Genomic DNA, 72,089 nt, shown 5'->3' on the forward strand with positions numbered 1-72,089 from the left:
CTTGCGGGTCCTAACATGCCGCCGCAGGAGGACAGGTCCTGAGTACGTCAACCAAGACGGTAATGAGGTCCCAGAGGAAGACTTCCTGGGGAATGAAAACATTCTCTCATGAGGAGTAGCGTTGGTTGCCGTACACAAGAGTGAGCATATGGAGTGGAGCGCATCAGGGAGCACCTCTTGCCAACGGGAGACTGGAAGACCTTTAGACCTCAACGCCAATAAGACAGCCTTCCAGACTGTAGCATTCTCTCGTTCGACCTGTCCGTTACCCCTTGGGTTGTAGCTCGTGGTTCTACTAGAGGCAATCCCATATGAGAGCAGGTATTGCCTCAAGTCATCGCTCATGAATGACGAGCCCCTATCGCTGTGGATATAACAGGGGTAACCGAACAGGGTGAAAAGATCACGAAATGCCTTGATAACCGTGGCAGCGGTCATATCAGAACAGGGAATGACAAAAGGGAATCGTGAGTACTCATCAACCACATTGAGAAAGTACACGTTCCGATCTGTCGAGGGAAGGGGGCCCTTAAAGTCCACACTCAGTCTTTCGAAGGGACGAGTGGCCTTAACGAGGTGTGCCCTGTCAGGTCGGTAGAAGTGCGGTTTGCATTCCGCGCATACCCGGCAGCTTCTGGTTATGGACCTGACATCCTCCACCGAGTAGGGTAGATTCCAGGCTTTTATGAAGTGGAAGAGCCGAGTGAACCCCGGATGGCAGAGGTCATTGTGGAGAGCCTGTAATCGATTCTCCTGCATACTAGCGCATGTTCCACGCGACAAGGCATCCGAGGGCTCGTTGAGCTTCCCTGGACGGTACGTGATATCATAATTGTAGGTGGAGAGTTCGGTTCTCCACCTCAAGATTTTATCATTCTTGATCTTACCCCGTAACGTGTTGTTGAACATGAACGCCACGGACCGCTGGTCCGTGAGTAGAGTGAACCGTTTACCCGCCAAGTAATGGTGCCAATGCCGAACGGCCTCCACAATAGCCTGGGCCTCCTTTTCCACCGCCGAATGTCGAATTTCAGGGCCTTGGAGGGTGCGAGAGAAAAAGGCGACGGGCCTGCCCGCCTGGTTAAGTGTGGCGGCCAGGGCGAAATCAGATGCATCACTCTCCACCTGGAAGGGGATGGACACATCGATAGCGTGCATCGTGGCTTTCGCGATGTCGGCTTTTATTCTTGCAAAGGCTAAGCGAGCCTCTGTTGCTAGGGGAAAAGAGGTAGACTTGATGAGCGGACGGGCTTTGTCCGCGTAATTGGGAACCCACTGTGCGTAGTATGAGAAGAAGCCTAAGCATCTTCTCAGTGCTTTGACGCTAGTGGGCAGGGGAAGTTCGAGGAGAGGACGCATACGGTCTGGATCAGGGCCAAGGACCCCGTTTTCCACCACGTATCCGAGGATAGCTAGGCGGCGCGTGCAAACTACACACTTCTCCCTGTTGTAGGTCAGATTCAGGCGAAATGCAGTGCGTAAGAATCTAAGAAGGTTGGCATCGTGGTCCTGCTGGTCATGGCCGCAGATGGTGACGTTATCCAGGTACGGGAAGGTAGCCCGCAGCCCGTTCTGGTCCACCATTCGGTCCATAGCACGCTGGAAGACCGAGACCCCATTCGTGACACCAAAAGGAACCCTTAAAAAGTGGTACAGGCGACCATCCGCCTCAAAGGCCGTGTATTGTTGGTCCTCTGGGCGAATGGGGAGCTGGTGATAAGCGGATTTTAAGTCGATGGTGGAGAACACCCGGTACTGCGCAATCTGGTTGACCATGTCAGATATGCGCGGGAGGGGATACGCATCCAGCTGCGTGTATCTATTAATGGTCTGACTATAGTCTATGACCATCCGGGGTTTGTTCCCATTCTTAACCACCACGACCTGCGCTCTCCAAGGACTAGCGCTAGGTTGGATGATCCCTTCCTTGAGGAGCCGCTGAACTTCAGATCGAATGAAGATCCGATCCTCAGCGCTGTAACGCCTGCTCTTTGTTGCGATGGGCTTGCAGCCTGGCACGAGATTCTGGAATAGGGAGGGTGTGGTAATCCTAAGCGTTGAGAGACTACATGTGGAGCGCGTTGGGCAATTTAGAGGCTGCTGGTCTCCCACTGAATGCGGAGGGAGTGGCCCATCGTACTGCAGGGTTACACTCTTCAAGTGGACCATAAAATCTAGTCCTTGGAGTATTGGCGCGCAAAGGTGTGGTAACACAAGGAGCCTGAAGTTCTCGTAAACCGTGCCCTGCACCGTCAGATTGACCACGCAGTTTCCTAGCACGGTGACAGACCGGGACCTTGACGCCATCGAAATTGTCTGCTTGACAGTCCGAATCTGGAGACCACACTGCTTCACGGTGTCCGGGTGAATGAAGCTCTCCGTGCTCCTGCTGTCAAACAAACAATAAATCGGGCGTTTGTTTACCTGTATGTCCATCATGGACTTGTCGAGTCTGTGAGGCTTGGCCTGGTCCAGGATGATCGATGCCACCGTTGGTTCGTGGGTGCAACTGCAGGCAGCTGAGATGGTTGATGACGACCCCTGCTGGTCATTCGTGGTCGGTGCCGACCAAAATGGCTGCCCCCATAGGTCGCACATGGACGATGGCGCCAAAACCTGCGGCCCCTGCAGGTCGCACGTGTCTTGCGACTCCGTCGTTCGGAATGGCGACGTCCTGGAATCGCACGTGGTAGAAGACCTTGAAGACGCAGAAGACAAGGAGGCCGGCTCCGGGGAGTCACACGCCGCACTGCTGTTCTTGGATGGAAGTTTGGACCGGCATACCTTGGAATAATGCCCCTTCTTGCTGCAGGCGGAGCACAACACCGCTTTAGCTGGACATCGCTGCCGAGGGTGTTTCACCCCCCCACAGAAGTAACACCGCGGGCCACCTGGAGCTGCTGCCGTCGTCAGGTCCGAGGCTGGGAACGCAATCGCGCAGTTTTTCGGTCCCGCTGAATGAAGTGGAGTCTGCGACTGCCCCTGCCACACTGTCTCCACGTGGTCGTCGGGGTACATCACCAGACTTTTGGAGGCCGTTTCTAGAGCTTCAGCTAACTCTATGGTTTTAGTGAGATCGAGGTTACCTTGCTCCAACAGCCGGAGGCGGATGTACGACGAGCCGATTCCCGCCACGAACGCATCTCAAGCTAGGTCGTTCATGTACTGGTCTGCCGACACTGACTTGCAGTTGCAGGCTCTGGCTAGCTGCTGAAGCTCGCACGCGTACTGTTCCGTCATTTCGCCGGGCTGCCGCCGTCGAGTGGCTAGAAGGTATCGAGCATGGATCTCATTTGGCGGTTTGTTGTATCGCTTCTTGAGAAGCTCGAGGGCCCCTTTGTAGTCGGTGGCCCCACGGATCGCTAGGTATACAGCGTCGCTTACCCTCGCGTGGAGGACCTGGAGTCTGTCGGCGTCGTCGGTGACCGCTGTGGAGGCGTCGAGGTAACCTTGGAAACACTTCAACCAGTGGTCAAAAGTGTTCGATGCTCCCGCCGCACGTGGGTCCAACGTAAGCCGTTCGGGTTTAAGCTTTTGCTCCAGGTTTTCTTTTGTCGTTTTTTTTTCAAAAAAAAGAATTTACTTGTTGGCAATAAAATTGATGCGCGATATAACACACGAGAGGCTGGATGTACTCGGGAAATAAAGGCTTTTATTGCCAACAATAACAGAGCTACTATATTCAGTATGCGATCCCAGACTAAAGGGTCACCAGGCAGAGCAGTGACCTTTATACCTCTCCCAGGAGGCGGAGCCAACTGGGGTGTACCATAGGACTATATTAACAGGTCGAACAGCCCAAACCTAACCCCAACAGTAACATATCTACAGACTCATAGTACTGGCCAGACCATGGCTCAGCACTACCTGGTGGGAACCAACAATGGTTCACCACAGAGCACACCGTCCATATCTGATATGACTTCACTGAGAGGCCGCCTCCCGGAATCTACTAGGTTCTGGATGCCTCAGAAGGCCCGTATAAGGTAAGTTGGAAAATTCCTATTGGTCCCTGATCATTTGTCACATGAGGGCCAGAATTCTCCAACCTCACCTGCAGCTGGGATTCTCCAGTCCCGCTGCTGTGAATGGAGATTTGGCTGAGCACCAAATTCTCTGTTCTTGCTGGCAGTGGAGGCGGGGTGTGCGAGACTGGAGATTTCCAGCCAAGGTCTTTTAATTATGTTAACGAGCTACCCACTACTTGTGGGTGTGTAACCATCACCCTGCCCAACCTTGCCTCTTTAAAAATGGCTTGCAGGCAGGAAGATGTCAACAAATTGGCACCAGGCAATTCCTACCACTTTTAGTCTTCAAAAATCCACCCCCGATTTTTAAAATCTCAGGTTTATTAATTAAAGAATATTGATTTCTCCAGACACCCTGGTGGGATTTGAACTCATTTCCCCAAAGCATTAGTTGAGTAACACTACCACCATGCTCCCATCCACTAAATACAAAACAAAGCCATTCTTTTGACAGTTGAAAGTTTTGTTACAATAATGCTGGCACATTATGCCAGGAAAATTAGGTTGCTAGGTAATACACTTCTTTGTCCTGCACAGTTATTTCTTGCTGTCATTTATTTACAGATAAAATATGAGATGGATGCTACATTACATTAAATCTGTATAACTTTATTTGAGTGACTTTATCTCTTGATGACATTCTTTCAGTAAAATAATTTGACAGGGCTCTTTTAGAATTGCTGTTGCATTTTCTTCGATATTCTTTAGTGTGCAGTATGTGCTTGATTCAATAGAGTCTACACGAAAATACAATTATTAGAGATAAAGATCCAATAGCTGGAACATATGGGACTATAATTTCCAGGGAGTGGCAATCACAGTCAGATTGCCAGTCTATGCCTATTTATTTACACTAAAATTTAGCCCACCTTTCTTCCAAGGTGGGCAGGGTGGGAAAAGTGCAGTTCAGCTGCCCAGGAATCCTCTTGGTCGAGCATCAGAAAATCGGATGAAAGGAAGACTTATTATAACAGGTTAATAACAGGTTAGTGGGATTTTCAGAAGCCAGGGGCAAGGTACGTGTGTGTGCAAGGAAGGTGAGAAGGTTGGGGGTAGGAGGAGGGTGTTTGGGGGTGGGAGGTTGTGTGGTCAGTGGGATGTGGTTTGGGGTGGGGTATCAGGTGGTCAGTGGGGTGGTCGGAAGGCCAGCGGTTTGGTCAGGATGGTCGGATGGGTCAGCAGGGTGGTTGGTGAAGGTAATCAAGGTTGTGGGAGTAGTCAGAAGGTCGAGAGGTGGTGGTTTATTCGGGTGTGGGGTGGTGGTTGAGGGGGCAGAGGATGAAGGAGTTTGCCCCATAGGGGTTGGGCATAGTTGTGGAGGATTAGTTGGAATGTGGGGGATAGTTGGGGGTGGGGAACAGTCAGGGGAATGGGGGATAATCAGGAGGTTGGAAGTGCAGTAAAAGAGGTGAGGGATTATTTGGGTTGTGGGATCATGATCTGTGGGGTCTGTGGGAGCGGGGCTGGCAATTGAGGAGGTAGGCAGGTATTCAGGAGGCAGGGTCAATAGTATTGAGGGGGATGGGGAATGGGGAGGGCCATTAATATTATAGTTACCCAGAAATTAGAAGTGGTTTTAATTCTTCTAACCTTTCCTGAGTAACTATTCCTGTAAGACAGTCAAAAACATCCAAAGTCTATGATTCAAATTGGAATATTGGATGGTTCCCAGTGTCAGGTAATTGTCGAATGGCAGTTTGAACTTCCCAGGCTATTGCGCAGGAACTTCCAGGCTTGGGGAGGTCCCCCAGCACAGCTTTGGGATACTCCATGGGGGACAACATCCCAGGGAATGGAATTTATGGGCCATGGAATAAGATAATTTGTATGAAGGATAATTTGACAGTGGAATGAAGTCAACAGGCAGCTCTTAACTAGGCACTATTGACAATTCCATACAAAGAGCTCCTCTGTGATACTTGGATATAATTTTTAACTTTAACAACAGTTATTAACTACTCAATTAAGTATTGATATTAATTACATTTTAAGTTGACCATTTAAGATTAGGTAGTATTAAACTTTAGTGCTGGGCAAGGAAATGAGTAGAGTTTCTGAATTGATTTTGCTGGCAGGAATATCACTGATATCATCAATCAATAGCTAATTAAAATGTTTTAAAAAATTAAAGTAGATTTCAAACAGAAACAATCTTACAATTAAAAATGTGGGTGGGTTGAGTGGACTGATTGCTATTCCTGCTTCATCATATTTCCCAGGTTGTGTTTCATATTGTTAAAGTTAAAGTTTATTTATTAGTCACAAATAGGCTTACATTAACACTGCAATAAAGTTACTGTGAAATTCCCCCAGTTGCCACATTTCAGCACCTGTTCAGGTCAATGCACCTAACCAACACGTCCTTCAGACCGTGGGAGGAAAGCAGAGCACCCAGAGGAAATCCATGCAGACATGGGGAGAATGTGCAAACTCCACACAGACAGTGACCCAAGGCTGGAATTGAACCTGGGTCCCTGATGCTGTGAGGTAGCTGTGCTAACCATTGTGCCACCATGCTGCCTCAACCAATTGTGGTTGACAATAGTGAAATTGATCTTCTTCAAAAATGCAAGGTAGTGATAGGTAGCTACACCTATCTACCCACATCAGGGGAGATAAGAAGATCAGAGACCTCCGTAGAGTAGGGGCCATTCAAACCTGTGCTGCCTGTGTCTAACCTCATATCAAATCTGCGAGTTACACTGGCACCCAGGTAAGCAGTGCTTCAATTTTAACTTTCTCATCCTTGTTTTCATATCTCTCTATGGTTTCGCTCTTCTCTATCACTATAATCTCCTCTAAGCTTCAGCACCCTCTGAGGTATCCACACCCATCTGATTCTGGCCTCTTGTGCATCCCCAATTTTAATTGCTCCATTGCTGGCTATGCCTTGAGCTGCCAAGACTTTAAGCACTGGAATTTCCTGTCTAATTCTCTCTACCTCTATACCTCTAAAGTCACTCTGTACAATCTATTTGACCAAGTCTTTTAACAATCTGCTCTAATATCTCCTTACAAGGCTTGGTGTTACACTTACACTACAACGTCTCAGTGAATGGCCTTGGGATGTTTATTATGTTAAAAATGTTACATAAATGCAAGTTGTTCTTGTTGAATCAGTGCTAACTTGCACAGCACACAGCTTTCTTTTCCATTGAGGTCAGTTACAGGAAGCCAATAAGGCCAGTTTTCTGGTCTTGGAACCACCTTTGGAATGTCAAACAGCTTGTGTGACATCCAGCCTTTAATGAGCTTTAGTTTGATTCAGTTTAATATTGTGTAGGCTGAAGACATTATCGTTGATCTACCCTACAATCTCTGAATCTTTGCCTTGATTCCATTCCACAACTGTTGCAGGTTCAAACCAACTTTGCAGGCTTGATGCCCTCTTGGATTCTAAAATGTGTTTCCAAGCCCATATTGTCTCCTTCACACGCACCACCTTTCTATGTTTTTCTATATTAAAACTATATATAAATAAAAATTGTTCTTGTTGTGATATCACTTTGTTAAAGTGGATGAAGGAGAAATAGGATTGTGTATGTAGGTAATTGGTTTGAGGGAGAAATAGGTCACACAGCAAGTTAATATCCCTTTAAGCAGAGTTCTTTGAGAAGTGTTATGTGTACAGCTATTTCAGTTAGGGTATGAGGAGTCCAGTGGGAGTCCAAACAAGAAAAAGGGGGATTGCTCTTGCAGCCCAGAAAGAGACCCTTCAGCCCATTGCGTCTGTGCCAACCATCAAACACTTACATAGAATAATCTCATTTTCCAGCTCTTGGTCCATAGCCTTGTATGCTATGGCATTTCAAGTGCTCATCTAAACGCTTCTTAAATGTTGTGAGGGTTCCCACTTTTACCACCCTCTCAGGGAGTGAGTTCTAGACTCCCATCAGCCTCTGGGTGAAAAAGCTTTTCCTCAAATCCCCTCTAAATGTCCTGCTCCGTACCTTAAATCTATGCCCACTGATCATTGACCCCTCTACTAATACTACTAATTATAGGCCGGTTAGTCTTACTTCGGTGGTCGGTAAGTTAATGGAAAAGGTCCTGAGGGATAGGATTTACGACCATTTAGAAAGATGCAGCTTAATCTGGGATAGTCAACACGGATTCGTGAAGGGTAAGTCTTGCCTCACAAATTTGATTGAATTTTTTGAGGAGGTAACTAAGTATGTTGATGAAGGTAGAGCAGTTGATGTCATGTACATGAATTTTAGTAAGGCGTTTAATAAGGTCCCCCATGGTCGGCTCATGAAGAAAGTAAGGAGGTGTGGGATAGAGGGAAATTTGGCCGATTGGATAAGTAACTGGCTATCTCATAGAAAGAAGTTTAACAACACCAGGTTAAAGTCCAACAGGTTTATTTGGTAGCAAAAGCCACTCAGAATTCAGAATTCCCACTCACCTGAAGAAGGGGCTTGGAGTTCCGAAAGCTTGTGTGGCTTTTGCTACCAAATAAACCTGTTGGACTTTAACCTGGTTTTGTTAAACTTCTTACTGTGTTTACCCCAGTCAAATGCCGGCATCTCCACATCATATCTCATAGAAGACAGAGGGTGGTGGTGGATGGAAAATTTTCAGAGTGGAGACCAGTTACCAGTGGTGTACCACAAAGATCAGTGCTGGGTCCTCTGCTATTTGTGATTTTTATCAATGACTTGGAGGAGGGGACTGAAGGGTGGATCAGTAAATTTGTGGATGACCCACCAAGATTGGTGGAGTAGTGGATGAGGTGGAGGGTTGTTGTAGGCTGCAAAGAGACATTGATAGGATGCAGAGCTGGGCCGAAAAATGGCAGATGGAGTTTAACCCTGATAAGTGCAAGGTGATTCATTTTGGTAGGACAAATTTGAATGCAGATTACAGGGTCAAAGGTAGAGTTCTGAGGAATGTGGAGGAACAGAGAGATCTTGGGGTTCATATCCACAGATCTCTGAAGTTTGCCACTCAAGTGGATTGAGTCGTGAAGAAGGCCTATGGTGTGTTAGCTTTTATTAACAGGGGGTTTGAGTTTAAGAGCCGTGGGGTTATGTTGCAACTGTACAAGACCTTGGTGAGACCACATTTGGAATATTGTGTGCAGTTCTGGTCACCTCACTATAAGAAGGATGTGGAAGCACTGGAAAGAGTGCAAAGGAGATTTACCAGGATGCTGCCTGGTTTGGAGGGTAGGTCTTATGAGGAAAGGTTGAGGGAGCTAGGGTTTTTCTCTTTAGAGCGGAGGAGGTTGAGAGGCGACTTAATAGAGGTTTGTAAGATGGTGAGGGGGATAGCTAGAGTGGACGTTCAGAGACTATTTCCTCGGGTGGATGTAGCTGTTACTAGGGGGCATAACTATAAGGTTCGTGGTCGAAGATATAGGAGGGATGTACGAGGTAGGTTCTTTATTCAGAGAGTGGTTGGGTTGTGGAATGGACTGCCTGCTGTGATAGTGGAGTCGGACACTTTAGGAACTTTCAAGCGGTTATTGGATAGGCACATGGAGCACACTAGAAAGATAGGGAGTGGGATAGCTTGATCTTGGTTTCGGAAAAGGTTCGGCACAACATCGTGGGCCGAAGGACCTGTACTGTGCTGTACTGTTCTATGTTCTATGTACTAAAGGAAAAAGCTTCTTCTTATCAACCCTATCTATAGCCCTCGTAATTTTGTACATCATGTTTTATCTTGACAGTGTTGGACAAATTCTTCAACTTTTCACAGCATTGATCTGCAGTCCTGATGATGCCCAAATTTGCCCAAAATGATGCCCAAATTTGCATTAACTGCCTCCTGCATTGTATAAGTGATATTTTTGGTAGGTTTCCTCTGAAACTGTGACACATCTTCTGCCTCTGTTATTTCCTTCTTCAGCTGTGTCTGCCTCTGCCAAATTCTCTTATGTTAGACATTATTGAATTGTGACACAAGAAGTCGGATATCTAATCAATTGACAGATTAAGACATTGCTCCTGACATATGGCTCTTCGAGCTGCTGCTGCTGCAAGCTTCAAGCAGATATCTCTGTTTACTGGTTGCACTCTTGTATCCTTGCACCCCAGCAGATAACTCCCATTTAATGATCATCAGTTCCTTAATGAATACACTAATAAGCTGACTCAGGACATTCTCATTTAAGTACCACTGCAGACCAGCAGTGGCACAGCTCGTGTTCTATGGGTATAAAGGTGGCACAATGCACGATTGGAAGTTCTGGGCCTCAAGAGTGTTTAAAGCTCATGTTATTCAACCTCTCCGTTGGGAGTAAAGACTTTGTTAGATTGCTTAACTACTGTAAATTATGCAAACCCATTCATACCTGACCTAATGGGACAAAATGCATACTCCTTTTATATCCAAAATGATCATATCTTTTATGGATGTAAATATCAAAGCACTAATTATATTAATTGTCATAATTTGGACTGAACTTGATAATACCTTGATGATTCTGTCCAGCATGTTAATTTTTATATATAAATTAGTAGATTGACTGAAAACTGATCTTCAGTGTCAGGAAAAGGTGATGGTATAGCATCAGTCATGTTTACAATAACGAATAACGCACCACGAGTGAGATTAGATGCTAATGTGTCTATAAATGATGCTTAAAGGTAGGAAGTTCTGCTAAGACAGATTGTTTGTCTTTAAAATGTCTTGCTGGAACACTATTGATCCTTAGTCAATATTATTGATGAATGTTGAGGGGTATCAAATACCTTTTTCACTTATCGCCATATAATGATTGTCTTAAACCAAATAAATTATTCCATGTTTTGTTTTTTCAACTTTAAATTAGCTCGTTACTGATGAAGCCCGATAAAAAAAATCGTAGATGCTTTTTTTCCATAGGGCATTATCAACAGGAGAGTAACTCAATGTGACAAGCAGTATGCACTTCCCACATAATTAAAATCAAACATGGAATGTTGTTCATAGCAACCATTGTTGAGATGTTTTCAGTCCAGTGTTTGGTAGGCTGACCATTTCTATGTCAAAGTAACACACTTGTGCCTCCCTCAAGAGAAAAAGAAATAAAGAAAACAGAACCTAGTAAGCCCAGAACAAATTTGACAATTAATTTCTTATTTGGATCCCAATGTAATTCTGACAACATTTTTCAAAAGGAATATGTAAACAATAGGAAAAGTGCAGGGAAGAGCAACAAGAGTTAATTCAGGTGTAAATCAGATTAGCTATGAGGGAAAGGTTACAAAGCTGATTTCGACATCCTAGAAATGACTGTCAGAGAGAGACCCTTTCCCGAAAACGTTGCTTCGATTAAATAACTTGAAATAAAATAAAATACAAGAAGATAGTAGGCTACTTGTCATAATTATAAACTACTGACCAGCAAATTTATATGTAATATATGAAGGAACGGATCACAAAATTTAATTAAAATCTTGAATAATCTATGAAACAATATAATAGAACAATTTTAGGGGCTTTTACATTTTTCCACTTAGAGACTGCTGTGTGCTCTCTTACATGGAGACATGGCTCACTCCTGCTTCACCGTACTGTGCAGCCAGGGGGCTTCTCAATCTACCAAATTGACCACTATAGTGGCCTCAGGCAAGGCTAAGCGAGGTGCCTTCTAATCAACACTGCTCCGAGCAATTTCCAAGCTGACATTGTAATAACATTTTTAAATTGAGTTTTTAAAAAAATTTGGCAAACCAACTATGGATGTTGCCTCACCCAATGTATCGCCTCAGAAGCTCCATCCGGTCTGTGAAGGCTCCAGATTAGATGTACTGTTTTGAGAAATGCAGTCTAATAATTCATAAATATTAATTACTATGTTAAATGTAACTAAAGAAAAGAGACATATTTCAGCAAATCATACATCATGCTTGAATTTGAATTTGCCAGCATGCCTCCTATCTCAATCAATCTGCTGGGTGAACATCCAGAGAGTCGATAAAATACTGCTTCATATTTAAACTGCTCCATGATTTCTACAATTGAAGCTCTTATGTGTGTAGTGGTGATCTGGCTATGGGCGGACCCCCTGCTCATTCCTTTTTGCCTCCTGGTCTTCAGTTGCTTGTAAAAGCCTCCCCTTTTCAATTTGAATGTACAATATGACAAGGGAAAAGAATACATGAGGTAGTTTCCTGTTGGTTTCCTCATGTGTACTTAAAGGAATCACAAGTCCTCTTCCTAAAGGATCTTCCTCCCCCTGTAAGCAACTGCTGTCTCTCGAGGTTCTGCATCAGCACCAAAACTCATTGGTTCTGCTGTTGGCCTTGGCTCATAACCCTAACCATAGAACCCCTACAAGGGCCTGGCTTGACTTGCAGAAGAGCAAGGTCAACCAACCCCTGAAGTGTCAAATCACTTTGCCACATTAATCCTCCTATATATTTTCCCTCAATTAGAATAGCTAAGATTAAATCTCAAACAAAATAATTTTGCCACAGGGGTATTAAAGTAGGATAAAGTGGGGTGGTAGGACATTGCAAATAGAACACAAGAGGTTGAAACTTGAGTGGACCAAAATGCCCTTATCTGGTCTTTAAATTTTCTAATTTTCTACTTTTGATCAGAATTTTTCTTTGTGTAGCTCCAGATCACCAACAAAAGCATTCCATATGTCTTGTGATTATGCTCATGTTTCACGCTTATGGAAGCGGAATGAATCCAGAGATGAGTGATTTTAGTTATAAGATTGGGTTGGAAAAGCTGATTTGTTCTCCTTGAAGCAAAGGAGATTGAGGGGAAATTTGATGGAAGAGTACAAGATTATGACAGGCTGTGATGAGATGGACAAAGAAAGTTTGTTTCCATTAGCTGCTGGTGCAGCTCGGGGGGCTTTTGGATAAGAGAAGCAGGAGGAATGTTTTTGCATGGCAACCGACAATGACTTGCAACTTGTTGTCTCTGAAGGTGCGAGAAGCAGAGATGATCAATGTTGCAAAAGGGAATTGGATGGGCATTGAGGGAAAAAAATCTTGCAAAGCTGCAAGGATAGAGTGGGGGAATGGGACTGGCTTGATTAGTCTACAGAGAGCCGACATGGGCTGAATGAATCATTGAATCCTGACAGTGCAGAAAGAGGCCATTTGGCACATTAAGCCTGCACCAACAACAATTCCACCCAAGCCCTATCCCCATGAACCTACGTTTTTATCCTATTAATCTCCCTGATACTAAGGGGCAATTTATCACGGCCAACCCACCTAACCTGCAAATCTTTGGAGCATGGAAGGAAACCGGAGCACCTGAGGAAACCCACGCAGATGCGGGGAGAACCTGCAGATGCCATGTGCTCCCTTGTCAGGCCTCAACTAATATGGTGTCAAGCTATCTAACAAAGGTGTGCCATTGATTTCCAGTTATCCCCTTGCTAACACTGGGCTTTTAACCCCAGCTTTGCCATTCTACTTTCATGTAGTTAACTGTAACAACATTGATTCATTATGAGAACTCTGCCTTTTGTTTCCTCCATTTAAAATGAATTCTGACTATTACACATCCTGGTGATAATGGAAAAAATAATATTTAGGTTTCCTTTTTAACTTTTATTTGCTATATTTTAACCACTCTGTATTTCCTGTCTTTTGTGCCTCTCTTTCATCTGTTTCGCTATTTTTCACTCTGGGCTGTGTTGCATTCAACGTGTACATTATAAAACATTTTTGGTCAAAAACGGAAAAGGTTTACAGGCTGGTTCAAATACTGGTAGCACAAATATTATAGGAAGAGTGTTGTAGGAAGCAAGAGAAACATGGATGACTGTTGAAATAAAAAAAAAACAGTTACCAGCAGTCCAGGAAAGGGATCAAAATCATAGAATCATACAGTGCAGAAGAGGCCCTTTGGCCCATCGAGTCTGCACCGACACGTGAGAAACACCTGACCTCCCATCTAATCCAATTTACCAGCACTTGGTCCATAGCCTTGCATGTTATGATGTAGTAAGAAGTTTAACAACACCAGGTTAAAGTCCAACAGGTTTATTTGGTAGCAAAAGCCACACAAGCTTTCGAGGCTCTAAGCCCCTTCTTCAGGTGAGTGGGAATTCTGTTCACAAACAGAACTTATAAAGACACAGACTCAATTTACATGAATAATGGTTGGAATGCGAATACTTACAACTATGATGTGCCAGGTTCTCACCCAGGTACTTTTTAAAGGATGTGAGGCAACCTGATTCTACCGTCCTCCCAGGCAGTGCATTCCAGACTGTCACCACCTTCTGCGTAAAAAGACTTTTCCTCAATCCCTCCTAAACTTCCTGCCCCTCACCTTGAACTTGTGTCCACGCATAACTGACCTTTCAATTAAGGGGAACAGCTGCTCCCTATCCACTGTGTTCATGCCCCTCATAATCTTTTTCACTTCAATCAGGTCGCCCCTCCGCCTTCTCTGCTCCAACAAAAATAATCCAAGCCTACCCAACTTCTCTTCATAGGTTAAGTGTTCCATCCCAGACAACATCCTGGTGAATGTCCTCTGCACCCCTTCCAGTGCAATCAAATCCTTCCTACAACATGTCGACCAGAACTTCACACAATACTCTGGCTGTGGCCTCACTAAAGTTCTATAATTATGGATCTCCGATAGCAAATAGAAAGCTGAGAGATATGGGTTGGAATTTTCCAATCACGGATGCCCCAGCACCGCTGCCAGTGAGAATGGAGAATTTGACACTCAGCCAAAACTCCATTCACTGCAGCGTGACTCCCAAGAGAATCCCAGCCGCAGGTGAGGTTGCAGAATTCCAACCATGATTTATTGAACTTAATGAAGGAAAAGATGAAACAATAAAACGTCTGATTGTGCCAGCGTGAAATGATGACATCCCTGTTGACTGAGTATGAGGATAAGTCTAAATGCTTAGCAGTGTACTAAATAACTGTGACCTGGAGATAGGTATTAACTCTTATCTATATTTCAATGCTGTCAATTTAGGCTCTGTAGTAATTGCTTTTCATTGATTCATCCTGGTGTAGAGGTATGTGAAATAGGAGACCACATGCGGTCTGTCTCATTTTTGGCCATTACTACTGATCTTTGTCCAAATTCTTGATTAAATTGCATGAGGCTCTATGTTGGGTATGCTGAATCAAAAAATAAACTCTATCTTCAAAACAGGATGGGCCAAATGGTCTCCTTCTGCGCCTTAACAATTCTATGATTCTGTCAAAAATCACAGGGGGGTTATGATACAGTGTAAACAATGAGAGGCTTTGTGCCAAGAGATCCCCTCATAGAATTTACCCTGATATACATTATGGGTGGGCTTTTACAGCCTCACTCGTCCTGAAACTGTAAAATTCCACCCAAGGTTAATGGACCTTTCCATGATCTGGTCCTCACCCACTACGATTCCCGTGGCAGGCGGGACGGTAAAATTCTGGCCCATACATTTTTTTGGTCTTAATGGACCACTTAATATTACCACACAGCTCCAAAGATCTGAGAGAAACATGCTAACACAAAACACTAATTTCAAGGAAAATTTAATTGCAGACAAAATTATCTGTGTCGTGGAACCGCAGCCCATGTGGTGAAAATATTCTGTTGAAAATTCCAAGCTTTTGACCTTCAAAGAAAGCTGATATATGTTCAAGTCAGGATGGTGTGTGATTTGGAGGGAAGCTGGGAGGTATCAATGTTCAAAGTGCCTGCTACCTTTGTACTTCTGGGTGATGGAAGTTGGGGAGTTGGGAAGTGTTGTTGAACAAACCATGGCTGGTTGCTGCAGCTAAACTTGTAGGTAGGACACATCGCTGTCACAGTGCACTGGTGCTGGGGTAAGTGGGCATTTAAGGATGAATTACAAAGAACTGAACTTAAAATAATGTGAAGCGTTATTCTGATTCTTAACTTGTACTATCTTGTCTTAGTTATGAGTTGCATTGGAGATAGCAAACTATAAGGAAATTTGCACCATGATTTAAGCAGTGACACTCCTGGCATTTTCACCGGCCCTCCATCAAAGCTAAGAGGAAATTCCAACTGCAAAGTTTACACCAGTATTTGTGGATGTTGTTTAGTTTCATTAGTCAGAATGTCTGCTTAAACGTGGATGCGCATCCAAATGGTGGAAACGTGTTAAACCTGAGAATTCAGGCCAGTGGAATTTTTTGCAGGCAGCAATCTGTTGTGATCCAACAAATTGACTTGCTGCATCTGATCCTGGAGATCTGAGCTATTGTGAAGTTAAATCAATTCTAACGACAAGGAGTTATTCACATTGCCAATATCTGATGGGAAAGGTGTCAAAAACAATATTCATTCTGAATGATTTCTCAATAGAGACTGCAAATCTTGGTTGAAGCTGGTCATTTGCTGGCTTCTTGTCCTTTGAGTTTCTTGGGCACGTTTTGATAGATTTTTATGCCCTCTTCTAAAGTTATGTGAATATTTTGTTTTTAACTTGTTTTTTTTGTAGCCAGTTTCATCTTTGCTTCAAAGCTGTAACAAGCAACCAAATGATCTGCAGGCTTGCTTTGTTCATGAGGCTTGTGACTCAATTTAATGACAATAGCCTGGACTTTGTGGTGGCAGTGATGGTGAAACTGGCACTATTTGCCGTCATTACTTCACTGAAACTGGCAGCAACTGTGACAGTTCACACATAGGCAGAACAGTTAGAAAATCAGAATCACCATCCAGAACAAAGCAGCCCACTTGATTGCTACTCGTTCCACAAATCCCTCGACCACCACAGCCGTGTGCATCATCTACAAGATACAACTGCAGGAATTCACCAAGGTTCCTTAGGCAGCAGCTTCCGACCCACAATCACTACCATCTAGAAGGACATAAACAGGACTGTAGTAATATGGCCCTTGAAGGGGGGACATGTTCCGAGGGACATGTGACTGGCGAGGACCCTATGGATCACTTTAGCGGGAAGCTGAGCCAATCAGCAGGAGTGCGTAGACCACAGGTCAAGGAGGGACTGGCAGTGGGAGCCCTGGAGTCCAGAAGAACAGTCGCATTTATAGTCTAGTCTTACCTTGTTGCACATGTATATAAATACTCTGCAGGCAATAAAGTCTTTAAAGTTAAAACTGTATCGAGTCGCCCTCAATCTATTACATTGGCGATGAGGCAAACATCAAAGTCGTCAGGGCCCACAGTGCCCAGCTATAGGGGGAGGAGACTTGAACGTCGAGAGTAAGAAGAAGTAAGGCACACTCATTTAGCAATGGCTATGATAGGAAAGATCGAACCATTCGACCCAGAGATCTGTAAGTTTTTCGGGCAACTCAGGCCTTTTTATGAGCTGGGAAAAGGACTTGAACCCTAAAGAACTGTGAAAGTGGCCACATTTGGCTGTAGGACTTGACCAAAAATTTCCCAGGGAGCTCAGCCAGCCTCTGTGTGTGTGTGTGTGTGTGTGTGTGTGTGTGTGTGTGTGTGTGAAGGGGCCCAGTCCAAAAATTACAAGCAGCCAGAAACCAGACAGACTGCTGATTAGGTTATCAGCAGCACAAAAAGTATCTGACGACATCACCAGACTAGGCCGGCAGCAAGACAATACACCTGGTCTGGACTCAATACAGGTGATAATGGCCTTGTCCCAGAGCGAGGAGAAGCCCATTTCCATAATGGGAAAACAATTAAACGATCTCCGATGGAACAATAAAGGACAGCAAGAGACCTATCACCTGGGATGGGATCATCTGGTCTCTATGGACTGTAAGATCGCAGCTGCAGATAACACTAGCAAGCCTTTGTCTGTGGAACTGCTGGTTGGAAGGGGGCGGAGTTGGCAGGAAAAAAATTCAAGTTTTACAATATAAAAGGATGGTCAGGCCAGCCATCTCTCTTTTCTCTTCGGACCAGCATAGCAGCACTCCTCTCCTGTTTCCTGCCTCTCGTTCGTCTCCAGCACGCAGCCCGAAGCCCACTGAGCAATTTAAACTAGGATTGTGAGTATCCCCTGGTAATTCGCGAAGTTCCCGAGATCATCATAGTGGATGAGGCTTTGGGGAAAGGGGGGGCTTTTGCATGCATCTTTCATAGTTTAAGACATGGTAAACTTGTGTAAAGTAAGCATTCCGGTGTGTCCGTTTTAGTATTCCTTCCATAGCTTATAGTCTTATAGAGCATAAGGCATGGTGTGTTGTTTTCCTGGTGTTTGGCGACCTTTGACCTTGATGTTTTAATAAATATATATATATATATCTTTGACTTCCATTGGAGTCCGTTTTGATCTTTTCAATTTCTCACCAATGATCTCTGACTAAGTCACAATATAAATATTCCTTACCATAATCCCGGAGTCTAGAACTGAGGGTACCCTGGGCGCTTCGAAACCGCCCACTCAGGAAAGGCTGCCAGGTAGTGGATAGGCAGCAGTTTCCTTTTCTCTCTCTTGGGAGCGCTACTCTAGTGAAGTAGACGCAAGGTGGCCGTTGTTCCATCGGCGAGAGAGGGAATCACTCGGGCATTGGTGGGGTTTGGGTGACGGAGAACCAAACCTAAAATAAGCCCAGTGGAGTTAAAAAGAGGGATTCCGCTACAGATCGATGACTGGAAACAATATTTAGAAAGGCTGCGATATTACTTTGCTTCAAATGAAATAACTGTGGAAGACAAGAGGAAGGTTATTTTGCTAACAGGCTGCGGCTCACAGACTTGCAGCTGAGTGAGAACATTAACATTGCCAGACAATCCAGACACAAATTCATTTGACTAGATTGTGGACCTGGTTAAAAATTATTTAACCCTCCTCCCCCCAATCATTATGTTGAGATACAAATTTCATACAGCAATCCGTGAGCCAGTGGAGACCATTTCAGGTTTCATGGCGAGACTTAGGGGATTGGCAGAACACTGCGAATTTGGCCCAACATTAGCTGAAATGTTAAGGGCCAGAATAGTCTGTGGCATAAACAACTCAACAAAACAAAAAAAGGTTACTAGTGAAGACCAAAACCACATTCCAAAAAGCTGTGGCGCTGGCCCTAGGCGACTAAATGCGTGGAGCAGGGAGTAACAGAATTGCAAGGCTTGTAAGGGGTGCTGAACAAGGGAAATAATTTGTGGCAGGAAATGGTTGTGGCCCAGGAATGGGTGGAACAGTGCCCGGTAGATGAGGTGCAACTTTGAGGGCTGAAATGTGCTTTTGATGCGTGGGAGAGTACTCCCAAGAGATTTGTTGTTTGTGCGTGCTTCAGGTGTAACTAGAAATGTCACTTAAAGTCATGGTGCAGAGCAAAGCAATCAGGGACAGTCAGTGCAAAGAGAAAAAAACAGAGACTGTTAGCTTAACTCCTGTAAACAATCTGGAGGAGGAGCCCAGCAAGGGATCCAAGTCATTCACCCTACACCACGTCCAGCTAAACAAAGTGCTCCCAGTAGAGATAAGTTTGCAGGTAAATAGCAAAGCACTAAAAATGGAAGTGGATACAAGGGCGGCTGCCACAGTCATAGGAGAATAAACATTTTGTTATCTGCAAAATGAGGGTCATGAATAGGATGGATAGGGAACAGCTGTTCCCCTTAGTTGAAGAGTCAGTTACGAGGGGACACAAGTTAAAAGTGAGGGGTGGGAGGTTGAGGGGATTTGAGGAAAAACCTTTTTAACCAGATTACTGGCCAGGTACGAGGCAGTACGGTGGCACAATGGTTAGCACTGCTACCTCACAGTGCCAGGGTTCCGGGTTCAATTCTGGCCTTGGGTGACTGCTTATGTGGAGTTTGCACATTCTCCCCGTGTCAATGTGGGTTTCCTCCTGGTGATCTGATTTCCTCCCACCGTCCAAAGATGTGCAGGTTAGGTCGATTGGCCATGCTAAATACCCCTCAGTGTTCCAAGATGTGTAGTCTAGGGGGATTAGCTATGTAAATAGTGGGATTACAAGAAAGGGCCTGGGTGGGAAACACTGTCAGAGAATTGGTGCAGACTTGATGGGCCGAATGGCCTCCTTCTGCACTGTAGGGAGTCTATGATTCTATTCTATGACAGCCCCCCCTCCTGCAACCATTGTGCAGATTAATATTACTCTCTGTTGAGTCAGGTAGAGAAACTTAAAATATGTCCTCAAAAAAATTTACATTTTCTTTCTGCTTTAGACCTAACAAATGACAAATGTGCTAAATATGCACTAATATGTAGCAATTTGGTTCATTAGCATTAATTAAGAATTTTTGCACACACTCTCTAAAATTGCTCTGGAGATTATCCAGGCTAATTGACTTTAATGAGCACACACCTTTTTTTGTATTTTTAAGCACTTAGCAAAGAATATGTAAATATTCTCGCGGTTGTCATCCAACACATATTGCATTAACAATACCTATTTTAAGGTGACATTAATGTAACAAAGCGAGTTGGCAGAGATCGAACAAATCAGAGAGCAGAAAACATGGCAAGGAACAGCTCAATTATTTCAGTCACCGCAATAGCATGGGTCATGAATCTCTCCTTGGTGACTAACAGACGTGAGAGGAAGAATACATAATACTGACCAGACAGTAGACCCAAATCCATAAAAGTATCTGTCACATTCTCAATGGTGTGCAAATCATTAGAATGGCCAGATTTTGCTAAGGCCAATGGTTCCAATATCTTCTGGAACCATGTTTACAAATAACTGTCATTGCACTGGCAGTAATGCTTAGAAACTGCTCAGTCTATGCTGACTCTCTAAAAGAGCAATTCATTCCCCTGCCTTCTCCCTGTAGTCCTTCACAATTCCCCTGCGCCTGGAACTCTCCCAAAAAGACTCCAACACTGAGTTAGAGTCGGAGACTTACTTAGGAAGGCTCCAATTTACTTAGAGGTCTTAGACTTATTTAGGGCATTTATTTAGAAGTTAGACAGAAAGAAACCAGTTTAAATTCCTGGGTAACTACAAAACCATCCACAGTTAACCCCCCCGAATGCCCCTGCCAATGCTCTAACCTCCACAAAGCTCAGCTACAACCCTGACACCTAGATTATCCCTTCTGACCCTCCAACCACCTGATCCTCCCCAAAATGACTTGACTACTCTTGATCCTCCAAGCTCCAGCTCCTTCAACCCTCCAAGTGTCCCGACCCTCCGGCTCCCTAGCCCTCTGACTTCCCACAACCTGACTTGACCAAGGAGCCACTCGGCTCTTGGCTTCTCCTGACTGTAGCCTTGGTTCTAACACGGGCAAAAGAGCTGAACTTTTCCGGTGAGGTGGAAGTGATTGCCTTTGACATCAATGCAGAATTTGACTGAGTGTTGCATCATGGAACCCAAGCAAAACTTGAATCAATGGAAACAGGAAGAGAGTTCTCCATTGGTTGGGGTCATGCCAAAAGTAAAGAAAGATGGTTATGAATGTTGGATGTCAATCAACTCAGTCCTAGGACATTACTGCAGGAGTTCCTCAAGGAGGAGATGCCAGTTTCAAGCCAATTTGATTCACTCCACATGATACCAAGGGCTGAAGGCACTGGATACCATAAAGTCGATGGACGCTGACAACATTCTGCCAGTCGTACTGAAGACTTGTATTCCAGAACAAATTGCCTCCCTAGCCAAGCTGTTCCTCGCAGCTACAACACTGGCATAACTCGGGAATGTGGAAAATTGCTTAGATATGTCCTATTCACAAAAAGCAGAACAAAACCAGCTCAGCCAATTACCACTCCATCAGTCTACTCTCAATCATAAGCAAAGTGATGGAAGGTGTTGTCAACAGTGATATCAAACCGCACACTCCTGAGGAGTCACAAATGGTCCTGAGCATTGAGTACTTATCAGTAAACATCTCTGCTTCTGACCCTATGATGGAAGGAAGATCCTTGATGAAGCAACTTAAGATGGTTGGGCCTAGGACACTCCCCTGAGGAACATGTGGAGAAATCATAGAATCATAGAATCCCTACAGTACAGAAAGAGGCCATTCGGCCCATCGAGTCTGCACCGACCACAATCCCACCCAGGCCCTACCCCCATATCCCCACACATTTACCCACGAATCCCTCTAACCTACGCATCTCAGGACACTAAGGGCAATTTTAGCATGGCCAATCAAACTAACCTGCACATCTTTGGACTGTGGGAGGAAACCGGAGCACCCGGAGGAAACCCACACAGACATGAGGAGAATGTGCAAACTCCACACAGACAGTGACCCAAGCCGGGAATCGAACCCAGGTCCCTGGAGCTGTGAAGCAGCAGTGTTAACCACTGTGCTACCGTGCCACCCTCAGATGTCCTGTAAGTGACTGACCCCCAAAAACCACACCATCTTCCTTTGTGCCTGGTATGATCTCCAACCAACGGATAGTTTTCCTCCTGATTCCCATTGACTCCAGTTTTGTTAGGCTTCCTTGATGCCACACTCGGTCAAATAAAGTTTAAAGTTTATTTATTAGTCACAAGTAGGCTTACATTAACACTGCAATGAAGTTACTGTGAAAATCCTCTAGTCACCACACTCCGGCGCCTGTTCGGTACACTGAGGGAGAATTTAGCATGGCCAATGCACCTAACAAGCACGTCTTTTAGACTGTGGGAGGAAACCGGAGACCCGGAGGAAATCCATGTCGACATGGGGAGAACGTGCAGACTCTGCACAGACAGTGACTCAAGCTGGGACTCGAACCTGGGTCCCTAGTGCTGTGTTGCAGCAGTGTTAACCACTGTGCACCACTGATGTAAAGGGCAGTAACCCTCACTTCACCTCTAAAATTCAGCTCTTTTGAATGGATGGGTGAACCAATTGGCACTTCAGGTTGAAGACTGTTACAAATGCTTCAGCCTTCTCTTTGCACTGATATGCTGGGCTCCTCCATCATTGAAGATGAGGGTATTTGTGGAGCCTCCTCCTTCATTGAGTTATTTAATTTTTCACTACGATTGATGACTAAGGCAGAACCACAGAACTTAGTTAGATTTGATCTGTTTGTTGGTGGGATCACTTAGCTCTATCACAGGTGGTTTCTGCTGTTTGGCATGCAAGTAGTTGTAGCTTCACAGTTGACACCTGGTTTTCAGGTATGATCCTGGCATGCCCTCCTGCACTCTTCCTTGAACAAGCGTTGATCCCCGGCTTGATGGTAATGGTAGAGTGGGAGATATGCTGGGCCAGATTGTGGTTGAGTACAATTCAGTTGCTGATGGCCCACAGTGCCTCATGAATGCTTAGTTTGAACTGCGAGATCCATTTGAAATCTATCCCATTTAGCACAGTGGTACTACCCCTAACACAATGGAGGGTATCCCTAATGAGAATACAGGGCCTTGTCTCCACAAGGACTTGGATTCTGCCTTGTTGTCAAGGTGGTCACTCATACCCATAATGTCATGAGTAGATGTATCTGAGACAGGTAGGTAGACAAGTTCAAGTAAATTATTTTCTCTTGTTGGTTCCCTCACCACCTGCTGCAGGATCAGTTTCACAATTATGTCCTTTAGGACTTGGTCAACTATTGAGCAGGTGCTACCAAGTCACTCTGAGGATGGGAAGTTCCTCTTCCAGTGAAGAAGACAGCTGGGCAAGGACAGCTGTGTCCTGTGATCCAGTAAGCTGGCTTACCTGATGGTTGTAGAGGCACCCTGTCATTAACTTCCATGTCACGTCAGCTAAGAGCTATGTTGAGTCAAAAATTAATACTGAACAGATGGACCCACATGAATACAAACTCCCTCATACAATTGTGTCCTTCCAAATCAAAGCCATCACATCACATACAGATAATGCATCAATCCAGTTGGAATATCATGCTCATATACCATTCATGTAATAACATAATTAAATAGCATCAATTAAAAATCTTAATATGAAAATCACCAATGCGAACCCACATGCGTCTATTATGATTTCCTGACTTGTTTCCTGGTGCTATAGTATGGTGCCTCCCATCGCTGCCAGCGATGACATTGGTGAGTTGTCCTCTGGTCTCCTTAGGCCGTGAGGACCCAGGCATGTCCTGCACAGTGACAGGAGTCTCGCCTGTCACCATGAAACTTGGAGGAATCTGTGCCAGTGGCAGAAAGGAGGAGAGACTATCTGCTTAAGAAGTGGCCTGAGAGATGGCTCCCAATGGCAATCAGCAGCTACCAATTTGCCAAAGTGATCCTCACTGCTTTCCCGAGAGGAAGCAGGACTTGGCTTTGACTCCAGGCTCCCTGTCCCCCTCTGCCCTTGGCCCTGGAGCTCAGAGGAAAGGCAACAGAGTGTGAATAAATATGCATACCCAGTATCCCAGGAGTGAGCTGCTGAGTTTCCACGACTCTCAATAGAGGAACCCATATGTTCTGTAGAACAGGTGATTACAATACTCATGGTCTGGATGGACTCCTCCAATGTCTGTTTCAGTGTGCACAACCCCTCTGGAGGCTGTGTCACATCTCCACATAACTTGCACAGTACGTCCAGCTTTTGCCATCTGCTGGACGATTCCAGAGGCACATCATCAGCCTGTGGCTCAGTATCTTGTTGCTTCCAACACTCCTCTGAGTGCCAGAGTCCTGCTCCACTTTTTGTTTTCATGCTTAGGATGCGGGCGTCACTGGCCAGGCCGTCATTTATTGTGCATCCCTATTGTCCTGTGGGGGAAACAAAAACGAGAAAATGAAGGGCATCAACTTTTCATTTGAGGTAAGTTCAGAGAGACACACTTCCTCAGAACACACACTGCTACCATTAGAAACTGTAGGCAGTTTTTGAACCTTAGCCTCTTGTACATTCAGACAGACCATCTTCCCCAAATTGTACAAGGCCTCCAGTAAAAATCCACCTTCCTCCCCGCTTTGCAAGACAGGCCCCAGAGTCTAGCTCTAACTTCGTCTCAATCAATGGGTCAGCTTCAGAGATGGACCTCCCGCTGCCGGACCTCCTCTGTTCATGGGGTCAGGATGGTCAGATTGATCACCTCTGGTCCTGGCCCTTTCCCTTCCCCTCCTCTTGGAATGACTATGCTGTGCTACAATCATATCTTCAAATGTGTGGCCACAGATACCTTTTCGGGAGCCAACTTTTCTCAACGCTGCTAGCTAGCTAACTATTTCTAGAGTACCGATCACTCCTCCTCACCCCCCGCCTCCAACCACACCAAGTCCTTGTTGCTATGCAGAGGCCGTACCATTATGCCTTCTACTCCTGAGCAATACAGTAGGCAACCTCACACCGAAGCCATTTCAAACCCTCTTACACTTACACTCAACTCTATCTCCAAAATGGTTCGATATTCACCCTGACAGATCTCAAGAGGTCATTGAGCCTTTACTGGAACTGTAGCCAGGGTCTCTGGATAAATTTGTGATGGCTTACCTCTGCTCTGACCCCCGTTCAGACAGTCCTTGTCTTGTGCGAAGCCCTCCTCTTCCCATCTTCTGACATGAGGACCTCCCACCACTCACAACCTGGGGTAGGGCAGGCAGGGAGTCACCGTCAAACTGTGGGGCAATCCCTGACTTGGGCCCTTCAGCAGCTGGCGGCTCCTTTCCGTGAAGCGACAAAGTGAATTGAAAGATGAAATTGAGTCGTCTCATAAAAACTTAACATTTGTGAATGGATCACGGGTATTCAAATGTTCGTCCCTCCCTGGCAAAGATCCTGAATTATTTACTATCTGCACAAAAATCACCCACCAAGCTCTTACCAGCTGCAATATTTCAAAGGAGTTAAAACTCTTCCTCTACAGAGCCTGAGACTCTGAAGTATGATCTGTCGTGCAGCTGCTACAGTCCTTTACCAGGGTACCTCTAACTGGGTGGCTATGACTGACGTCTGGTTCATGGTCTGGTCCCTGTGCCCCTGGATGTCCAGTCTTTCCTTTCCCGATTGGCCAGACTGCCACCATTGCTCGTTGCTGTTGGCTGGTGTCCCGCTGGGCAGCCATTAATCGAGTGAAAGGCAGATTATCGGAAATCTTTCAAATGTGTGGATGGGAGTGGGTGATCCACCCACTTCCAGGTCAGACTCCCACCCACTGCCGAGCAGCATAAAATTCACCATATGTTAGCCCCTGTGCAAAATGTTATGATGTTTATCAGAAAAAATAGGTATTACTTGATGAACAATCACTGCCAAAGAATTGTTCAAATCAATCTTCAGGACTTCAGGAAGAATCTTGGGTTGGCCTTTTGAAAAAATGAGTGGCTGATTGAAATGTGGTTTCGCTACCTCGAAATAATGTCTGAACCCCTGAGCAACAAACTTCACATCAGCAACATTTGAAGAGTAGATAATCTATTAAAGCAACAATTAGCACGCTAAAACACTGGTTCAGTTTTTGAGGGGATTACAATATCCCACAGAGGTAGTCTTGTGGCGCTGTGGGCAACATCCCAATCCCTGAGCCAGAAGTTCCAGGTTTGAGTGCCACTCCAGGACTTGATGGCCAATGAAGATGCATTCATAATGAGGCCAACAGATTGAGTATCCTTCCAACATGCCAATGGCGGGCGATAAGAGTAGGAGAGACTTCTGGTCAGCCATGCTTGATGTGGAGCGGTGTCCCTCAAGCTATAAGCCTCTAGTGACAGGCTACTGACCTGCTCCAGGAATAAACCTTACTATGGGAACAAATAAAAGTCTTCTTTTTGCACCACTGGTGTGGGAAGGGAAACAACAATGACAGTATCCCACAAAGTATTTGGAGAAAACCAGTGGTCACTGTGGAATGAAGTGATTAAAAATTTAGATCAGCTGTCACTACCATCTTGAGCTCAGAAGCCAAAGTCTCTCCTATAAGCAGTGTGATGTTTGACTAATTCTATGTGGCATAATATAAAGATGTGACTATTGCAATCTCTTATAATCTGGAGTTGATATGAATCTTTGTTTTTTTCTCAGTTGCAAGTTTTAGGTGATTCTTTAAGCCCTGCTGCATTAATACTTTCATTACTTGGTTAATATACACAAAAATACTAAGAGGCGTAGCAAACTAATAATTGGAACTTGACATTAGTGGCAACTTGCATACATGCATACACAAGTGCATGGACATTGTGGGAGGCGAGGGAGGAGATTGCAGGTCCCCAAGCAGAGATATTTGAATCATCAATAGTCACAGGTGAGGTGTCTGAAGATTGAAGTTTGGCAAATGCTGGGCCTTTGGTTAAAAAGGGCTGCAGGGAAAAGCCTGGGAGCTATAGGCCAGTGAGCCTCAGGTCTGTGGTCGGTAAGTTGTTGGAAGATATTTTGAGAGATAGGATCTACAGGCATTAAGAGACGGAAGTACTGATTAGGGACAGTCAGCATGGCTTGGTGAGTAGAAAATCATGTCTCACAAATTTGATTGAGTTTTTTGAAGGGGTAACCAAGATGAAGGCAGTGCAGTTGATGTTGTCTACATGGACTTTAGCAAGGCCTTTGACAAGGTACTGCATGGTAGGTTGTTGCGTAAGGTTAAATCTCACGGGATCCAGGGTGAGGTAGCTAAATCGATACAAAATTGGCTTGATGACAGAAGCCAGAAAGTGATTGTAGAGAGTTGTTTTCCAAACTGGAGGCCTGTGACCAGCGGTGTGCCTCAGGAATCAGTGCTGGGTCCACTGTTAGTTGTCATTTATATTAATGATTTGGATGAGAATATAGGAGGCATGGTTAGTAAGTTTGCAGATGACACCAAGATTGGTGGCATAGTGGACAGTGAAGAAGGTTATCTCGGATTGCAACAGGATCTTGATCAATTGGGCTGGTGGGCTGACAAATGGCAGATGGAATTTAATTTAGATAAAGGTGAGGTGATGCATTTTGGTAGATTGAACCAGGGCAGGACTTACTCTGTTAATGGTAGGGCATTTGGGGAGAGTTACAGAACAAAGAGATCTAGGGGTACAAGTTCATAGCTCCTTGAAAGTGGAGTCACAGGTGGACAGAGTGGTGAAGAAGGCATTCAGCATGCTTGGTTTCATTGGTCAGAACATTGAATACAGGAGTTGAGACGTCATGTTGAAGTTGTACAAGACATTAGTAAGGCCACACTTGGAATACTGTGTACAGTTCTGGTCACCCTATTATAGAAAGGATATTATTAAACTAGAAAGAGTGCAGAAAAGATTTACAAGGATGCTACCGGGACTTGATGGTTTGAGTTATAAGGAGAGGCTGGGTAGACTGGGACTTTTTTCTCTGGAGCGTAGCAGGCTGAGGGGTGATCTTATAGAGGTCTATAAAATAATGGGGGCATAGAGCAGCTAGATATAATTTACCAAAGGTAGGGGAGTCTAAAACTAGAGGGCATAGGTTTAAGGTGAGAGGGAAGAGATACAAAAGGATCCAGAGAGGCAATTTTTTCACACAGAGGGTGGTGAGTGTCTGGAACAAGCTGCCAGAGGTAGTGGTACAATTTTGTTTTTTAAAAATTGTTTAGACAGTTACATGGGTAAGATGGATATAGAGGGATATGGGCCAAATGTGGGCAATTGGGACGAGCTTAGGAGTTTAAAAAAAAGGGCGGCAAGGACAACTGCATGGGCCCAAAGGGCCTGTTTCCATACTGTAAACCTCTATGACTCAATGCCAGACTACATATTTTCATACCCAATTTCTTTCAGCATTTTAACAATTTTCGTCAAGTTGAACACCTTCCCCAGGCCAAGCAACTTTGTGATCCCAAGTTCTAAGCCAAAATCATTGAATCCCATTCTTGCTTAACTTTTTTATTTGTTATGCCTTAACTCTCAGTCCTGTGTGGACAATTTCCTTGACCGTATGTCATCATCTGCAGGTTTTCACAAAGGCCTGAATTTTTGGGCGAATTCTTGGCTCTGAAAATCGACTCCTGAAACAGGGTCTGAGGTGTTCCGGTTATCTTCCTGGGGATGGGGTGGGCTGGGTAGCCCGGATTTTATGGGAGTCATGCTCACTGTACCTGGAATAAAATATGTACGCAGCAAAGGACCTGCTGGGTGCAGAGTGTGAGTGAGTGAAGGGCTGGCTTTGGTGACATTTTGCCCTGGTAATGAAAAAAGGACTGAAACAAAAAACAGCCCTGAAGCACTCAGTCCTCACACTCCTTCTCAACCTCCTGCCCACCCCACCCCCCCTCAAAATTTTAGTGCTAACTCATGCCAACCCATGCCTCCACCATGTCAACTCACCCAGTATCCATCATGGCAGATCTCAGGTTCCATGCTGAGGTTGAAGAAAGTTCTTAAGTATCTATTGATGAATTCACTATTAAAAGGAAAATCTCATTGTTGAAAACCCATTTAATACATTTAACTTCCCTACGTCCCTTAAATGAACAAGCATTTATATTCCCAGTCCCAATTCAAAAATTTCATAAGCACTCAGAGCTGTCAATCAAACTGTTAATTGACTGTGATAATGACAGTTTGTGAAATCAGTCATGCAGCACTAATCCTGTAATGGTAACCCTCAGGCTTATGTCAGCAGACAGAATGAAATTGCAAGTACTGATTCTTTTATAACAGTTTTCACATATTTAAAGAGCTGGAGATTGAAATACCTTGACAGCTTGACAACTCCTTTTGATATCTGTTAGCCAGCTCTGTTGACAGCTTCCTTTGACAACTCCCTTGACAGTTCAAATCAGCTTGACAGTTCCAATGAGATTATCCACTTTTATGCACTTTATGGCTGGAATTCTCTAGGTGTTCCTGCTCCGCTACACTGCAAGCGAGTATGGAGAATTTGGCGCTCAGCCAAATCTCCATTCACAGCAGCGGGACTGGATAATCCCAGCTGCAGGCGAGGTCAGAGAATCCAGCCCTATGACTAATTTTAGCAGCTCCAAAGGACACCTGTCCTCTCACAACAGTGTCCTCGGACCATCTCAAAAACAGTACCTTACCTCCCCAAAAAGGTATCTTACCTCTCCAGAGGTTACTTTATGCTCATTTCATACTGATTTGTTCTTGTTCTGGGCTTTCCATTAAAGCAACACAGCGGGTACTCAAGGTTTGCGTTGAAAATTATTGCTACGTTAAAAGTAGTCCAATATACTGAACCCACTTGGTGCATTTCTCCTCCAAAAACTTCAATGGAGGCCAGTGGCTCTTCTCAGGCACATGCTGCTGAATATAGACTTTCTGAAACAACAGTACAGCCAGGAGTAAAAATAAGAGCTAAGTGAGATAAAAAGAAAAGCCACTACAAATCATTATTGAAACAAATAGCACAAATAGAATCATAAGACAACTACATTAGTTTGGATTTTCTGAGTTTGTGCCAGAGGTGAAAATTTAATCTGATATATCTCTGGAAAATGGATGGGAACATAGGAGTTGCCTGAAGAAAAAAGACCACAGTCCATCTAGCTTGCCTTCTATCATCCTGGTATTCACATGAAGCAATGATAATGGTGTTGTTAACTAATCATAGCAATTAATTTCGATGTACCAGGGAGGGAGCGATGCAATGAAAAGGGAGAATGGTGGCTTTGATGTCAGACAAACAAAAAACTGAGAGTTTGTCTTTTCACTGCTCCTAAAATGTTTTAAATTGCTCTGTTATGTCTGAGAGTGGAGAAGCACGTTGCTATGGGTACCTCAGTAGGAATCAGTAGTTGCCAAGCCTCCCAGGTTACAGGGACTCATCACTTCTTTTACTGTGAGATTGGCAAGCTCTTGTTGTTTCTTGGGGATGGTATAATCCGATACAAGGGATTTGTTTGTTTTCATTTCTTTTGCATTCTCTTCCACTGCACATTCTCAGTCAGCCTATTTCCAGTGGACCTGGTTGAAAGGAAGAAGTTAGTCAATTCTGCTTTTGGAGTCCGCATATTGTTTTGCTAACCGTTCCTCAACAACTGCTTAAACCTTTGAGATAACCTGAGTGCAAAGTGTGCAATTTGTTTCAAATAAATATTTGATTTTAAGAGGGGAGTCTAATTAAAAAGGGCCTTAAGCCATAAACTAACTAAATAAATCTATATTGGCTGCAATAGGTGGCATTCTGTTCAATAAATTCTGTCTCCAAGTGTAAAACTGTCAGTTTGCTATTTTTAAATGCATTGCTAAACACATACGAATCAAATCTGTTGTTCACCATTTTTCGGTGGATAATGATTTTTAAAAAAATAGAAAACAGACATGAAACCGTGAAGCAGTTCATTAAAAATCAGGGCAGTGACTTTCCATGGAGGCTACAGTACTTCTCTGGAGTGACTTTAGTGGATAAAACCAAGGAAAACTGGAAAAATTACATAATTACATTTCACATCATTTTTCCAGTGTTTGCATGACCCTTCTGCCAAGGTTACTTCAGATGAGCATGAAAACTAACTGTTACATATTGGGAGGCACTTGCAAAGACATCAAGATGGATATTTTGCATGTTTAATGGTATAACTGCACACTGCAAATACTCATTGTATATGAATACATTATTTTTTTTGCACTTTTAAAAATTAGTTATTTTTGACAAACTATTGCTTGTTTTACGAACTATACAATTTCACTTCAAGGAAAGTGTTAAATTTTTTACTCCTCAAAAACTCACTCCACAGATAGGCGTCAGGGAACATAGATCTTTATCACAGTCTATCTTTCTCCACACTCCAAACAACAACTGCCCTCTCAGGCGGTCCCCGGGCAGATCACCCCACATCCAGGGTCACCTATGTCCCAACATATATACCAAAAGCAAATGAACTTTTTTTTATGAATGTGAAAATTTGGCGTGATCACATTTGTTGCTGTTTTTAACAAAATACATCCACAAATCAAGTTTACTAACTGGTTTGAGAAGCCTTCCTGATCTTCCAGATTTTGGTGTAGAATCAGGTTTTGGACTGCTTAAAAGCAAATTACTATGGATGCTGGAACCTGAAACCAAAAGAGAAAATGCTGCAAAATTTCAGCAGGTCTGGTAGCATCTGGAAGGAGAGATAAGAGCTGACATGTTGAGTCCAAATGACCCTTTGTATTTATTTGGACTGCTTGGCTTCTCAAACAATGACGAGACAGAGTACAACAATGAGATAGAGAATCTGGTGAACTGGTGCAGCAACAATAATCTTTCCCTCAATGTCAACAAAATAAAGGAGATTGTCATCGACTTCAGGAAATGTAAAGGAAAACATGTCCCTGTTTACATCAATGGGAACGAAGTAGAAAGGGTCAAGAGTTTCAAGTTTTTAGGTGTCCAGATCACCAAAAACCTGTCCTGGTCCCCCCATGCCGACACTATAGTTAAGAAAGCCCACCAACACCTCTACTTTCTCAGAAGACTAAGGAAATTTGGCATGTCAGCTATGACTCTCACCAACTTTTACAGATGCACCATAGAAAGCATTCTTTCTAGTTGTATCACAGCTTGGTATGGCTCCTGCTCTGCACAAGATCACAAGGAACTACAAAAGGTCATGAATGTAGCCCAATCCATCACGCAAACCAGCCTCCCATCCATTGACTCTGTCTACACTTCCCACTGCCTTGGCAAAGCAGCCAGCATAATTAAGGATCCCACGCACTCCGGAGATTCTGTCTTCCACCTTCTTCCTTTGGGAAAAATATACAAAAGTCTGCGGTCACGTACCAACCGACTCAAGAACAGCTTCTTCCGTGCTGCTGTCAGACTTTTGAATGGACTTACCTTACATTAAGTTGATCTTTCTCGACACCCTAGCTAGAACTGTAACATTACATTCTGCACTCCCTCGTTTCCTTCTCTATGAACGGTATGTTTTGTCTGTATAGCGTGCAAGAAACAATACTTTTCACTGTATGTTAATACATGTGACAATAATAAATCAAATCAAAAATTCAGTTCAGTATGCACAGAAGATCCAGGTTTTTACTTGAAGTCAGCTTTTCAGGTACTGAAGTCAGAACCAGTTCACACTCTGACATGAGTTCCTGATCAAGCAGATCATGCTCATGTTTTAGTTCATCCCTTGTTGGGATCATGTGGATATGTCAACCAGATACCTTTTAGTTCCACAAAATTCTACTACATTTCCCACATTTCACTTGTGTGGTATTCATAACACAAACATGCTCAGTCCACCTGAAACTGCATCGTCTCTAATTTGTGTCATACTGCTATCTTTGAGTGAACCATTTGCGCTCAATTTTAACAGTCAAGTCAAGTAGAACCAGACTCAAATGTGTACTTAACATTCTCTTCGTCGAAAGCTCACTGAGTGTATTCCCGAAAGTGGATTTGTTCCATATTTTCACAGAAAATGAGCCAGCCGCTGTTTCATACTGAAATTCCAACACTTATTCAGCACTTGTTTCTTGTGAGTTTCTTTGACAGATCTTTCAGCTGCTCCATTTGATGCCAGATAGTATGTTTGAAGCCATTTGGCTTAATGAGAGTTTTGAACAAAGCAAGATGAAATTGAGGGCTGTTACCTCAAATAAACTTTTCTGGAAATCCATGACAAGCAAAAATGGACTGTAACCCATCTACTGTTCATTGGTGTTTTGACTTGTGCTTTAATTAGAGCCATTTTGAGCAACTATCAATGAGTACTAACAAATTGTGATTTTCCTTTTCACAAAAGTCTAAAATGATTGACAACAGGGCATGACGATGATTGTAAACGAACTTTTCAAGGAATCATAGCATCCCTATAGTTTAGGACAAGGCCATTCGGACCTTTGAGTCTGCACTGACTCTTACCCAGGCTTACCCCATAACCCCACGTGTTTACCCCAATAATGTCCCTAACCTATATATCTTGGGATACTAAGGGGCAATTTGACTTGGCTAATCCACCGAACCTGCACATCTTTGGAGTGTGGGAGGAAACCAGAGCACCCGAAGGAAACCCACGCAGACACGGGGAGAATGTGCAAACTCCACACAGACAGCCACCCAAGTCTCGAATTGAACCCAGGTCCCTGGCACTGTGGGGCAGCAGTGCTAACCATTGCGCCACCTTGCCATCCATTTTGACAGGTTATCTCTACATTTTTGTTGATCATGTATTTGATTGCCATTATTTCTAGGTCAGTCTATAGACCAGACCAATAAACAACTCCTCTTGCTATGGATTTAATACTGACTGTTTCTTGTGTTTAATATGGATCCTATCTCTCAAACTAGGTACCAGCACTTTGTGACCCCACTGTTGCAGTCCTGCATGTGACAAGTCATGATATTAATTGCGGAACAGTTACAATTCCCCCATCTGTACACTGGTCAAACTCTGTCAAACTATTCAATGGACTCTTCAATACTGAGAGCAGAATTCTCCAGTGCTTTCCGCTGGCGGGATCCTCCAGTTGTGCTGAAGTCAACCCTGCTTGTGCCTCTCCGTTGCAGTCCAGTAAAGGAAACGCAAGTCCTACTTCTTCATAAATTCACTTTACTTTCTGATTCAACTCCGCATACACATCCAACACACAGTGCCACCTGTAATCTTATTATATATCCCAGTGACTTCTATTCAATGATTAATGTCCAATTTAGGACTCAGTGGAAGATAACTGTTAACCCATTCCTAACAGACTCCCCACCCCCATCATCTTCTATGGGTACCCCTGATGGCGGCATGGGTGAGGAATTTGAATCACTATTGACTTTGGGGGGACTGGAAGATCCTGCCAATGGCTGACGGCGAGTCATCTCTGCCGGAAGAAATCCCATTGCGTGTTTTTGAAATTCAGCTGCAATTTCAGTCCCTGTGACGAGAACATTCTCCTATACTACCCTTATTATGAAGATTGCATCTTCATATCTGAGTCCTCATGCGGCAATTGAAACAGTGCATCAATGATAGCATTCTCCTTCAAGCTGCGATATTCAATGTTGTATCCCACTTCTGTATTCTTGATGCTGTCATCGTTTACATCGCTTAATGTTTTTACCCAAGAGAAAGTGCTGATACATTTTCATTCTGAAAACGATTGCAAACAATTCCTTTTCAATGTGAGTGCAATTGAGTTCACTCCTGGTAAGAGTATACGATGCAAATATTATAGGCTTCTCTTGACTGACATCCATTACATGCCCAATCACTGCTCTGGCTCCTAGTTTGAAGGATCACATGCTAGCTTCAGATTGCAATTTGTGTCTTATTGAATGAATAGTGCACCAATGACCAAGTTTCTTTTACATGCATCATAAGAGTCTTGTTGTGTTTCAACCATTTCCAAATCCCATCTGGCTTTTCAATTCAATTCAATTCAGTTCAATCTTTCCAGTTCACCTCGTGGAGCTAACACCTTTGCAAGCTCAGGCAGAAATCATGAGTAAGATTGAGCCATGCTTAGAAAAGATCAAAGATCACCTTTGGCTTAGGACATTGACTATAGCTTCTACCTTCATTTCCACTGGTTGTGGTCTCTTTGGATTGATGCTCAGCTCATGGTGCACAGGTTATATTATTATACACTTGATTGCACTTGGTCCTTTTCAACTTCACCTTGTGTTCATTGAGCAATTTTAACACACCATCCATGAAGTTCTCTGCTGCAATCACAATGAACACATCAGCCTTATAGACAAGCAATGCAGCACTCCTTGCAAAATCCTATCCATAAAGTTTGGAAAACTTTTGTAATCTCACACCAGAGAGCAGCTTCATGGCGGAGCATAATCACATGTTCATGTTTATCATGAGATACTGTTGACTCTCAATCCACAGCTGTGTATAACATAGAACATAGAACAGTACAGCACAGAACAGGCCCTTCAGCCCACGATGTTGTGCCGAGCTTTATCTGAAACCAAGATCAAGCTATCCCACTCCCTATCATCCTGGTGTGCTCCATGTGCCTATCCAATAACCGCTTAAATATTCCTAAAGTGTCTGACTCCACTATCACTGCAGGCAGTCCATTCCACACCCCAACCACTCTCTGCGTAAAGAACCTACCTCGGATATCCTTCCTATATCTCCCACCATGAACCCTATAGTTATGCCCCCTTGTAATAGCTCCAACCACCCGAGGAAATAGTCTTTGAACGTTCACTCTATCTATCCCCTTCATCATTTTATAAACCTCTATTAAGTCTCCCCTCAGCCTCCTCCGCTCCAGAGAGAACAGCCCTAGCTCCCTCAACCTTTCCTCATAAGACCTACCCTCCAAACCAGGCAGCATCCTGGTAAATCTCCTCTGCACTCTTTCCAGAGCTTCCACATCCTTCTTATAGTGAGGTGACCAGAACTGCACACAATATTCCAAATGTGGTCTCACCAAGGTCCTGTACAGTTGCGGCATAACCCCACGGCTCTTAAACTCCAACCCCCTGTTAATAAAAGCTAACACACTATAGGCCTTCTTCACAGCTCTATCCACTTGACTGGCAACCTTTAGAGATCTGTGGATATGGACCCCAAGATCTCTCTGTTCCTCCACAGTCTTCAGAACCCTACCTTTGACCCTGTAATCCACATTTAAATTAGTCCTACCAAAATGAATCACCTCACATTTATCAGGGTTAAACTCCATTTGCCATTTTTCAGCCCAGCTTTGCATCCTATCTATGTCTCTTTGCAGCCTACAACAGCCCTCCACCTCATCCACTACTCCACCAATCTTGGTGTCATCAGCAAATTTACTGATCCACCCTTCAGCCCCCTCCTCTACGTCATTAATAAAAATCACAAAGAGCAGAGGACCAAGCACTGATCCCTGTGGCACTCCGCTAGCAACCTGCCTCCAATCTGAAAATTTTCCATCCACCACCACCCTCTGTCTTCGATCAGATAGCCAATTACCTATCCAATCGGCCAACTTTACCTCTATCCCACACCTCCTCACTTTCATCATAAGCCGACCATGGGGGACCTTATCAAACGCCTTGCTAAAATCCATGTATATGACATCAACTGCCGGACGTTCATCAACACACTTAGTTACCTCCTCAAAAAATTCTATCAAATTTGTGAGGCACAAATCCGTGCTGACTATCCCGGATTAATCCGCATCTTTCTAAATGGTCATAAATCCCATCCCTAAGGACCATTTCCATCAATTTACCAACCACCGAAGTAAGACTAACCGGTCTATAATTACTAGGGTCATTTCTATTCCCTTTCTTAAACAGAGGAACAACATTCGCCACTCTCCAGTCCTCTGGCACCATCCCCATGGACAGTAAGGACCCAAAGATCAAAGCCAAAGGCTCTGCAATCTCATCCCTTGCCTCCCAAAGAATCCTAGGATATATTTAATCAGGCCCAGGGGACTTATCAACCTTCAGTTCATTCAAAACTGCCAGTACATCCTCCCTCCGAACATCTATTTCCTCCAGCCTATTAGCCTGTAACACCTTCTCTTCCTCAAAAACATGGCCCCTCTCCTTGGTGAACACTGAAGAAAAATATTCATTCATCACCTCTCCTATCTCTACTGACTCCATACACAAGTTCCCACTACTGTCCTTGACCGGCCCTAACCTCACCCTGGTCATTCTTTTATTCCTCACATAAGAGTAAAAAGCCTTGGGGTTTTCCTTGATCCGACCCACCAAGGACTTCTCATGTCCCCTCCTAGCTCTCCTAAGCCCCTTTTTCAGCTCATTCCTTGCTAACTTGTAACCCTCAATCGAGCCATCTGAACCTTGTTTCCTCATCCCTACATAAGCTTCCCTCTTCCTTTTCACAAGACATTCCACCTCTTTCGTGAACCACGGTTCCCTCACTCGGCCATTTCCTCCCTGCCTGACAGGGACATACCTATCAAGGACATCCAGTATTTGTTCCTTGAAAAAGTTCCACTTTTCATCAGTGCCTTTCCCTGACAGTTTCTGTTCCCATCTTATGCCCCCTAATTCTTGCCTAATCGCATCATAATGACCTCTCCCCCAATTGTAAATCTTGCCCTGCCGTACAGCCCTATCCCTCTCCATTGCAATAACAAAAGACACCGAATTGTGGTCACTATCTCCAAAGTGCTCTCCCACAACCAAATCTAACACTTGGCCCGGTTCATTTCCCAGTACCAAATCCAATGTGGCCTCACTTCTTGTCGGCCTATCCACATATTGTGTCAGGAAACCCTCCTGCACACACTGCACAAAAACTGCCCCATCCGAACTATTCGACCTACAAAGGTTCCAATCAATATTTGGAAAGTTAAAGTCCCCCATGACAACTACCCTGTGACCCCCACACATATCCATAATCTGCTTAGCAATTTCTTCCTCCACATCTCTATTACTATTTGGGGGCCTATAATAAACTCCTAACAACGTGACCGCTCCTTTCCTATTTCTAACCTCAGCCCATATTACCTCAGTGTGCAGATCCCCCTCGAAGTGCCTTTCCGCAGCCGTTAAACTATCCTTGATTAACAATGCTACTCCTCCACCTCTTTTACCAGCTTCCCCTACACTTACTGAAACATCTATACCCCGGAACGTCCAACAACCATTCCTGTCCTTGTTCTACCCACGTCTCCGTAATGGCCACAACATCGTAGTCCCAAGTACCAATCCACGCCCCAAGTTCACCTACCTTGTTCTGGATGCTCCTTGCATTGAAGTAGACACACTTCAACCCACCTTCCTGTCTACCGGTACCCACCCTTGACCTTGATACCTTCCCCAATACCTCACCACCCTCAACACTGACGTCTGGACTACAACTCCTTTTCCCACTCCCCTATAAGCATTGCTATCCTGTACAATCATATAGTTGCAGCTCTAACTGAACATAGGAACATGACAGCATAAGAAATTGGAGCAGGAATAGGCCATTTGACCTTTCGAGCCTGCTCCCCCATTCAGTTAGATCATCCCCTTTCCCAAAATCCCTTAATTTTCTTAGCATCCAAAGATCTATTGATCTCTGACTTGAATATACTTAAAAGTAAAGTTTATTTATTGGTCACAAGTAGGATTACATTAACATTGCAATGAAGTTACTGCGAAAATCACCTGGTCATCACACTCTGGCACCTGTTCGGGTACACTGAGGGAGAATTTAGCATGGCCAATGCACCTAACCAGCACGTCTTTCGGACTGTGGGAGGAAAGTGGAGCATTCAGAGGAAACCCACGCAGACCCAAGCCGGGATTCGAACCAAGGTGCCTAGCGCTGTGAAGCAGCAGTGCTAACCACTGTGCCACCCAAACTGATCCACAGATTTATTGAGTAGAAGGTTCCATTATGAGGTTGTTTCTTCATTGAAAAAGTCTGTTTCCCAGGCCAAATCTGAAAAGAGGCATTTTACTGGAAGGAAATGAATGTTGCTGTTCTATTTTTAGAAGGACGAGTTTATATGAAAGCTGTTACAATAAAAGGGACTCAAATTTTCTCTTTCAAAGAATCAAAACTAAGCTCTTGGGGATTATTTAAACCAAGCCCCTAAAATTTCACAAAACAACTGTACAATTTAAATCGTATGGAACATTGCTAGAAGCCTCACTTTCTTCATCAAAGTTAAATGGTTACAGTGAAGGATTTTGAGGTTGTAAATAAGAATGTTACTAGATGTTGCTTAGCATCTATTTTAACTTACTCGTTGTGGCTGGGATTCTCCAGTGCCGCTGTAGTGAATGGAGTTTCGGCTGAGTGCCGAATTCTCCATTCTCACTGGCAGTGGGACAGGTGTGGGCGAGATCGGAGAATCCCACCCATTATGTTTTTTAGGGCATTAAATGAAGCTATTGAAGCACTTGGGGCAGCATGGTGGCAAAATGGTTAGCACTGCTGCCTCACAGCGCCAGGGACCCAGTTTCAATTCCAGCCTTGGGTCACTGTCTGTTCTCCCTGTGTCTGTGTGGGTTTCCTGCGGGTGTTCTGGTTTCCTCCTACACTCCAAAGATGTGCGGGTTAGGTTGATTGGCCATGGCAAATTAACCGTAGTGTCAGGGGATTAGCAGGGTAAATATGTGGGGTTATAGGGATAGGGCCTGGGTGGGACTGTGGTCGGTGCATACTTGATGGGCCGAATGGCCTCCTTCTGTACTGTAGGGATTCTATGATTCCATGACTCACTGTGGTGGAACTTCATTTAAAAATATTTTCAGACCTAAAAGAAATGGTGAACTGGGAATATGCATCAGGGATAGGATTTCTAACTCTGGTTGGACATATTCTGGGAGATGGCATCAGATATCTTCCCCCCCACCCCCGAGCAGATTCCTGCCATTGCTGGCTACCCAACATGTCAATCATCATGGAACCCCGCCATCCCAAGGCTTTCGATGTGGCCCAGTCTTGATTTCTGAATATCTAGTTACCCCAGTCAACATTTTCTCAACTCTGAATCTCAATGATGGCCCAGCCTCTCTCTCAGCCAGACTGAGAGAAGTAGAGCCTCAGGCCACCACACTGCCCGGGCTGACAGGCTTTCACTATATTTCAGGCTGAGCCTTGTTTCTGCCTACGCAGCCCAGGAATGGGAAGCCTATTTGGTGAGATCTAACCCTGTAGTGTGGTGTGCCCCACCAACTCTTCCTCCATCTCAGAAATCCTGCAGCTGGCAATCTCCAGGCTCTGCAGAGAGCGTGTGGGTCTCCACGGCTGCCATCATTACTGGAAGTAGAAATGACGCCTTGCAAATATCCAACCACCATCAGTCTCCCCAAACAATCGTTACGGCAGCTTACCAACCCCATTGACTCATTCACTCTCCATCCATTACATAGATATGCTATCCATCACATAGCCTATTAAAACCTCCCAGTGATCACTGGGAATGAACACTGATTCCAGTAGACTCCTGGCCAATCTAGGAAGATTAGCAGCCCTAGCTAGAGGCCCGATGCACACCAAAAGTTGAGGTTCAAACCTCATTAGCATATTTCTGAAGATGTGTGGATGTTAATTGTCCTGAAAAAGTTGGGCCTACAGCCTTCCTAGCAAAAGTCATCAGGTAGGTCCTGGGAGAGGAGAGGGAAATGTTTGGCAGGGAAGGGACAACTGGGTGGGAGGAAGGAAAGGGGTGCTTCAGAGAGAAAAATGGAAGGAGAGGGGCATTGGTTGGGGTTCAACAATAGTCAGTGGAGTGGACTAGAAGGAACATTCCTCATGCTCTGGACTCCAAATGCAGATAACTACATACACTCATGTAATTAATGGTGGCCTCCCTTTAGGGCATATGCCTGCTGATATTTAGAGGGACCCACAACTATGGCCAGAATTTTATGCTCACATTTCCCAATTAACATAAGAGAGATTTGCCAGCCAGCCTCGACTTTTAGGGTGGTGGGCAGACGACAGTTCATGGGGGGAAACCCAGAAACGAAGGTGGGTTGATCTTGAACAGGAAGCCGCTCTTTGACTGGAAGTGACCTCTCTTTAGGATCAGTTGACCTCCGGACCTGCCTGTTTCATCACTGGCCTATCCCCCAACACCCTAATCACCCCCTAGCAGCCTTCAGCATCCTCCCCACACTGGGACCCTTGGTACCCACCTGGGCCTCTGGTTCCCGGGTGTTTGGTTCTGGCAGTTCCATGCAGTGCCTCTTCTGGCCACTATAATGCTGTTGCTGGAGGGACTGGATAGCTGCCAGCCAGGCAATTCTCCAAGGTGGGACTTCCTACAGACTGAGGGGCCGAATCCAATCTTATGCTAATCAATGCTTGTTAAAGCATAGAATGGCAGCAGGGCGGTCAGAGTTGGTGGGGATGAGTTCCTGCTGATTCTTCGGATGGTGGGGCCCAGTCCCAACATTCTAAAAATTTAGGCCTTTGTTTTTCATTTAAAAAGAGACTGACACGACCTCTTCATATCAACCGTATCTCAGTTAGGGTATCACTCTCACCTCTAAATTGAGAGTTCAAATCCACTCCCAAGACTTGAACACAGAAGATAAGCTCACACTCAATTGTAGCACACAGTGGGTGCTGCATTGTTTAGATTTTTTTTAAAGTTCATTTATTAGTGTCACAAGTAGGCTTACATTAACACTGAAATGAAGTTGCTGTGAAAATCTCCCAGTCGCCACACTCCAGCGCCTGTTCAGGTACACTGAGGGAGAATTTAGCATGGTCAATGCACCTAACCAGCACGTGGGAGGAAACCAGAGCACTTGGAGGAAGTCCCCGCAGACACAGGGAGAACGTGCAAACTCCACAAAGACAGTGACCCAAGCCGGGAATCCAGGGTCCCTGGCACTGTGAAGCAGCAGTGCCAACCACTGTGCCACCATGCTGTCCTGGCATTTGGATAATTGTTGAATTGAGATTTTATTTACTTTCTTGAATGGATGCAAAAGTTCCCATCATTTCAAAGATAAAATGGGGAATTTTCCCTGGTGTCCTGGCCAATATTTATCCCTCAACTAACATCAACTTGGACAGATTGCGGAACCTTGGTGTACACAGATTGTGTTTCTTACTTGAAGCTAATCAAGAAAGAACTTTCTTGGCTTTAAATCATTGAAGTCTTAAAAGCAACTCCTTCTTTCTGCCTTGTCCACTCTGTTATTGGCAGTCAAATGGAATGACAACATTTATAACATTTCACCAGCCAGACCCTTGACCATTTCCACTTGTTGAGATATGATAGAAAGCAAAGCACAGTTCCAGATACTTATTGGCACCACCAGTATGAAAGCTGTTGCTGCCAGCAGTGACAATCCTAGCCCAATTTGTTTATGTTTTAAACTTATGGAGATAAATATTATTATCTACTATAATGATACAGGCAGAATGAAGTGCCAGAATGGATATTAATTACAATTGGAACGCAAAATTGATACAGAATTATTCAGTGCTGCAGCAGACATAATTACTGATACATTATTAAATGGCAGTAAGAATTTAACATGGTACTAAAAGACAAATAAGGATACAGGTGCAATTTAATCAACAGAAATTGGAGATACCTATTGATTAAATAAGAGTTGGGACTAAATCAAAATCCAGTTATAATTAAAACAATGCCCAGCACTAAACAGGAAATTACTAAGAAATTAATTGCAACGCTCAATCAAAAAAAATGCTCCAGATGGTCAGAACATTTGGAATCATGTTAAAATGAGGACCAAAGAAATGACTGCCTACATCAAATGCTAAGCATCAGTTACTCCCTCAGCCTTCTACGCTCCACAGAAAAAAGTCCCAGTCTACCCAGCCTCTCCTTATAACTCAAACCATCAAGTCCCGGTAGCATCCTAGTAAATCTTTTCTGCACTCTTTCTAGTTTAATAATATCCTTTCTATAATAGGGTGACCAGAACTGTACACAGTATTCCAAGTGTGGCCTTACCAATGTCTTGTCCAACTTCAACAAGATGTCCCAACTCCTGTATTCAATGTTCTGACTAATGAAACCAAGCATGCTGAATGCCTTCTTCACCACTCTGTCCACCTGTGACTCCACTTTCAAGGAGCAATGAACATGTGCCCCTAGATCTCTTTGTTCTTTAACTCTCCCCAAAACCCTACCATTGACTGAGTAAGTCCTGCCCTAGTTCAATCTACCAAAGTGCATCACCTCGCATTTATCTAAATGTACCTTGTAGGTACACCCATTCTTCTTTTCCCATGTGTGTCCTCAGATCCTCATCTTTCCATCAACCACTGGCATTCTCAGGCAATTTAATGCATCTTCTCCACACCCACACCAAATAGAACAAGAACAAGAACAAAGAATGCATCACATTAGGTGAAGACATACTATTACAGTCATTCATAGGTCTCTTCTTTCTCCTGTTATAGAAGAGAACACATTGCTAGGGAGCAGGAAGGAATCAGAGGTGGTCCTCCATAGAAATCAAGTTAGACCATGAATGCCTTGACCATGATTGTGTACACACCTGGATATCTGGCACCTTAAATAGTATAACAGGTAACATAGCCCAGGCTTTTCAGCACCTCATTGATCTGTACCAAAGCGGTTACCAACGTAGTGATAGCAATGGAGTGTGGCTGGGCAATGAGGGAGCATAGAGAAAGGGACATAGAAGTGGGGACTTTATTCAACGCTTTTCTACTTCTCACCTGTTGCCACCTTTTCCCAACCTGCCCTCAACTAACTCAACATCTGACATGCTGCCCCATGTCCCGATCACAATCCACAGGTATGAGTGGAACAATCTTTGGTCGAGACGTCAAGTGCTTCAATACCCAGAGGGCATCAGCTAAGAGCATCTCAGCAATCAGCGTTGGGCTCTGAAAGCCTGTCTCTACCTTAGCTCAAACAACAAGAGTTGCAGCAGGTACAAGCACTATAGTAAAAAGACGACAACAGCTTAGTAGTTGTAAAAGGTATGCATGAGTGCATAAGAAAATGTTATGTCGTGAAGTTTTCATTCTTTTGCAAAGTCACATAAATCATTTTAGTATGATCCTCTTTCCTGTCTTGCCTGTTTTTGGTTTATGGGCAGCAAGCCACCTTTACTTTGCTGGATGATAAATAGAATATCATGAATTGACAGGATCTGATGGGGAAGTGAGCATTAGTTTATTGGCTATTTGCTGAATTTCTCAAGGGGGTTTCCATGAGTGGTGCAGGAAGAGTGACTGCTGGATACGAATCGGACATCAATCCACTGGAGCAACCCAAGTGAACCGTGCAGTGATAAACGCATCGCAGGTTCCAGAAAGCAATGTGAACAACTGGTGCTGCATTGCCTCTATCACTCTCCTTCACAACATCATCTTCAGCTTTCTCCTTCTTCCTCTCCAGTTTGTTCAAGGATGATTTGAACTCAACACCCTTTCCTTCTGCAGGTTCAAACCTTGCTGCTGCACAATGTTGTGCAGAGAGCAACACACACTGACCATTTAAAACACCTGGCTGTTCTTCTCAGAGGCTTCTGGCATCTGGTACCACCAACAGGCCTGACAACCAAATCCTGCTGTAATGCTGCAGTTCTACAATGTCAAGGAGACTCAGTCTCTCCCTGTACACCGTATGTCGCAGATAGTGCCTCTTGTGAGCTGTACCTTCTGCCACTCCTCCCTCTGCTGTGCAGCTACAGTCTGTGACCAGTGGCATTCTGCTGTGGTTGGTCATGTTGCTCTTTAGTTGATATTCAATCTCAGGCAGTTAGTGCACCACTCACCTGAATGTGATAGACCACTGTAGAGACACTAAAATTCAAAGTCTGTGTAAATATTGCTTTAATTGAGTGATTAACATATATTACTTGGCAATCTACTTCTCCCGTGGGAGTTACTCGCATGCAGCTTAAAGCACTGTAGTTAAATGTGGATATCAGCGATTTGGAATGGGCTTCCTGTATTATTTTCTCAGATTTAGCCTCCAGTTTGCTTCCCCATGTTAAAAATCCCCTTAATATATATTGAGTTATGTATTTACTTTCCCTCTCTTCATCTTTCAATATGAAATTTTATTTTTTAATTCCTCATCTATTGTTTTCCCCTTACCACTTTTCATCTCTTCAGTTTCAACCTTTGCTCTTTAGCTTGTACTCCCAATGTTAACCTTACCCATATCTTTTGTTTCTTGATTCTCTTCATTGTAACTAATTTCCCTTCTGCCCATTCTTAACTCCTGTTCTTTGCTTTCAATTCTTACTTAGATTTGCTATCCTGAACTGCTCCATTTCTGTCAATTTTGCTATTGTATTGCTCATTTCAACTCCATCTATTTACTGGTTATCCTTCTTCTCACATTTATAACTTCCTACATTCTCTTCCTAATCTTATACTTTCCGCTTTAGGTTTCTCACTTTTCATTACACCTTTCCTTGTATCCATTTATCTCAAGCTCATTTGTTTTATTTCTTCTTCATCATATCCTTGCCATAAAATCTTTTTTGTTCTATCTTTCCTCACGGCAAATTACTTTTCTCCTTTTCCTTCATTATGCTTACCTTTTTCCCTCCCCGTCTCTCATTTTCTCACTTTTTCCTACACTACCCATTGTTCACATTTTCCATTCACGTCTCCCCTCTTGAATTTCTTTTCTGTTTCATTTTCCTCATTTCTTTCCTTTCCTCTTCGTTTTTTATTTTCCATTTTTTCCCTTCATCTGAACCCTCCTCCTTTTATTTAAGTCTATTACACTCAAAATGTTGGGGCCATTTGTTGAATAAAAGGGTTAACAGAAAGGGAAGAGCCATCAACATCAGGTGGGCTAACTTAACTGGAAACCTTGCAAAGAAGTGCAGCCCAGAGAGATGTTTGTTTTGGGATTTAGAGTTAAAGTAGTTCAAAAGCATTCAGTACACCCTGGAAAGCTACATCATCATGGAGATGGGTAGAACTTGAGAAGGTTCTCTTTCAATTTGTCTCAGTGTTCCACAGCAGGGGAACATGGTGTTGAACAGGTTCTGTTAGCAAGTTCCAGGTAGTTAGGGCTCAGAGAAATCTTTTTGATTTGATTTATTATTGTTACATGCATTGGGATACAGTGAAAAGTATTGTTTCTTGTGTGCGATACAGACAAAATATACCATTCATAGAGTACATAGGAGAGAAGGAAAGAGTGCAGAATATAGTGTTACAATCACAGCTAGGGAATGAAGAAAGATCAGCTTAATATCGGATAGGTCCATTCAAAAGTCTGATGACACAGCAGGGAAGAAGCTGTTCTTGAGTGCTGGGAAGCTGAGAAGGTGGTGGAAGGTTTCTGGTTCTGTGCTGCAGAGGGTTAGGGCCCTGAAGAAGCTCTATGAGCCACTTATAGTTCAGTGCAGCCAGGACACTGGAGTTCAGAAAACCCTGGAGGCAGTGCCAGCTTAATGAAACTAGAGGTCTACAAAAGAAAGAATTGGAAGTGTGCCAGTAATTAGAGGTGAGAATGCAACTTTGTGAATCCGGTGGAGAACCATCTCAGGAGAAGAGATTGAACCATTGGGAAGTGAACAGTTACTATGGCAGTCTGAGTTAGAACAATTCTAATTAACTTTCCTCCTTATTAGTTGACAAATGATTTTTCTTTTCTATCCTTTCCATCTTTGTTTTACTTTACTTATTTCTTACACATCTTTTTGTGATCTTTCATTTTGTTCCACAGATCATGAACCGCTTATGGGTTAGTTTCTGGATTTCTCCGAGTTGGTGGCTGCAAGTGCCAGATCAAGTGACAGTGTCTCTTCATCATCATTTTCTTCTTCTTCCTCCACTGACTGGGAAGGTTTTAGTTCTTGGATATCTGAAATGAATACAAGACAAAGTTTGGAATGTGAGGAGAGGAGAGTGTAAGAAGTGTGTGCTTTTACTGTCAGCAGTTTGTGAGCCAAATGCAATTGTGGGATGAGGGAGATGTGAGATAAGCGAAGATGCATTTGATATGTAAATACCCTCATTAGTGATCACTTCAGCACCTCCAGAGACCATAGTCTCAGTTATGCTTCTTCCTAGGATGAATAGCACAGTTTCCTTCACTTTTTAATGTGCATTCTTTCATGGGGTGTGAGCACCATTGGCAAGCCCATCCCTAATTGCCTCTGAGAAGATGAATGAGAATCACTTTCTTGAACTGCTGCAGTCTTTGTGGTGTAGGTACACCAACAATGCTGTTCGGAAGCGAGTTCCAGATTTCTGAACCAGTGACAGTGAAAGGGGTTGTAACAGGCTGACACACTGGTCCTCCTCCAGTTCTTTCTTGCTGTCTCCAATTAGGGGTACTAACTTCTCCAGTAAGAAAGAGGGATGTGTGTCAGTAAGGGTTCTGCAATATCTTTGGGTCATGTGGCTGTCATGATTGAATAGCCACTAGTCTGAGTGAGCTGTGAGTGGATGAGAGGCTTGCAGCAATTTTAAGTGTGTATGGGCGAGCTACAACATATGAATTTTAGTGTTGATTATTGATTGATGGGGATTTTTAATATCTAGGTGTTGGGAATGTAATGGATTGAACAATGGTTGAGACTACTTGGTAGGACATGAACTAACTCACTTTGGCCAATCATGAGTGTTAAACTTCTTGCATTTACGTTAGCCAATTTAACTGTCTCACCCTCTAATTTATAACTTTCATGTACACAGCTGTTTGCACTTGTCAGTAAAACCTAGCCATGCAATAATTAATCAGTGACCTACTTACATTTGACTGACAGTTAACTGACATGCGGGTTTCTAAAGCTTGTAAATTTGAGTTTCAAAATAACATACTGGGGGCAAACTTTGTTTGCAAAATGCCACTTCTGGTAGATATGTGCATTTCCCAGGGGTAAACATTGTGTTGTGTACAACTATATTTGTGGAAATAATGATGGTCTTCATTGATGTCACAACTTATCAGTGAATTCCCACTCTCATCAAACTCCTGCTTTAAAGTCTTCATTATGTTTGCAATTTGCTCTGTTTAAAAGTTCACTCTCTTTCTGACCTTTTGTCATCTTGCAGATACATGCTGCATTCTTTGGAATCAGAATTTCAGCTCCAGAACAAAGAGGGCAGCACGATGGCACAGTGGTTTGCACTGCTGCCCCACAGTACCGGGGACTCAGGCTCGATTCCAGTCTCGGGTGACTGTGTGGAGTTTGCACATTCTCCTCATGTCTGCATGGGTTTCCTCCGGGTGTTCTGGTTTCCTCCCACAGTCCAAAGATGTGCAGGTTAGCTGGATTGGCCGTGCTAAATTGTCCTTTAGTGTCCCAAAATGTGTAACTTCGGGAGGTTAGTGGAGTACATAAGTGGGGTTAGGGTGGGGGGTCTGAGTAAATGGCCTCCGTCGGCACTGTGGGGATTCTATAATTCTGTGAAGTGACGTTGCAAAAAATCTGGTTCTGCTTTAGTGCTCAGGTTTTGGGGGAGATGGGGCAGATAAAGGGGGTCAATGTTGTTTGGGTGATGAAGTCACTGGTTCAGGAACACAGTTTGTGGCTGGGCCAGATCCGAAGAAAGGAAAAGGCAATGGAGTGGCCAGGATAAGCTTTCTTCTTCTCTGCCTTCCATTGTGCATCTTCTTCATCACCTGCTTGCCCCTCTGCCTGCCATCATGAGCCCTCACCCTTCCTCGCCTCCCATTCCTTGCACAGCCCTTCTTCCATATTGCTCCCTACAGTGACTCCCCTGTCCTCTCCTCACACTCCAGCTCTGGTCAAACTTTGGTCCTTTGTTGCGGTGGTTGCTTGAGTCCCACAGCACAGTGCTGTCCAGATGGTCACTGGTGTGTGGCATCAAGGGGAAGGAGACCCCTCTACACCCCAGCCTCAGGTGCTGTACTGATCGAACTCAATGACACAGAAGGGTCCATGGATCCAGCAGCACGGTGCTGTCCATGAAGCTTGGCTTGGAGATGGAGGGCAGGAACCAGTCTTCCCTGGCAGAGTGGTGTACAGCACATCAGGAGCAGTGCAGCACTTTGGCAGAAAGGCTTTTGTTGCACTCACCTCGAAGTCTTTTGCAAACTGAGGAATTCTTGTGCATGTCTTTAGCAATCGGGTTTTAGACCAACGTAATGTCACGCTGATGTGATGTAAGATTGGATGATCTGATGGGACACTGTTGGATAGCTATTTTAATGAACATTCATGAGTTGCAAATGAATGTAAATGGAATTCACACCACCAACCATGGGAAGAGCAACCCATTATTAACCTGTCATTGGGAGAATTGCAACGTGGTTTTATGCTGGCGGGTTTCCGACTCCCGCTAGATTCTCCACTCCCACCCATCACCAAACCCACCTGCAGGTGGGATGGGAGAACGCCACCCATTGTGAGAGTTCTTCTGAAGAGTTGTCATTCCAGTTTGAGTTCTGGTGCTGCATCATAACAGGCACAAGTGAAACCTCACAACAAAATTCTAAGGCTAGATTTCGAACAGATGAAATAGGAGCAAAAGTAGATCATTCGGCCCCTCAAGCCTGCTCTCCCATTCAATAAGGTCATGGCTGATCTTTTGCTGTTTAAAATTCCACATTCCCCTCTTTCCCCGATAACCTTTGATTCTTTTGCCTAACAAGAATCTATCTACCTCTGCCCCCAAAACATTCAGTGACCCCGCATCCACTGCCTTCTGAGGCAGCGAGTTCCAAAATCACACAACCCTCAGAGAAAAAAAATTCTCCTCATCTCTGTCTTAAAAGAGCAACCTCTAATTTTAAAACAGTGCACCCTCGTTCTGAAATCGCCCACAAGCAGAAACATCTTTTCCACCATGTTCACCATGTCAAGACCAGGATATTATGTACGTCAATCAAGTCACCCCTCACTCTTTTAAACTCTAGTGAAAACAAACACAGTCTGTCCAACCTATCCTCATATGACAACTTGCTCATTTTAGGTTTTAATCTAGTAAAACACTACTGAGCCGCCTCCAATGCATTTACATCCCTATTTTAGAACGAGATCAAAACTTACGCACTATTTGAGATGCGGTCTCACCAGTGCTCTGTATAACTGACGCATAACACCCTTACTTTTATAAAGGCAAAATACTGCAGATGCTGGAATCTGAAACAAAAACAGAAAATGCTGGAAAATCTCAGCAGGTCTGGCAGCATCTGTGGAGAGAGGATGAGAGCCAACGATTCGAGTCAGGATGACCCTTCGTCAGAGCCATTACAGCTGAGATTTTCCAGCATTTTCTGTTTTTGATCCTTACTTTTATGTTCAATTTCTTCAGAATAAAGGATTATCCCTTTCCTTGGCGGCCAATGGCCTGTCACTGTGGAAACTAAAGGAATTATATGTATCAATCAAAACCCAGAGCTGCACAGGTTTCATTCCTACATTCCTATTCCAACTCGTCCTCCCACCACCTTTGCTATATCAACAGGAGCAAAACTGGAGGAAATCTATAAAACCACAACAGTAAAAAGCAAGGAAACTGCGGACAATGATAACTTACATTTATATAGCACCTTTTACCATTATAAAACACTCCAAGATGCTTCCCTGGAGCATTATGAAACAAAATATACACAGTCACATAAGGAGAAATTGGATCAGATGACCGAAGCTTGATCAAAGAGTTGGCTTTAGGGAGCATGTTAGACATGGAAAGTGAGGTAGAGAGGCCAGGATATGTAGGAAGGGAATTCCGGAGCTTAGGATCTGGATAAGTAAAAGCACACCTTTGATCTTTGATCTTCGGCTTTGATCTTTGGGTCCTCACTGTCCACGGGGATGGTGCCAGAGGACTGGAGAGTGGCGAATGTTGTTCCTCTGTTTAAGAAAGGGAATAGAAATGACCCTGGTAATTATAGGCTGGTTAGTCTTACTTCGGTGGTTGGTAAGTTTATGGAAAAGGTCCTTAGGGATGGGATTTACGACCATTTAGAAAGATGCGGATTAATCCGGGATAGTCAGCATGGATTCGTGAAGGGCAAGTCGTGCCTCACAAATTTGATAGAATTTTTTGAGGAGATAACTAAGTGTGTTGATGAAGGTAGGGCAGTTGATGTCATATACATGGATTTTAGTAAGGCGTTTGATAAGGTCCCCCATGGTCGGCTTATGATGAAAGTAAGGAGGTGTGGGATAGAGGGAAAGTTGGCCGATTGGATAGGTAACTGGCTATCTGATTGAAGACAGAGGGTGGTGGTGGATGGAAAATTTTCAGACTGGAGGCAGGTTGCTAGCGGAGTGCCACAGGGATCAGTGCTTGGTCCTCTGCTCTTTGTGATTTTATTAATGACTTAGAGGAGGGGGCTGAAGGATGGATCAGTAAATTTGCTGATGACACCAAGATTGGTGGAGTAGTGGATGAGGTGGAGGGCTGTTGTAGACTGCAAAGAGACATAGATAGGGTGCAAAGCTGGGCTGAAAAATGGCAGATGGAGTTTAACCGTGATAAATGTGAGGTGATTCATTTTGGTAGGACAAATTTAAATGTGGATTACAGGGTCAAAGGTAGGGTTCTGAAGACTGTGGAGGAACAGAGAGATCTTGGGGTCCATATCCACAAATCTCTGAAGGTTGCCACTCAAGTGGATAGAGCTGTGAAGAAGGCCTATAGTGTGTTAGCTTTTATTAACAGGGGGTTGGAGTTTAAGAGCCATGGGATTATGCTGCAACTGTACAGGACCTTGGTGAGACCACATTTGGAATATTGTGAGCAGTTCTGGTCATCTCACTACAAGAAGGATGTAGAAGCGCTGGAAAGAGTGCAAAGGAGATTTACCAAGATGCTGCCTGGTTTGGAGGGTAGGTCTTATGAGGAAAGGTTGAGGGAGCTCGGGCTGTTCTCTCTGGAGCGGAGGAGGTTGAGGGGAGACTTAATAGAGGTTTATAAAATGATGAAGGGGATAGATAGAGTGAACGTTCAAAGACTATTTCCTCGGGTGGATGGAGCTATTACAAGGGGGCATAACTATAGGGTTCATGGTGGGTGATATAGGAAGGATGTCCGAGGTAGGTTCTTTACGCAGAGAGTGGTTGGGGTGTGGAATGGACTGCCTGCAGTGATAGTGGAGTCAGACACTTTAGGAACATTTAAGCGGTTATTGGATAGGCACATGGAGCACACCAGGATGATAGGGAGTGGGATAGCTTGATCTTGGTTTCAGATAAAGCTCGGCACAACATCGTGGGCCGAAGGGCCTGTATTGTGCTGTACTGTTCTATGCTCCATGTTCTATGTTCACATAACTCATTTTATTCCAATAAATTTGATGCAAACATTTCAATCCTGCCAGATTCTATGCTTTAAGTCAATATTGCATTTTGTTATAGTTTTCCATGGAAGAGATATAATCAGGGCTTGAACATTGCTATAATCTTTGGGTATAAGGTTAGACTTGAGGCTACAAAATCACAGGTAACACACTAAGCTTTCCCTTAGACTTGCTTTGGTAATAATTTCTCCAGATTTCACCATCCTCTGCTTTATTCTAATTATTGTGAAGCCATCGATGGACTGCAAAGAAACACATACTACTGAGAAAGAACGTTCACTCAATTGATTTGGGTCACATTGGTGAATATAAATATTCACCAATATGAACCTCCCATCTTTTACTCTTCACATGCCTGAGCTCATCGAAAACTCAGCTGTCCATATCTTAACTTGCTGTTAAGTCCAGTTCACTATCACTCTGTGCTCAGTAGCCAGTGTCTCAATGTTAACATTTTCTTGTTTTAAGAACACTCCATGGCCTTACTCCTCCTTATCTCTATAATTCCCTCCAACCTCACAACTCGCTGAGATCTCCGTCTCTTTCTAATTTTCTTCACCCCCTCATTGATGGCCATATGTTCAGCTGTCAAGGCCCAAGCTCTGGAATTCCATCTCCACACTTCTCCACCATTCCCCCCAACCCTCCCCATAAGAAATGTGTTAAAATATATCTCTTTGACCTCGCTTTTTGTCTCTTGCCCTAATATCTTTTTATCTCTGTCACAATTTTTTCAAAGATTGTGCTCCTGTGAAACACTGTGGGACATTTTACAATGTTGAAATTGCTATCTAAATGCAAGTCATCGTTATTGTTGTGGAGAATCAATAGCCCATTTTAGATCTCTCCCAATGTTTGATGTCAATGGGAATAATATTCTGGAGATGTGTAAACTGAGCTGCCATCTCACCATCATCCATTTTAAATTAACACACAAAGTCAAATTTACCCGCAGGGCCTCCTGCATTTATTTATCCTTTCACAAAAGAACTGGATGCATATATGGTTAGGATTGACATTGAAGGTTACAGGAATAATTTGGGACAGAAATAATCAAATACCCTATGGAACTAAATATCCACCGCTCTCAGCAGGGGAAAATTTTTTTTCTCATTGCTGATCTTGCTTGAAGCTTCATAATTATGTTTCTGTGTCCTCTAGCTTTCTGCCCTGAGTCCAACTTAAATAGTCTTTCTACATTTACATCATTTATGCCTTTCAACATGTTAAAAGCTTGGATCATGGCCAATTCATTTTACAATGGAATAATTTTAGTATTTGGTTACTTCTGCACAGAATTGATTCCAATACTGCACTGAATATCCACTCTACCAATAACTGTGCACTAAATCTATCAGGAGAGAAATTGAATCACATAGGGTGGGATTTTCCAGCCATGCTTGTCCCAAGGCTGGAAAATCCCACCCGAGGTCAACGGACCTTTGCATGGTCCTGTCCGACCACTACGATTCCCATGGCAGGTGGGATGGGAAAATTCTACTCATAGTGTTCTGTGTTGGTGCCACATGGCCTCCTACTCATTAAAAATAGGTTTGGGGATGCACACACACATATCAAATGGTAAGTGTACCAGATGTACTCATAGTAAAGGGGTTTGTGTGTGGTTACCTAATGGCTGCCAGCTCATGAAGAGCAGGCAGATCATGATCTTGCTCAATGTATAATATTGATTTGAAACCAGCACTGTCATTTTCCAATTGGCCACTTCAGCAAATGCCTGTTCTTAATCTCACATGGCTGAACACAACATTAAACTCAGTGAAAGATCCCTCCCAAAGAGCCAACTTTATCCTCAGGTGAAGATGAAGGGAACAATCCTGAGGGAATGCATGTTGCAGCTCCATGTGTAGATTAATGCAACATGGACTCATGGATTAATTTTAAATTAACATTTCACCTTTATTTCTGGGTGCCATACTGAAAAGGTGCCCAAAATCACTGACCCACTATTAAAGAAAGAGAATGGACCTCCTGAAAATGAAGATGCATCTCCAGGAACACTAAGACTGGAAGGTGGACCTCCCCGATGACACTGAAGTTGGAAGATCCACCTGTAGATGATCCCCACCCACTGCTAGGGTATTCCGGCATCCAGGATTGCTTCCGGCCTTCATCCTCAACACCAGTGGCAGTCCCAGGCATTGTCCAGGTGAACCCCAACATCTGCACGCCAAATTATTCCATGTGTGTTCTGGACCAGCTTGGTTTCCTGCTAGCGTCGTGGAGATTTGGTACATGGACAGGATAAATAGTGAGAAACTGTTCCCACTCAAGACAGCATCAAGAACTAGAGGGCACAAATTCAAAATATTTGGCAAAAGGAGTAAAAGTTTTAAGTTTATTTGTTAGTGTCACAAGTAGGCTTACATTAACACTGCAATGAAGCTACTGTGAAAATCCCCTAGTCGCCACACTCTGACATCTGTTTGGGTACACTGAGGGAGAATTTAGCATGGCCAATGCACCTAACCAGCACATCTTTCGGACTGTGGGAGGAAACCCACAAAGGCACGGGGAAGACATGCAAACTTCACACAAACAGTGACCCAAGCCAGGAATCGAATCTGGGTCCCTGATGCTGTGAGGCAGCAGTGCTAACCACTGTGCGACTGTGCTGCACAGTGATGTGAGGAAAAGTTTTTTCACCCCAAGAGTGGTTGGAGGCTGGAATGAACTGCCTGAGAGGGTGGTGCAGGCTGGTTTGATTGAGATATTCAAAAAGAAATTGGATTGCATTATGAAAAGAAAGAATGTGCAAGGTTACAGGGAAAAGGCAGGGGAATGGGACTAGGTAGAATACTCTTTCAGAGAACCAGTGCAGAGTCGATGACTGAATGGCCTCCTTCTGCACTGTAAATATTTTGTATGAATGAGTGTTTATGGCTTTTCAAATTCTGGGAACCAAAAGGCATAACACACACATCACTAATTGAGAAGAATTGGTTATACAATGTCTTTTTCATCTTCATCAATATTCTCCTTGCTTTCACTCATGCAGATGACCCTCCAGTCTCTCACCCAAATGACCACTTCGCACCTGTGACTATTGACGTTGACTGTTGGCAGGCTATTAAACTACATGAGACATTACAGCCACATCCAATCCTGTCCGTTTGCATGTAGTTTCAGCATGAGTAACAGTATAGTGATTGGGAGCCAAAAGGTGATTTCTTTTTCCTCACTGAGGGGCACCAATTGTAGCCTCCCTATCACCACCCCAAGCTAAGATCAGTTAACTCAGCACATATTGAGGATCCTTCATGCTTTGCATAGATTAACTACTCACTGAATATGTCATTATGGCAGTTCATAATTAGTGGTTATAAGTGCTTAATCAGTAAAATCATACTTGCCATTCCAAACTGGAGAACAGTCTAATTAATAAATCATTGACTAGCTTATCAGCTTAAAACAAGAGTCTGTATTGAAATACTGCATGTCCTGCACTGATAAGTTACTGTCTAGTATTACCCAAGTTAGCTAAATACTGTTGTGTGTGCTAACAGATGATGCCAGCTCAATACTTTAAGTCAACTATAAATATTGCATCAACTGTGAATTGGTCCTGGCAGATAAGCCCTCTGCTTTTTCTGCAAAAAAATCTGGAAGATAATTTCAAAGTAATTAAATTTGAAATGTTAATAATGTGAAGCTATATGTTTTGAATGTACCAGATAATCAAATTCCAAAATTAACTAATTTTATGGAATTTACATGAATCTAACATCTCTGAGTTGTCCAGAAGAAGCAGAACCAACATTTCCAAGTACGTAAATACTGATTATTTACTTCTCTTAATTTCTTGCACAATTAAATGAAGAACAGACATTATAGAAACCAAAGCTGTTGCCCAGAGAATTATTTGGCTTATTTCAGAGCCATGAAAATGATCATTCATGCCAACTACCAGAGAGAAATTAATTCTAAGACCGACATAGAATTTTACTTCTTTCACACATTAGTGGATTCTTTGACATCAATGATTTGGATCTAGGGTTCAAAGGAATGGTGTTCAACTTTGCAGACAATACTTACTTCAATATTATAATTGCAGGCATAGGGATGAATTCCTTGGGGCCTCTCCTGCTCCAGCGCTGTAATGGAAGTTCAGCGGAAACTTTATTTATTAGTGTGTAACCTCCATACTGCACTCCTCAGTACTAACTGCCGTTTGTTGGAAAATTCTAGGCAGAACCACCAGTAATCTCAACAAATGATCCTGCTCAGAAAGCACTCTTTTTAAAGTATGGGCCTTGAAGATCTCATTCCCTGATCTTAATTTGCTGGGAAAAAAAGTAACTGCCCTCTCCTGCCCACCGGCACTATTTAACTTATCACTTGTGCCACCTTCACACTTCCTATGTGACTCTTCCTCTGAGCTGGTTAGTGAGTTAATACAATGATGTAGTACTAGGTACATACGAATATACAAATTAAGGACAGCTGTAGGCCATTTGGCCTCTCAAGCCTGCTCTGCCGTTCATTAAGATCGTGACTGATTGGATTGTAAAATGTTGCCACTACAGCTATGCTGAAAATGAACAAATGAACTGAAGGACCATTTAACTGCTGTATCCAAAATCTGCTCCATCAACAGGCTGCTTTCTAAATCTACACCCTACTCTGCTACAAGAGGTAATGGTATTTTTAAACTATTTTCTACATGTTCCTTTAGTTTCAATGTAGCTTCTTCAGCATTGTGCTGAAATTCTTTGCAGCATTTTGCATCTAAATCACTTAAAATCTCTGAAGCAGAACTTCCATCAGTTTTCTGAGATAAATTGATGGAAAATGAATTGAAACCAAAAGAGTGCATCTTTTCTAAGGTGGCAATTTAACTAATACAATAAGAAATATTTAAAATACGAAGCATCATAAACCATTCTCCATTAGGAATGTAACTCAGACTAATGTATTTTTGTTTCAAGGTGCCCTTCAGCACAAGTACCTCACTAAAGAGCATATCTTGCGTGTTTTTTTCCACTGATTTTAGTGCCTGAGAAAGGAGGTTCTATTTTGGAGTTAAGAAGCCTTACTAATGAGTTCAATTTCAATAATTGCCCCTTAATGATTTTTACACTTAAATTTAGCCAGACGTCTGACAAAAAATATAAAATTCACTAAGGCATGGAAATGAATCTGTTCATAGCAATCCCCAGTGTAATATTTATAGGCAAATAGTTTTCATAAAGTGCATAATATTCTCACACATTATATTTGTAGAATCATGCAAATTAATGCACTATGTATATTTATGCTTAGTAGAGATGCTGCATCTATTTATTTTGATTTATTTCCACCCCTAATCTTTCTCCCTGTGGAGACCTTCCCTTTTTGCTTGAAAAGCAGTACAGGATTTGCCACCCTTCAATTAACCCTTCCTCTGATGTCCTGGTTTTAATTTCTTCCTCAATTACACAGGGCTGAATTTCTCCACTAGAGGTCAGGTTCTGCAGCTGGCATCGCAAGTGGGAGTGATCAGCACTCCAGTGGGCGGCAGGACCCTGGAGTTGCCAACTGCGACCAATAAACGGATGCCCTGTTTCCCTCGCCCTGTGCCACGTTTCAGCAATTTGCAGGACAAGAAAAAAATATGTTCAATCTAAATGTGTGTGATCATGTCTAACTAACGATGCATAACATGAGATGCTCTGCTTGAGAAGAGTCTGGCCCGATGTGTGACACATTTTCCCCATTCGCTTGATTTTATAAAATGCCCACTTGTTTGTGGGAGGATTATGTGCTCACCTCATTCCAAATGACATTTTCATGGGCACAAAAAGGGACAGAGTCTGGCATGGGTGGAGCCATTCCCAGAATCTGATCCCATTTAATTTAGTTTGGTTTCTTGTTTTATCCTGAGAGGATATATGTCGGTCATGACTATATTCATTAAGGCAGATGCCATATCATTGTCAACAATAATAGCAACAGTAACAGCAGCTAGTATTTATATAGTGCCTTTAATGTAGTAAATCATTCCAAGGTGCCAATATCTACTGATAACCCTATGGAAGTCACGCACACAATAGTTTTTTTCACCACATATATTAGGCGGCTACCTCTATACTCTCTGGTGAAATGTTCTTTCCTTTTCATTCATGATATTTCTCCACTTGAATAGCAAGAAAATGTCAGATTTATTTCATACTAATTAAATCTTAGTTTACCGTGAACGTTAGTGGAAATTGAGCGTTTTCCCTCTCCTCCCTTGCCTTCAGGCCATCTCAAACCCAAAAACATTTTAAAAGGAAACAAATCATTTGGTAAAAATCAGGAATAAATTGGTGGCACATGTTGTGGAGAGAAGCCGACAAATGTTGCCTTCTGTTGAAAGTATTTATACAGAAAGGAAGGGAATATTTTTCAAGTGTGAAAAATGATGTCTTACGGACTTTGCCCAAGCTTCTTTCTGTCGCTGTACAAATAGAGAGCATGCTTCACCCATAGAACATGTGTACTCTCAATGGAATTTAATATTCAGCTGGACTCAGGTTTGACAGAAGGCTGTAAGAAACTCATCATAAATTAACTTAAAGGTGGCAGGGTGGCTAGCACTGCTGCCTCACAGCAACAGGGGCCTGGGTTCAATTCCGGCCTTGGGTGACTGTGCGGAGTTTGCACATTCTCCCCATGTCTGCGTGGGTTTGCTCCAGGTGCTCCAGCTTCCTCCCACACTCCAAAGATGTGCAGGTTAGGTGATTGGCCATGCTAAATTGCCCCTTAGTGTCCCAAGACATGTAGGTTAGGTGGATCAGTGGGATAAATAAGTGGGGTTATGGGGATAGGGCCTGGGTGAGATGCTCTGTCAGAGAGTAGGTGCAGACTTGATGGGCAGAATGGCCTCCTTCTGCACTGTAGGATTCTATGATTCTCTACCTTTACAGTGGATATAAAGACAACAAGAAACATGAATAAATAGATAATATAGCGAAAAAGAGTGCAACAAAGGCTAGGAAATGAGAAGTTCTGCACTATGTTCACTAGGCGTTGAAATATATTTCACTCTGGAATTTATTCATGTCTTTTTGTTTCCACCTTCTGTTCTTTGCAGCTTACTACCTTGGCTGCATTTTATTCTTTGGCTAGGAGAGACTAGGAGAGACCATTGCCAAAGCTGCGTTCTGATTTGTTTTCATAGGTCAACAGTCCTGGCCCCCTTTAGATTCCAAAGGTATTAACACCTGCTACCATGCAATGTGCTATCCAGTGATTTGATTAAATTTTGCATAGATTGAGCAGAGTTTAAATGCCAAACAAGGATGGAATTCAAAGTTGTGCCCTCAGGTCTTGGAGCATTTTGCGCTTTTACTTAAAAAAACCCAGGGTGAGATGAGCACAAAATGTATTTTCTGGAAATTCTGAGAGAAAAAATAAATGATTCAAGAAATGGAAAAATGTTTCTACAATGGACTTGTCATCTCATCAAAGTCAGAAATAAAAGAAATGCTGTGAGCCTTCACCACCCATCAACAACACAAGTTGCTTACAAAAGTAATTGATTTTAAATATATTTCACAGCTTTCATGTGCTCTTCACAGCAATGTATTATACCAAAGCAGGGATTATTTACAGCATCCATTCATTATTTGCTTTGAAGTTAACATATTCAGCAAAAAATGTAATTTGAGTCTGTCAGGAGTGATGAGCCTCATATTCATTTTTGTGCTTCAGTTTTCTCTTTGTTTAAACTTCCTAAATAATATATCAAATTATTGTTTTCCTCAATCTCTGAAGACCAGCCTCCATTTCTGGAGTGTACAATTGAGCATTGAAAGCTGCTGGTAATAAACCTGATCCTCCATTTCTGATTTCTGTGACAGATCAAATTAAATCTGAACTGGCAAAGAATTTGCGAAGACTTTGGTTCCCATTATTTTCTCCTGCTCTGCAACGCATCCTATCTCCTAAAAGCTGTACCTTGTGAAGGATCTAGAGCTTGTGTAGTGAGAAAGCATGGCATGGTGCAAACTCTTGCAGCACCATAGAACAGGAACTAACCTTTTCATTTGATAAATTGCTTCAAGCTACCAGATGGATAATGCCAAGATTATAACTTTACATGAGGAGTATCAGGATGCTAGAAAAATGCTTCTGGGTTTCTACTGGCTTATCCATCGCTTTAGAATAAACTATTGCCATTCATGATCTATACAGATAAATCTTTACTAGTATCTGTGTAAAAACTGATGTGGCATATGTCACAGGTATACATAGAGAATCTGCTTCAGGATTCAAAGACACGTTTGTAATATAACATGGATACTTTGTAACATTGAGTACAGAGCAGAGAAAAAAAACTGAATCTCTTTGGATTATGACTTTGTACTGTAGGAAGCTTCTATGTTCTAATGTGTCTTCTACAACTGAAATTCCAATATGTATGTTGCTGTTAACTCACAGATTACATTTTCTCTGTTCAGTGATTCTAATGAACAAAGGTATATGAATAAATAGCAATGCATTTTCTTCAGTTCTTTGTGCATGCACCAAGTCATGCACTGACTACTATCTCTCTGAAATAAATATAAGCAAATATTTTGGATCGAGGTGATTTCTGTCTTTTTCACACGGCGTTAGAGACTGATCAGAAGAAATTTGTGCAGAATAATAAAATTGAGCAGATAAGCAAAAACAATTTAATTCCAAGTCAGACCTTCTGTTAATGAATTTAACGAAGGTGGATATTTAAAAATGTCTTAATAGCTGTTACAGAAATGAGCAGTGCATAAGTATTTTGTATTTGAAAGTAAAGTTGTATTTGTCACTGTCAGGAGGAGATGATCACATAAGAGAACAAAGACCACCTGAAGCATGTGACAAACAATAGGAATGATCAAGTTTAGCAGGTTCGGCAATTAGCTACCTTCACTAGATAGGGAAGTACTGCATGGCCTAAATTTTGCATTGTGAGGTCGGGCATGTGCCTAACCCAAACATATGTGAAATTGAGTGGAATTAGGCTTTTTCCAAGGGTGGAAGTGTCAATTACAAGGGGGCACAGGTTCAAGGTGAGAGGGGGAAAGTTTAAGGGAGATGTGGGGGAAGTTTTTCATGCCGAGTGTGGTGAGTGCCTGAAACGCGCTGCCAGAGGTGGTGGTGGAAGCAGGCACATTAGCAACATTTAAGAGGCATCTGGATGGGTCCATGAATAGGGAGGGAATAAAAGGATACAAACTGAACAAGGGCAGAGGTTTTTTTTTAGTTTAGTTAGGGCATCATGATTGGCACAGCCTTAGAGGGCCAAAGGACCTGTCCTGTGCTGTACTTTTCTTTGTTCTTTGGCATCGGGCATGTATCCCAATATCATTGCACATGCATGCAATTCTGAGGTTGGTGGGCGTGCATGGGAGTTGGAGCCACACTTGCCAACAATTAAGGGGCTAATTAAGGCCATTTAAAGGCCATTGGCTGAAATTTTACATTGCCCATGTGATTTTGTACTCGTCACACAGGCAAAATGGGCAAGCAGGCAATAACATTTTAATCAAATTGTCATCCAAACGTGGGATAAAAGGCCGATGGAGCACAAGCAATTTTAGTTTATTTGCACGTTTGTTACTGTCATCGTTCAGAATTTTGTTAGATTTAATTTCAATTGCTGTTGCTTTTTAAGCCTGCCTCGCTGTACTTGAGGACCTCTCTACTGGCGTTGTCTGAGGTCAGCATAGTTTCAAGGTATAGGTCCTTGTGCATCTCATCTGATGGGTTCAGCATACTCAACTGGTGGGACTTCCTCTGAAGACAAAGAGAGGGGCAGGAGAGAGAGGAGACCAGGTGAGTTCAGACAGCATCCCATGAAAAGACCTTTGGGAGGAGAAGCACAAGCTCAGTTAGTGCAGGGCCAGTAGAGAGGTCTAGATGGTAAGGTCTGCAGAAGATACCATTACCCTGAGCCTAGAGTCTACAGATAGCACTCCACCTACCTGCAAAATGTCCAAGGTCCAGTGCCAAAGAAGTTTCTGCCTCTCTCAGGTCACAGTGACAGCAATATGCCAAGTGACTGGTCTGGAAATTGCCTCCAATGGTGTGGGTGGTCACCCAATGCCAGTGGCTTTGAAGTGGAGGAGAGGTACAACAGGAGTCATGCCTCCACAAGGGTAGCATTGGAGAGGATCATTTGGCTACTCAAGATGTTCTTTAGATGTCTGGACTGATCAGGAGAAGCAATTGCAGTATCCTCCAGAGCGTGTCTTGCTTATAGTCATCGCATGCGGCGCTCTACACCATCTAACTCTGGCAAGGGGGGACCCATTGGAGGCTAAGATGATTGAGGGACCTCCATAGACCATGAAGATAACTCCACTGATGTGTCTGATGAAGAGATCAGGGAGGCACAGTGTGAGGATGTGGAGGCAGATGGGAGGAACACTCAGGGAGGCAGGGACACTAGGGATGCCTTGATCTTGTGATCCATCAGCTAAGCCGCTAAGGTATCAATGCTACTCCATGCCAATGGCACTGTCCCCTACCAAATAATTGTGATATGTCAAACAAACCCAAAACTCCATTTGCAGGCAGTGCAATGCAGTTACAAGCCTGTGATGCTTCTGGCACCTGCTGTAACCATCAAGCTAACTCAGCGCATTAAATTAAAATCAATGTGTGGAATTCTGATTTTTTTTCTGAGTCGGCTCGGGCACGAAAAGCAAAGGGCAGCCTGCCAGCTGCCTTGCCGGGTTTTCCTGCTGTACATTCAAACACTTAAAAAAGAGTTAATGGGCGGATTCCCCAACGTTATGCCGGCAGGTTGGGAAGGCTCTGAAGGAATCTGAACCAACAGTAACCTTGGCTCCTGAGAGATTCCAATCAAAACAATAATAAAAAGAACACCCCCACGGTCACAGAACATCCCTTCAGAGAACACTTGCCTCCATGGACATCCCCAACAGAAGCCCTCCTTTCCCATCACACCCCCCCCCCACCCACCCCTGTCTGGCATTGCCAGGGGGCTACCCTCTCCCCTCTGTACTTAATTATGTGTCCCTAGTGAGGACCGTTTGTCAGGTTCCTGTTTGTCAGGACCTGTTGTAAACCCCACCAACACATTGGTGGTGGAGGGGGATTCTCTAAGTGGGAGCATGGTACAGCGGGGATGCCCACTAATGACATTCAGATCTATGGTAATGGGGTTCTTGGCCCTTCATAGCTCTACTTGGGATGGTATCCAGCCCATGTCTGGGGCACTCCTCCATCATCACGGCCTCATCAGATGCAGCGGTCACTGGAAGAGGGGCGGAGGAGTTGGTGCCCTCACCTAGAGCACCATGAGTGGAACCCACACAGATGGCAAGCAGCTCATCCGCCAGCATCTCCCTGTTTACCACTGATACCGCTGATGGACGGGCACTGAACAGAGATGCCTCATGCATCTCTCATACTGATAGTGACCTCCTGAGTTCAATGGCAGTGTGTAAGCTGCAGGCCCAAGTGCAACCCAAGGAACAACTGACTCTGTTCCTGGAGCTGTCTCTCCATGAATGTCACCTCTCTCTCAATGGAGGAAGTTGTGCACTTGGTGCTCAAGGACAATGCAGGGCTCATGCTCCACATGGGCTCCTCAATGACAGAGACTATGGCAAGCAGACCCTCGGGCATCTCTGTTAGATCTCCCTGTTAATCCCACTGGACATCCAGCATCTGTCGCCTGATTCCAAAGGCTCATCATCTGCCTTTGCCTCTGACTGCCAGCTCCCTGGGACTTCTCTGCCTCCTCCGGCTCCTTAAACATATGAACAACGAGCAGGAGTAGGCCATTTGGCTCCTTGAGCTTGCTCTACAATTTAAGATCATAGCTAATTTGGTAGTAACCTCAAATCTGCATCCCACCTACTCCTGATAACCTATCGCTCTCTTCCTTACCAAGAATCTGTCCACCACTGCCTTAAAAATATTCAGATATTCTGCTCCCATCTCCTTTTTAGGGAGAGATTCATGACCCTCTAGGAGAAAGTGTTTTGCCTCAGCTCCATTTTAAATGGGTGACCCCTTATTTTAGACATTGACCCCTAGATTTAGATTTTCCCACAAGAGTTAACATCTTCTCCTCATCCACCCTGTCAATACTCCTCAGGATCTTATGTTTCAATCAAGTCATCTCTTACTCTTCTAAACTCCAGCGGATCCAAGGCTAACCTGTCCAACCTTTTCTCATTAGGCAACACGCCCATTCCAGGTGTTAGTCTGTTAAACTTCCTCTGAACTGTTTCCAATGCACTTACATCTTTCCTTAAATAAGCTGAGCAATACTGTACACAGTGTGATCTCCAGGTGTGGGGTGAGATTCTCTGGCCACCCCTCAGTGGTGTGCTGTTCACTGGTGGCAGAACCCTCTGGTCCCACTGAAGCCACCCCACAACACCAGGAAGCCTGCGGCAGGGAATGCGCCACCAGCGCGAATACAGAATCATGCTGGCACGAACAGCCAGAGAATTCCAGCCGTGGTCTCACTGGTGGCCTGTATAACTGAAGCATAACCTCCCTGCTTTTGTATTTAATTCCTCTTGCAATAAATGATAAAATTCTATTGGCTTTCCTAATTACTTGCTGTACCTGCATACTTGCCTTCTGCGATTCATGCACAAAGACACCCAGATCCCTCTGCAATCTCTCACCATTTAGATAATATGCTTCTCTTTCATTCTTCCTGCCAAAATTGGCAATTTCACATTTTCCCACATTGTACTCCATTTGCCAGATCTTTGCCCATTCAATTAGCCTATCGACATCCCATTGTATCCTTTGTATGTCCTCTTCACAACTTCCTTTCCTACCTATCTTTGTGTCATCAGCAAATTAGGCAACCATTCCTTGAACCAAGTCATTTTTATAATTTGCAAACAGTTGAGGTCCCTGTGACACACCATTTGTTACATCTTGCCAACCTGAACAAGACCCCTTTATGCCTACTCTCTGCTTCCTGAATCACAGATTTCTGGGATGTTACTTGTATCCTCTATAGTGAAGACAGATGCAAAATACCTGTCCAATTCATCTACCATTTGCTTGATTTCCATTATCAATTCTCCAGACTCACTTTCTATCGGGCCAATGCTCACTTTGTTGACTCTTTTCTTTTTAAAATATTTATAGTTATTTTTACGATCTGTTTTTATATTTCTAGCTAGACTTCTCTTGTACTGTTATTTTCCCTTCTTCTTAATCTTTTAGTCATCATTTGCTGCCCCTTATATTCTGTCCAATCTTCTGACCTTCCACTTATCTTTGCACAATTATATGCTTTTTCTTTAAGTCTGTTACTATCTTTAACCTTCCTAGTTAACCATGGATGGTGGGTCTGTCTCTTGGATTTTTTCTTACTCATTGAAATATTTCTGTTCTGTATATTCTGAAATATCCCCTTAAATGTCATAAGTCATAGTTTTCGACTGCATCTCTGTTGACCTATCCCTGAACCTAATTTACCAATTCATTTCAGCCAGCTTGGGATTTCCAGCCCCGCTGTGGTGTGTTTTCCAGCAGTGGAGGCGGCCTGTCATTCGATCTTCCCGTCCCAACAATATCTACATTGTTTTGCATGGCTTGCCTGCCTCACTGCTGGGGAACCCGCTACAAGGGATTGCTATCAGCAGGACTGGAAGATCCCGCAAACAGGAAGGTTCGAAGATCCCACTGATAGTCTCAGGCCCACTCCTTTATTCCTCAAACTGAATGTGAAATTCAACCATATTATGGTCGCTGCTGCCTAGGGTATCTTCACCATGACTGGCTTAATCCTTTTCATTTATCCTTTGCAGTGCAGCAGTGAAGATAACGACTCCCACGGTTTTTAGGCCTCACAGTTCTTACAGGCACTCACACAGGGCATTTCATCGTCAGCCTTATTTCATCAACCACCAGGCTGCATACTACAATAGTGACCAACAACAGCAACAGTTCCACAATATCTCCAAGGTCTGAAGCCTCACTGAGCAGCTGCAAGCTGTGGAAGGCCAGATCAATGATGGCGTACAACAATCACTAATAACGGACCATACATTCCAAGTAAGCAAAGGCCTTTTGTCATAATTCCCATGGAGACCAAAACGTAAAAGAGTCAAACTTCCCAAACAAACCCAACGGAAGAAACCCATGAACAAGATTCTGCTTTTTACAACTATTACTGTAAAAATCAGATCAAAATCAACATAAATTGAACATGAATTGAACAGGTAAATTGTATTCACTACAAACCATACATTACACTTTAAATAGTTGGTGCAACACAGATAGAGCTCACTGATTACTTCAGTGGTCCCATCAGAATTTATGGCACCAATCTCACTTGCAGAGTCACTCAAAATTAATTTTCCCATGCAGTTTATTGGTTCCTTTTTTCACAAGCAGGTGGAGGCTGTGGTTAAGAAGGCGTATGGAATACTGGCCTTCATCAATAGAGGAATTGAGTTTAGAAACCGGGAGATAATGCTGCAGCTGTAGAGGACCCTGGTCAGACCCTACCTGGAGTACTGTGCCCAGTTCTGGTCGCCTCGTTACAAGAAAGGATATGGAAGCCGCAGAAAGGGTGCAGAGGAGATTTACAGGGATGTTGCCTGGATTAGGTGGCATGCCTTATGAGGATAGGTTGAGAGAGCTAGGTCTTTTCTCCTTGGAGAGGCGAAGGATGAGGGGTGATCTGATAGAGGTGTATAAGATGTTGAGGGGTATTGATAGAGTGGATTCTCAGAGGCTTTTACCCAGGGCTGTAATGGTTGCCACAAGAGGTCACAAGTTTAGGGTGCTGGGGAGTAGGTACAGAGGAGATGTTAGGGGTAAGTGTTTCACTCAGCGGGTGGTGGGTGCGTGGAATCGGCTACTGGTAGTGGTGGTGGAGGCGGATTCGATAGGGTTTTTTAAGAGACTTTTGGATAAGTTCATGGAAGTTAGTAAGAGAGAGGGTTATAGGTAAGCCTAGTAGGTAGGGACATGTTCGGCGCAACTTGTGGGCCGAAGGGCCTGTTTGTGCTGTAGCTTTTCTATGTTCTATGATCTAAGCAAGTTAGGCACAATATCCCATCTGACAATAGCTTTACTCAACCTAATTCCACGGATACAATTTCTACCAAAAGGCACATCTTCCGGATCCCTCTCAGCTCTGTCCATAGAACCTGCCTTTTTGTCTTTCCTTCCAGCTGTGCCGCAACATTCTATGTTAGTTCTTTCACTCACATGCCTTCTTCACAGCCACTTAACTGTTCTGACCACTGGCTGAAAATTAACCTCTCAGCTTTGTGGTTTTTCTCCCAATCAACTGCTAATTCCCTAGCAACCAAGGCATAGGCTGATTTCTCAGAAATCTGATGTCACAGCCAGGAATTCCAATTTGCAACCCCCCCCCCCCCCCTCCCTCCCCGCCTCCCAGAAACAAGAAGTTTTGGTTTCTATTTTGGTTAGAGACTATTAGAAAAAAACAGACTTTCGAATCAGATGCAACAGCTTGCAAACTACAAGGTTTCATCATAGCATGGGAACTTCAATGCTCAGTCCTTGCAGCTTGGTTTAATTAGAAGTACTCTTATCCCTAAAGCAGAACACTGGATTCAATGGCACAAGTTTAGATTATTGAGCTCATAACCTAAGCTGAGGGAATCTTTATTTGAGATTCCGTCTTTAATTTGAAACATTAAGCCAAACCCAAACCAAACTGCTTGTTCAGGTGAAACTAAATTATCCTGTAGTATTATTTGGCTAAGGCAAGTAAGATTTTCTGTTGTTCTGCTGCAAGATCTGTCCTTCTCCTGGTCATTCAATCATTTGCTTGATGTGAGACCTTGCTGTACAGAAAGTGTGTAATTTTACCCTAAAAACATGTGGGTTAAGATCAGGTGAAATGTAAAAAATATTAACATTTCAAACCCTAACCCAGCCTGTCCACTTCAGGGTTTAATGGAGGTGGGTCCTGGGGCAGACAGTCAAAATGTTCCCAGGAGATGGATTGACTATTTTGATATTATAATGAGGTCAGGGCCGCCAGATCTTGTGAAACTCCACAGCTTAAAGGCAGTTGAGGACTGCTGAGCAGATGAAGTGCCTTTCTAGCACTGCTTGTTGAGCAAAAGGAGCGGGAGTACATCTGCTGAGGTTCTAAGTTTGGCCGAGTATTGTACCTCCCATTCCCCATCAGAGCCCCACCATGCCCCACAATCAAAGACCCCCACCTGGATTCAGGGATAGAATTCCTACATTCCCACCGGTAGCTGCAGCCTCCTCTTCCTGCCTAACTGGGAGCCAGCCTGTCAAACAGACCGACAGCTGGGGGGAGTTCAACGGTGAGACTAATTAAAAAAACACATGCTGTGGATATAAACCTTCATGGAATGCACCAAAATTCCATCCCTCCCTTCACAAAATCCCTGAAAACACACCTCTTTGCATTGTCTTAGTCTAAAACAGTGACTGCACTTCAAAAATAATTTCTTAACTTTGGGATATGCAGTAGATACAATAAAATGGAATAGAAATACAAACTCTTTCCTTTCTTTATTTTGAGCTCTGTATTTGAACATTAAGACTCCCAAATACCCACAATCCCATAAGAACATGTGCATCTTAGCAGTGTAAGGAATCTTAAATAAATATGGTGGGTCCCCAGTATTGTCACATCTTTGTAGTTCATAGCCTCCAGTATGATGCTGGTATATCACATCCAATGGAAGCCAGTAGAATTGTTTAATTTAAATTCCATAGAAGTGCATTGGGAGATCTGCTACCACTCGCCCTCACCCCCCTGCCCCCTCATGGACATTGCCACTCCACCCCCTTCCCCACTGATCACCACCCCTGCAGAGCTCCCTTGGTCTCCCCCCGTCTGTCATTGCTCCACCCCCATTTAGGCTCTGCAGTGGGCAGTGCCAGAGTGTCGTGGGCAATGCCAGGCAACCGGCAGGCATTGCCAGGGTGCCCAGCCCTGCCCCCGACCACCCTGGGACGTCGATGGTCTCCTATCCCGCCCGGCGAGGCCATCATGCCTGGTCTTCGCTGATGGAGACCAACTGTGATTCTCACTGGTGAGAAGCTCGATTGGCGAGGGGGTAAACGCAAGTGAGTCTGGACAATAGTGTCAGGCGTTTACTAATGACATTCAAAGCACGTTATTAATATTGAAATTGGCTTTGTGCCCTTTCGGGGCTGGCAAAACAGGTCTGGTACAATCGGGGGAGGCGAGAAAGCAGGCAAAAACTCAATGTTTCGCTTCTCACCCTATCTTACCACCTGGCCTTGCTAAATGATGGATGGGACGAGATTGCAAGTTCGCACCCAGTGTCTTTTTGAAATTCAAATGAAGGATTTAAGTTTCCATTCCAGGGCTGAGTCCTGTGCTGGCGATGGGAACCGGGAGTGTTTTCTGGCATGGAGACTAGTTGGAATTTGCACCGAATCGTGTGATGGTGGCCTAATTAATTGTACAGTCAGATTTTCTGATGTTTTGGGTGGTGGGGCAGGTTAGAGGGCGGCTGTTTTTAAAAGGTGCCCAGAAATCAACTGACCCACTGTTGAAGGAGGAGATGATCCATTGATCACAGGAACTTCTGACCCCCTAGTGCAGTGACATATTCTTTGAAGTCCTACTCAATGCAGTGGAGGCCAGGAAGGGTGCCGTCTACCCAAAGGATGGAAGGAGGAGGCCCAGCTGTCATACCAACTGGGGGAGGAAGTCTCGAGGGTACCACTGCCCAAGGCTTTCACCAGAGAACTGACCTGCCGTGCAGGAAATGGGTCATTGACCTCTTCAAGGAAATGAACCATTAGCTGCTTACACTCTCCTCATTGAATGCTAGGGGAATTTCACAGTAACTTCATTGCAGTGTTAATGTAAGCCTCACTTGTGACTTAAAACTTCACTTAAAAACTTAGAGTGGCCATGGACTGCAGCAGCAAGGGCGCCAACCATACGGTACATGAATAAAAGGCTCATCCCATGCCTGTTCACACCTCCACACCCCCCGTGCCCATTCACACCCACACACCCCCCCGTGCCCATTCACACCCACACACATCCCATGCCCATTCACACCAGCACACCCCCGTGCCCATTCACACCAGCACACCCCCCCGTGCCCATTCACACCTGCACACCCCCCCCGTGCCCATTCACACCTGCACACCCCCCGTGCCCATTCACACCTGCACACCCCTCCGTGCCCATTCACACCTGCACACTCCTCCGTGCCCATTCACACCCACTCCCCCCCCGTGCCCATTCACACCCGCACATCCCCCCGTGCCCATTCACACCATTTGGCACCAGCGGGTAACTGATTATTTGGATGCCATGACATTATCATTGTCATCCCCTCTGCCCACCATTAGAGGGGTCTGGAAAATCCTGCCCATAATCTGTGTTCAGAAGGATGATATTTGTCCTGCAAATCACCAGCTATGTGAAAAAGCCGTCAAAGGCCCAAATTTGGAAATCTTGCCCCTGGATAGCACATCCGTGGTTTATATTGGCAGCTATCTCCTTTCATGTGATTTTAGTGAGGTAGTTGTTCCACTGGAGCAAGCTGAGAGGGAGTGATTGGAGGCAGCAATGCTGGTGAGAGATTAATTGAATTGTTTATTTATTTAATTAGTCAGCTAGTGTGTGGTTTTTTTTGGCCTTTACTTTTGCAGTAGAATTTTAAGTTTAAAGTGAAAACTGGAAGTGGGCTGCTAAGGAGTCTGGGAAGGGTTTTTTAAGCGCGTGAAGTATAAAAGGTAGGCTGCAGTATACAGCGGGCAGCGTCGGGAGCGGGCAGTGGAGTGTGTGGGAAGCAGAGTGTGAGCTATAAGGCTTTGGCTCACAGGGCTTGAGTGAGTGGGAAGCAGAGTGTGAGCTATAAGGCTTTGGCTCACAGGGCTTGAGTGAGTGGGAAGCAGAGTGTGAGCTATAAGGCTTTGGCTCACAGGGCTTGAGTGAGTGGGAAGCAGAGTGTGAGCTATCAGGCTTTGGCTCACAGGGCTTGAGTGAGTGGGAAGCAGAGTGTGAGCTATCAGGCTTTGCCTCACAGGGCTTAGGCAGTAAGGGCGAGCAGAAGTGAGTTTAAATTCATTTCTGCACTTTCTACCTGGTACTGGCAAGGTATCTAGAGGGGATGGGTGTGCAGGCAGTACTATGTTCCTCTTGCACTATGTTTGAGGTGAGGGACGACGACAGTGTCCCTGCTGATTACACCTGTGGGAAGTGCACCCATCTGCAGCTCCTCCAAAACCGTGTTAGGGAACTGGAGCTGGAGTTGGATGAACTTAGGATCATTAGGGACGCAGAGGTGGCCATAGACAGAAGCTTTAGGAATACAGTTACTCCGAGGAATGAAAACAGATGGGTGACGGTGAGAGGGGCTGTGAGGAAGCAGTCCGTGCAGGGATCCCCGGTGGTTGTTCCCCTTAGCAACAAGTATTCTGCTTTGGATATGGTTGAGGGGGATGACATACCAGTGGTGAGCCGCAGGGAGAGGATCTCCAGCACTGTGTCCGTCTTCTGTGGCTCGGGAGGGTAAGGGGCAGAGCGGGAGGGCAATAGTTATTGGGGACTCGTTAGTTAGAGGGATAGATAGGAGGTTCTGTGGCAGCAAAAGAGACTCACGGATGGTATGTTGCCTACCGGATGCCAAGGTCCGTGACGTCTCAGACCGTGCTTTCCGGATTCTGAAGGGGGAGGGGAAACAGTCACAAGCCGTGGTACACATTGGTACCAATGACATAGGTAAGCGAAGGGACGGGGATTTAAAGCAGGAATTTCTGGAGCTGGGCTGGAAGCTGAGAGCCAAGACAAAACATGTGGTCATCTTTGGTACATTGCCGGTGCCACGTG

Source organism: Mustelus asterias, chromosome 1 (genome assembly GCF_964213995.1).
Source record: "Mustelus asterias chromosome 1, sMusAst1.hap1.1, whole genome shotgun sequence".
NCBI classification, from domain to species: Eukaryota; Metazoa; Chordata; class Chondrichthyes; order Carcharhiniformes; family Triakidae; genus Mustelus; species Mustelus asterias.